We start from the raw sequence: 72,089 nt of genomic DNA, 5'->3' as shown, positions 1-72,089 counted from the left end.
CTTCTTGTCGTTATTTACAATCTACACCAAATCACATACTTTATGCAGAATTGGGAGAACTTCCATTAAAATACAGATCTCAATATCTTACTTATAAAGAATTGCTAAAAACACTTTACTATGAAACAAGTCCAATAAATGATCACTTAAAAGATTTAATTAATTCAGATGAACTACCTAAACACCATAGCTTTCTAGAAAAGATTGCATCAGTTAACAACTTCCATACACTACAATGTAAAACCCAACAGATACAAATACATCAATCAATTAATACTAATGTTATTGAAATAGTACCTATAATAGCATCTTTACATAAGAAAAATACACCATTAGCGTTACAGAAGTTAACCATTCAAAAATTAATCTAAGAAGATTACAATTCATATTTTAAAATTTTTACTGATGGCTCAAAAACAAATGTCGGTGTGGGCTATGGAATTTATGATCATGAAAATAAAATATCCTTCAGTAATAAACTAAATTCTAATTTACAATAATGAATGCAGAACTAGTAGGTATTATTGAAGGACTAGAATATGCTATCACTATTGAACAATTTAAAGTAGTTATTCTAACTGACTCACAAAGCGGCTGTATAGCCCTAATAAATAATAGTTTTGAAAATTACCTAGTACAGAAATTTTATACTCTCGTTCACTACAATAACTTTCAAAAGGTGGTTATCCAATGGATTCCGGGTCATACAAATATAACAGGAAATGACAGAGCTGATAAAGCAGCGAAACTAGGAATTACCAAAGCTAGAATTGAAGACTATCCTCTAAGTATAGGGGACTCACTAATCAGTTTTAAAAATGAATTACTGTCAGAATGGAACGAGGAATACAAAGAACTATCAAATGAAAAGGGAAAAGAACATTATCAAATAATGGATAACATAACAATGAAACCATGGTACCATAAAATGGAAATGACTACGACACAAACAATTACAATGGGAAGAATAAGAACATTTCACACAGCAACTAAAGACAGGCTATATAAGTGGAATTTAATAAGAACTGAAAATTGTGAAATCTGTGGAGTCCAGGAAAATTTGCTGCATATCCTTTATGAATGTCCAAATCGAAACTTGATCAGAAATAACTATCCTGTATTAGCAGACAAATCCAAATTCATCAGCATCCTAAAAAATAAAAATATCGATGAATACCTTCAAATAGCCGATTTTATAAAAGAGGTTGGAACCAATGTTTGAGTAAACCGATCGCGAATTTTTAATTGTTTAGACTTTAACATTTCCTTAAATTTAAATCTTTTATTTTGCACTCCTTTCCAAGACATACTGTTCATTTTTGCTTGAAAATTTCTGGCAGAAGTTAACCAAAACATAACATAAATACCGTATACGTCAATTGACAACCAACTATCACTTGATACGCCTGGCTAATATGGACCAACAATAATAATATTATATGTGCCATAAAAAGGGAGAAAAAAAAAAAAAAAACAGTGTAGTATTGGCGTTGACGGCGACTCTGTGTAGCTCTTTACTCATATTAGAAAATCCAAAAGCAAACGTCAGAATGTGCGTGAAACATGGCGGACTTTGTACTATCCTTTCACTCCACCGAAAATTCCCATAAGAAACTGTCTATATTTGCTATATTTTATATAAAGGTTTTTTTTTTTAATTAATAGATTGAGTCTATCCATAAACTTTCCGTTCAAACACAATTAGTTGACTGTTTACTTAGTTTGCGGACATCCGTATTCTACTTACTTACTTGTTTATACTTATTTCAACATGTTACAAGGACTTCAGCCTGCACTGGACCCAACATATGTTTAAGTTTAGTAAATACTATTCTGACTTTTTATCTAAAAAAAAAACATATTTATATTCATAATAATGCATAAGCATTGTGCCCTTGTAATGTGTGAGATGATTGAAAACAAATCACAAAAATTCCATGCAAACAACTTCAACGACATTTACAAAACATAAACATACAAACAAATACTTGACTCAAATATGCCATCCTACAACACCCGGAGGTATGATGCTCGATTACACTGTCAAACATTAATTGGGTGTAAAAATGGGAAGCTAAGTGGTAGACATACACATCCGAGACGATACTCTAAGCCTGTAGTGCCAGTCTGCCATTCGATAAGTGTGTACAAACAAACAAGCAGAAACTACTGATATGCAATGGGAAAGAAACTTGTCTACCACCATGATGGAACGTCCCAAAGTCTTCATTAGCGTACTTCTGTTTCAGGAAAGCTTGCTATTTGATTATTCATTGGTTGAATTAAGACTGCTAGTGCGGCAGCAAGAAGAGCGAGCGTGTCAATCAATCAAAACTATCGCTGAACTACCATCGCACTGTTTTGCATAATCACCCGCTACAATCGACGGCTTACATTTTGTTAAACTTCTCCTGCGCGATGGCATTTGATGTGGAGGTGTAAATTTGAAAATTGGTCTCATTCATTAGGCATTATAGAATAACTGGCTTAATGATCATGGCATGAGAGACGTGACGGCAGTAGTGATTACAACACTCAGACATTAACCAGATTGATCGCAAGTTGGTCCCATTTGCATTTCAGAAAAAAAATTTGAGGTACTGTAATCCGGGGGCAAATTAATCACTTAAATATAAAAATAAATTTCTACACTACACGAAGTTGACAAACTAATGGTATTAAAATCAGTAGCTATGAGGTCTCTAACGATCTGACTGATTACTTATCATATTGAGTGCTGGATTTTTTTTAAATATCATGAAAATATCTACATGGGATGAAATTTGTCAACCCCGTCGAGTAAATTTCTGTTAAAAGTTCTTAGTATATTTTTGTTAACTAAATTAAAATAAGATGCTTAATCCCTGTGCAAAGTGTATTTTCAGCAGAAATTACAAAACATATTTCTTAAAATGCATCACTGGAAATTTCACAGAAAATCATTGATTTCACAATATTGGAAACATTAAACCGTAACTTATTAAACAAATAAGATATTTAGTTTAATGAAAAATATTTCTTTCAAGTCAATCAACCATTTATAGCTGGGTGGTATTGAATAATATTGAACGTTACTTAAATAAAATTGAAATTTAAGCAGTAAAATTTACTTTTTGTAACGAGAAAATCGTTAAATTAATCATTGGAGTCTCATGTTGAAATGCTATCAATATTTATCTTGATGGTTGGTGGTATTTTAGTTTATTGTATGTATGTAAATGATATCACTCATTTTTGCAGGGCACAGTCATTAGATAGTGGACTGTCCACCTCGACTTGATCAAGTACGATACCTGGTTGTATTCAATTTACCATTGTATGAAGGGCCAAGAACGGAGGGTGGACCCGTAAGCAGAGACACTTACGCGTGATCTACGGGAGCAAGAAGTACTTCGGTACTTCCATCCAATGATAAAAATGTTCCAACCCTATACAGAACAAGCCAGGTGTGGATGTCCCAATGAGTGGGGAGAAGAGCCCACCTTCAATTTACGAAATGTTAACAACAGGAAGTTAAATCTTGGACGGTGGATACATTCAATTATTCGTAATGTCTCTTCGAAAGCGTGGTTTAAAGGCTTGGTCTTAAGTCGTGACTTCATTCGCGTGATGGTTAGACTTAAGTCCAACCATTACTCCCTAGATGCGCATCTCTATAGAAAAAACCTCGTGTATAGCAACATCTGTCGGTGTGGAAACGGTTTTTTTTCCTCTGTTCGGGACATAACACAACTGCGACCAGTAATTTGATCTATTGTAGTATATCCCGTGTCCTTAGTTTAGTGCATGTCGTATTACTCCATCACTATTGAGAAATGATGAAGTATTCGGTTTTGATACATTTGTCATTCTTGCCTTCATCGCAGGGAATCGATTCTAACTGAAAGGTTCCGCTATTTATACCCTTCGGAGTTGGAACACCCTCCAAAGGCGCGCCCCTTTGTCAGTCAAAATTAGATTCCTTAACAACAAAAACAAGCTATGCCACCGATAATGACCATGCATCAGAACCCTAGTCTTAACCACTTCAAACTAGGGAACAACGATTAGAAGATTAGGAATCACATAGGTGAAGACTAACTAACTCATTTTTTCCTTGTTTCAAGATCATCCTCGGTCCAGGCAACCCGAGGACTTATCACTATCAACAAGGCATAAAAAGTAACAAGGACTAAGATGTGTTCCTTTGATTACTGAAAAATCCTGTTCCCCTAGTTTGAAGAAGTCAGGACTAGGAATCGGTGGTAGATCTTACATCCCGTAACGTACCACGAAAAGGTGATCTACCCACGTTACGGGGCACGGTGGAAACGGTGGAAACGGTTACGATGACATCGATCGCATGCAGTTTGGCAATGTACGGATAATGACGCCGCCAGAGAACGACTTTTGAATACCCTTGAGGCCCAAGGAATACAATACTATATCCCTATCGGAGACGTGTTGGGTACCCGCGATCTCTGCCATATGCAGTCAATTTATGTTTTTCTGCAAATGTCTAGTAATAAGAATTTAATTATTTTATCTTTTGTATCTCTTTATTAGTTTTTGTTTGTCGTCGCCACTGGTCACCATAGCCGGTCGAACTCCAGACGAATCTAGAACCACGCTACCGTTCATATTGGCGACATCGCTCTGTTGAGACAACGAAACCCTACCCCCAAGCTCCTCCCCTTTTCCTATCGTTCGACAATGTACCGCTCTAACCTCGGGTAAGCCGCGAGTATTCGGCCCAGCTCCTATAGAATTAAGTGAATTTTGTTACAAACAAAGAACAATGAATTGGGTTCTTTAATGGTATTGATGAAAATGCATATTCGTAATCTGCATTAAAAATGGAACCCAAACCCAAAATTTCATCAATTTTGGTACACTGGAACTATTTCAAATAAGTAAGATTACATTTGCAAAAATCACCTTATTAGCGCCCCTCGGTGTCACTTTGTATGAGAGCGAGCTGTCAGTTTGTTAGTTTAGTGTCAAACAGTGAAGTTATTATATTGCTTTAAATCTTGATTTAAAAATCGAGATGAAAGTGTTTGGGTTCCAAAAAAATATCTCTGTGCTCAGAAAACGAAGCTCTTTCAGATAATGTATAAAAAACGATACATTTTTCAAAATTAAAGAACTTAATTATCGGCTCCGTAAAGCTAACGCGATTGAGCCTTACAAATAAATGAACTAGATAAAATAAAATAAAAAAAGTAGGAAGTTGGAAATTCCACTCTCCTGATGGTCCCAACTCTACCCATTGAATTTATATGATAATATGAAAATATGTAGAATATAAAAATATAATACTATCCATTATTTTCTACTCAGTAAGCAAAAACTATCCATACAGGGTAATTGAGCATCTCAAAACCACAACACTCCAAAACGAAATGTGACTGAGCTTCCGCGTTGTGTAATGAACAACATAGATACGCGATAATTCATATAGTTTCTGCGGTTGTTTTTACCCTTCTTACAAAAAAGGGTATAGATATCACTTGAAAAACCGACTATCGATCCGAGGCCCGGAGGGCCGAGTGTCATATACCATTCGACTCAGCTCGACGAGATCGGAACATGTCTGTGTGTGTGTGTACGTGTGTATGTGTGTATGTGTGTATGTGTGTGTGTATGTAACGAAATGAATGCGCTCACGTTTCTCAGCAACCGCTCAACCGATTTGGACAAACTCGGTGCCAAATGATAGGTCTTTTGGTCGGTCCCATTGAACGCTATTGAACGGTTTTGGAATCGGTGAACCGGTTCCGGAGATATGGCCGGAATAAGATCCGGTGAATATGGACCTTCACGCTGGATTTAACGGAAAACGTATCAAAACCACCATATACCATTCGACTCAGCTCGACGAGATCGGAACATGTCTGTGTGTGTGTGTATGTGTGTGTGTATGTGTGTATGTGTGTTTGTGTGTGTGTATGTAACGAAATGAATGCGCTCACGTTTCTCAGCAACCGCTCAACCGATTTGGACAAATTCGGCGCCAAATGATAGGTCTTGGGGTCCCATTGAACGCTATTGAATGGTTTTGGAATCGGTGAACCGGTTCTGGAGATATGGCTGGAATAAGATCCGGTGAATATGGGCCTTCACGCTGGATTTAACGGAAAACGTATCAAAACCATCATGCGACACATCAAATTACTACAGAATTCAAAAATAAGATCAATGCAAGTCGTGTTAAGTGTTCCAGACCACATTGGACACACTTGGACATGTTCCGGGTACCCCGGGGAAGTTGCTTGAATATGAATTGAATTAAAACCCATTAAATCACATTAAAATACGATGATAAGGTGATTGGTAGCCTCACCAAATAGACTACACCCGGATATATTCCGGGTACCCCCAGGCAGTGGCGTAGCGTCACTGGATGACCGGGGGTGGGGGCTTGGTCACTGATAATGACAATAAAATAAATAAACTTGAATAAGTAAGAAGGGTCTGATCACACCATAGGTGGATAAATTCGGGTTTTTAATTTTAAACATACGAATGGTACTGCCAACGGTAACTACGACGACGACAACAGCGAATATGGAACTTTCCATTTGTCCAGGATATAATACCTTTGCCCGGTACCTCCACTGGATCTTCATGTCCACCATCTGTCACTGTATGCCAAAATATCTAATACCAATGACCTGTGTTGTGATAGTTCCTTCAACGGAAATTCATTTTCTTGCATTATCATGGTCATCTGGTAGTCACTGTTCCACCGAGCACTTGGAATGGGACCGATGTAGAGATTAGTATAACCTACTTCGTCGTAATCGCCCATTTCCGTTCTATCGATCAGAAAAGATCAATTATATCAATGATTTCACCATGCACACATCAATAATAGGTTTGTTCCGATGCGTTAGCTCATTAGCTACAACATAAATCATATTAGAGCGCATTGTATGAATATTTACGCTCATTGTTCTCAAAACAAAAGAAGCGCTCTTAGCGAATACCCTTTTCCTACGTTTATCCGTAGGACGAAGAAAATCTAATGGCGTTTCAATGCGTTAGGACGGAATTGAAACTCGTAGCACGAATTTAGAATCAAGAAGCAGTATTAGATTTTAAACAATATCTCAACAATTTGTGACTCTTTATCAAATCCAACGGTACGTATGGAAAGGTGAATACATTTAGAAATCATCTCTGATATTAATATATATTTTTTGTTCAAACCCGTTTAGAAAAGAGAGGTGAAGCACGGTTTGTGCTTAGTAGGACGGAAATTAGATCAAAAACCCTATTATATGCAAAGTGCGAAAAGAGAATGAAATAAATACGAAAGGGATTAGTTTCAAGAAGTGACAGTGTCATCGGATTTCCCAACTAAGCATACTCAGCAAGTATATACAAGCTATATTGCGACTATATGGTTACTTGGGTATTAATATTTGCGTCAGAATGGTTCATCGGTTGCGAAGTGAAGTATTTCTGAAAGTGATGCGTTATATTTCTCATAATTTTGATGTTATCCTAACGTTACCTCAATATTATAACACAGACAAACAGACACAACACATTGAACATTTCTCATTATAAACACTACCACCATCTGTCGTATACACTCAACAGATGACTGTACCCAAGTAACCACCAAGTCCACCAAGTGCACCATTTGTGTCGAAAATGCCTCGCGTTTTGATGATTTTTGTTAAAAAAAATGCACTTTGCGCACACAAACTTGTTGAGCAATAAGTAAACAACAACACACATTGATAGACAACCAATAAACTTCATCGAGGTAGAAATGGCGGTTAGTTGATAGTGTGCTTATACTTTCTGGGACACCCTATATGTATTCGAGATGTGGGTAAAACACCAATATTAATGCACATTACCATTTATCCTACACAATGAATCGAAAGTTATGAGTAAATCCTTCACAAATTTTGGACTAGGCTACTGGCCTGGCATAACAATTGATATGTAGGTCAAAAATTGGTAATAGAATCACAGACAAACAGACATAACACTCACAAGTTGTTCATCGAACAAGCATTTAACGGTCAATTTAAAAGTATCATAGTTGGTAGTACCGCCACCTGTGACGCGCATATTAAATTCCCTTGCGTTTGACGTTTACACACTACCGCCATCTGTTCAGCGTACTACCCACCACAGTGTACTCAACAGATGGCGGTAATGTTTTAGCGACGATGTTTTACAGTAAGAAATATTCAATGAGTTATGTCTGTTTGTCTGTGATAGAATGTTTAGATTGGTAAAATAAAATTGATGAACCGAAACTCCTCTTGCAAATATTGCTGGGTATTCTTCCTTTCCTGTATTGTATCGCACAACTTGTAATGTCACAAAATTTTGTCGTATCTTGCGTTTAAACTCATCAATGCAACATTATTCCAAGTGCAACATCGTTTCAATAAACTTCCATTAGATACATTGATGATACTATTGTGTATCACATTGAATCCTCTTTTTATGTTTCTTTAAAACGGTCAGTTTTGAAATTTTTTCAGGTTTGTGTGTTCAATGTTTATAATGATGCATGTATTTTTCTGCTTTGTCGATCTTGTTTTCCGTGCTGAGCACCAATGCTACCGACGCCAGGGAGGCAGCTCCCACACCTGGACCCTACCTATCGACCCATCAACTCATGAACCGGGGACCAACCCCAAGTAACATTGCCGGGTTTATCGAGGATTTATAGCATTCCACAAGTCTAAATCATGGTCTTCAGAACCCTCATAAAACCAAAATTGTTACTTGGACGGCTTTACTTCCCTTACGAAAAAAGGCGTGATCAGAGATGTTATGCCTCAGAACATCCCTGCGGCGCCGACTGGGATTGAACCCAGGCCTGCTGGGGTGAGAGGCAATCATGCTTACCACTACACCATCGGCACTGCTTTAAAGAATTCATACATGTAAACCACACAAATTCAAGAAATAAACATAATTTAAAGTTCAGTTCACGATTAGTACCACACAGCAAAAAATAAATTTTAATATTACATCCATCCAGGATGCACGTCAATCATGTCGAAAATCTCATGTAATTTTTATGGTCACAACAATAAACAAATGCAGTAAAAGCAGCGTAATGTCAGTTCATGCACTGTATTAATGATAATTTTACCCTTTTTGGCAAGTAATATTACACCATATTTTCGACACGATTGAAGTGCATCCACTTTGATGTGATATTAAAATTATTTTTTTGCTGTGCAGTACCGACAACTCGGTGGTGCGGAGTCGATCATTTTCAGTTTTCAAGTTATTTTGCTTGAACATTATTAATGATCTTGCTTTTGTTTACATGCTATCAACACCGCTCACACATTGACGCCGTTTTTCCAGAGCAAAAATGAGAACTCGTTCGTGAATTTATCAAAATTTGTTTATAATTGCTTGATTGAGAGTCAAACTAGCATTTTGAGTGTTGACCCTAATACTTTATCTTTCTAACTGATTTGAGAAGCTTCGGTGGTGGTGTAGTGGTAAGCGTGATTGCCTCTCACCCCAGCAGGCCTGGGTTCAATCCCAGTTGGCGCCGCCGGGATGTTCTGAGGCATAACATCTATGATTACGCCTTCATTCGGAAGGGAAGTAAAACTGTTGGTAAAACCGTTGGTCCGCGGTCTATGAGTTGATGGGTCGATATGTAGGATCCAGGTGTGGGAGTTGCCTCCCTGGCGTGTCGGTAGCATTGGTGCTCAGCACAAAAAATAAGATCGACGGAAAATAAATCAAGGAAAAAAATGTATGGGAAAATGTATTGCAAACGGAATGATCCTATTGATTAGCTTACAAAAAAGTTAAAATATTTCCCAAATTTCACCAAATATCGGACTTAGCTTGATAATACTATACATATCAACTTCGTTGAAGACTGCAAAACGATTTGATCTTTGAACTAAAAGTTTTTTTTTCTCTGTTCGGGACCTAACACCACTGCGACCAGTAATTTGATATATTGTGCCCAACTAATATGTTCAGCTTTATAAGCCAACTTTTCCAGCGTTGTGCTGTAGAGTAGCTGAAATAAAGCTGCAGATACAGCTACGAGCAGAAGCTAGCAAAATAGTTTTGGAGAGCGTTTACTCAACTTTTTCACAACCATTATTCAATTTGTCATTTGCACTGAATAACATCACCCAACAAACGCTAATGTCACTTCTTTGCAAATATTAATCAACCACTCTTGCTGAATAACATAAACATCAAAAGTGCTTTTTCAACAACTAAACAACCTGTACTCAACTAATAAACTGTGTTCACGCTACTTTGGAAGCTATTTTACAGTCAACTAGGGTTATTTTTAGACGTGTGCAGTTTTACAGTTTTTACTCTGCTTCTTTACAAAGCTGAATTATTTAGTCGAGAAAAGTGATTCAAAATTTGGTCAATATCAACTTGACGTATTTCTTTCAATTTTGCATTTAAAAAACCTGAACACCCCTCATTTTGAAGGTGTGTGTGTGTAGAATGTTGCTCCTATTTTGATTTTGGAATTCACTCTTCAGTTGTCAAAATGCCGTCCAAGCAAGAAGAGCAGCGTATCAAAATTTTGCTCGCGCATCGCGAAAATCCGAGCTACTCGCACGCAAAGTTGGCAAAATCGCTAAAAGTTGCCAAATCAACCGTTACAAATGTAATTAAAGTGTTTGGGGAACGTTTGTCGACAGCCAGGAAGTCTGGATCGGGGGGAAATGGAAAACCGGAAGCCGCTGAGACGACAAAGAGAGTTGCCGGTAGTTTCAAGCGAAACCCTAACCTCTCTCTCCGAGATGCCGCAAATAAGCTGGGTGTATCGTCTACAACCGTGCATCGAGCCAAAAAACGAGCCGGACTATCGACTTACAAGAAGGTAGTGACTCCAAATCGCGATGATAAACAAAATACGACGGCCAAAGCGCGATCCCGGAGGCTGTACACGACGATGCTGACGAAGTTTGACTGCGTGGTAATGGACGACGAAACCTACGTCAAAGCCGACTACAAGCAGCTTCCGGGACAGGAGTTTTATACGGCAAAAGGAAGGGGAAAGGTAGCAGATGTTTCCAAGCACATGAAACTGTCAAAGTTCGCAAAGAAATATCTGGTTTGGCAAGCCATCTGTACCTGTGGCTTGAAAAGCAGCATTTTCATAGCTTCCGGGACTTTCAACCAAGAAATTTACGTGAAAGAGTGTTTGAATAAACGTCTGCTGCCTTTCCTGAAGAAACACGGTTGTTCCGTACTGTTTTGGCCGGATTTGGCACCTTGCCATTACGGTAAAAAGGCCATGGAGTGGTACGCCGCCAACAACGTGCAGGTGGTTCCCAAGGACAAGAACCCTCCCAACACGCCAGAGCTCCGCCCAATTGAGAAATACTGGGCTATTGTCAAGCGGAACCTAAAGAAGACCAAAAAAACTGCTAAGGGCGAGCAGCAGTTCAAGGCAAACTGGCTTTCTGCGGCGAAGAAGGTGGACAAGGTGGCTGTACAAAATCTGATGGCAGGGGTCAAGCGTAAGGCACGGCAATTCGGATTTGGAAAAGCGGAAGCCTAACTGAATATTTTTCCTGAATTTTATACTAATTGAACTTGAAAAAGAAATTTAATTTGATTTTTTAAATAAACGATTTCACCGATTTACACGCGTTTTCCCTTGACCAAATTTTGACCGTATCACCCTTTATTATAAAGCCACGACTCAGCGATCTTGTTGTAGAAGGGCATGTAAATTTGTTTACGTCAGTTCAAAGTGTTGGCGTAGCAAAGTTGGTAGTATCAAGGTTCGCCAATGAGGTCGCCTCGAGTTCGATTCCAGGTTCCGGTACATTGTAAATAATTTGGTGGTGTTGTTTATAACTAATGATTCGCAATAAAATAAACATGATAAATTCCTCCAACAAAAAAAGCGTAAACAATATTTAACTTGGCGTCAAGAGAGAGCTGTGTAGAGATTATTGGATAAATCGGGTAAAGGTTGAGTAAGCGGCTTTCAAGTTCACACACAACTAAACAGCAGGATAACAGCTGTATAGAAGCGTAACTAGATATGCAATAAGAGCTTGTCCCAACACTCCCAACAGCCTTAAGTAGCTGACTAAGTTTGCCAGATTTGCTTGTATTAGAGGTTGAGTAAAGGTTTCCTCATATCGTATAACATTTGAATACAGCTTGAAGCTGTATAAATGAAATGCGTAAAGTGTTTACATTGCGAAAAATGTTAGTTGGGTAGTATATCCCGTGTCCTTAGTTTAGTGCATGTCGTATTACTCCATCACTATTGAGAAATTATGATGTATTCGATTTTTTTTCTTGCATTTTCTCCCTTTTTATGGTCTACATTTGACAATTCTTGCCTTCACCGCAAGGAATCGATTCTAATTGAAATGTCCCGCTATTTATACCCTTCGGAGTGTTGAAACACCCTCCAAAGGCGCGCCCCTTTGTCAGTCAAAATTGGATTCCTTAGCAACAAAATGAAGGAATGACACCGATATCGACCATGCATCAGAACCCTAGCCTTAACAACTTCAACCTTGGGAACTACGAATATAAGATTAGGAATCACATAGATGAAGACTAACTAACTAATTTTTTCCTTGTTTCAAGATCATCCTCGGTGGACAAAGCCGAGTCTTGTTACTATCAACAAGACATAAGGGGCTGTTCATAAACTACGTAGACAGTTTAGGGGGGGTTTGACAATTATCCAAGGCCCATACAAATTTTAAAATTTTAGTGTGGGCAATTGTCTACGCAGGTCAAGAATCCCAAAAAAATGTCTACGTAGTTTATGAACAGCCAAAAAGTAACAAGGACTAAGATGTGTTCCTTTGATTACTGAAAACCCCTAGTTTTAAGTAGTCAGGACTAGGAATCGGCGGTAGATCTTACATCCTGTAACGTACCACGAAAAGGTGATCTACAAACTTAGATTTTTTTTGCCGAGATGGGCACCACCGAACAGCTCGGCATTTTATTTTGCTGGAAATTCAGCAAAAAATATGTTTGTTAGCTGAGTTCTCGGCAAAATTCCCGTTTGTTAGCTGAATCTCGGCAAGTTTTTCACTGAGATCCAGCAAAATAAAATGGCGAGCTGCTCGGTGATGCCCATCTCGGCGAAAAAATCTAAGTGTGTACCCACGGTACGGGACTACTAAAAGTTACTTAGGCCTATTCTGCGCGGGTGGCGTGTGGTGTGAGGTGACTCGCTGTCACTAGTGAAGTGGCAATTGTCACCTCGGGTGAGTTGACTCCGATGACTCTCCATTTGATTTGCACGGAGACTCACCTCACCCGAGGCCTGTAACCGCACCTTACACGCACTTGAGACCAAGTGTTAACAAGCCTGTCGGTATGCGAGGAGCAATAGGTCCAAATTAATATAACAACTTTTTTATCAGAAGTTTCCAGTCTTCAAAAAAGTCGTTTTGCATAGTATTCCAATATATTTCCAAGATTTGGTGATATATTAGAAATATTCGAACTTTTGACAAGCAAATTAATACGATCGTTTCGTTTCCCATACATTTTCCCATACAAAATTTAAAATTCTCCCGCAAATCCAGATGATGATCAAATTCGTTCAAATTTGGCAGCGTTGTTATTGCCCTCAATACACATCGGAAGAGCAGTGGGGAACATGGGGTTGTGATCCTCCATACAAACTTGACCCACCCTAGTGAGCCCACTTTAATAAACAGAATATCTGTCTTGAATAGAAAAATGCCTGTGAAGTTCTGAAAAATATTTTCTGTCTCTTTAAACCATTCGCAGATAGAATTGATGTATGTACCACAGACAAACATACATATCACACTGAATATTTCTCAATATAAAACATCGTCGCTAAAACACTACAAACGGTAGGTATTACGCTAAACAGATGGCGTTAGTGTGTAAACGTCAAACGTGGAGGTACTACCAACTAAAAACATTTAAATTGACCGTTGAATGCGTGTTCGATGAACAAATTGCCAGAGTTATGTCTGTTTTTCTGTGTATGTTCTACGATTTATAGGAAAATAGGGCAAATCAATTAAGTTTTGGGTGAAAACCCCTTTTTTTTTACACTCAATTAAACATTAGATGCCAAGCTTATTTCAAAAAAAGACTTGTATTATACGATGAGACATTCAAATTCGTGTACTAACCACTTTCTTCAGACCTTTACTATGTTGCTGTGACATGTTCTTATTGGCAATCCATCTCTAAGTGCTATATCATTATACAGCATCTTCTTGTCATCGAATCGTAAAGTTTTCCCAGCAACAACCTGCGTCGCTGAGCTGCTCCTTCTGCTGTGGGCAGACAAGGATGAAATAAAAAGGTTGAAATATAAAATTCGGACTGCTGAAACGGCTCACACTCGGTTCGAAAGCCGCGCCATGCTGGTGCACCCGACGAGGTACCGACCCAATATCTCGAGATAGGTCTTTTATTCGCTCTTCGGATGCGCTACGATACGGACGGTCGTCGTCGGTTATAGGAAAAGCAGCGAACTGCGCGCACTCATCGAGTGATTGTCGTTCCTATTTTGCACTTTAAATCTGGTTTTTGGCCGTTTGTGTAAAGTTTGAAGGTTTAAATTGTGCCAAGAAGTGAAATTGTGTGAATTTGGCTGAATGATCTAAATTTAAACACCGTGAAATGTGTTTATCGAAAACGATGTAAAAGTGTTGTGATGTTTGTCAGAATAATCCATTGAGTGAAAAGGAATAGGTAGTTTGATAATCAAAGATATTTTGATTATCATTTTCTGACATCAAAACTTTATGTGATTAAAAGTGTTATGGCATAAAACAAGTATTGGATACGTGTTAAAATAAGGTTTGTAATTTCGTTTTAATAAGTAGCTTATTACAATCAGTTCTATGGTATCTCAGGATTGATGAATTGTTATAATTGTTATGAAACCTAAACCATTTTTTTTTATAATTATATGTTTTAGATTTGTTGCCTTTTCGACTGAACTTTTTATAACAAATGTTAGAAATTTACTTCGATTTACTGCACTTCTGTTGCATGTTTCAAAATTATTAACATTTTCCATAATTTGTTTTCGTTATCATATACTACGTCGATTTTTATTCACAATTTGTTATTTAAACAGCAGTATCGTGTTAAATCTTTTTTTTTTGGCCGAAGGGTCTCAGCATTTTAAGGGTTTTTCCCTATAGGTAGAGATTCGGAGTAATTAATTTTCTAGGAAAATTTTAGATAAAGTTTTCGAATATTCTACTTTGAAAATTCATAACTCATTAAACCAAGATTTATAGAAAGAACGTTGTTTAGTGAAATGATAAGGAGATTATCTCAGCAATGCATAAAAAATATAATCTGAAAAAATTTTACCAAGAAAATGTTCACGGTGAAGGAAAATTGCAAAGAAATACAAGGAAAACCATTTTCCGAGTGATGGATATTTTTTCGATAAATTTGCTCGTACATGAAAATTTACTATCTTTCACTGGTGAAATGTTTAAAGTGGTATCTGATTTGACTATTTACTGAAAAAAAAACTATTAGCCAGTTGCGCACCATTCAAATGAAATCATAAAACAAACAACGATAATTTTCATAGCATTCCTATAACTGGTCTGGAAGACGAGTTTTCTAAAAATGTAAACAATTATCTACTTGTTCGCATTTCGCGATTATTGCTTATCGCATATTAGCTTATTCAGTGCACTCAACTTAGTGTTCTAGATGCATCTCCACAGTTATTTATTGGGAGCTTTCGAAGCCTGTACCATTTTTAATGAGTATAATTGTGTGGCAGAATTGTCTAACTTTGTGCTGCACCGACTGAGCTAATGGAAGTCTCTGGTACAATTTTATCACCATCCATATCCAGACAACCAGAATGCACGTATATTCAAAGTCGTTTTTGTGATATACAATATAATACAATATTAATACATATATTAAGTTGGATTTTGTAAAAACATTCAATTCTAGTAGACTTTTCTACACCATAAGGCCTGTATAGAGATCGAAGCGAAGTGAAACTCCCATATGAAATATTCGACCAGTATGAAAAATGTAATTGACAAAAATTTCACTTCGTTTGGAACTGTTAACAGATACGATCCAGTGACACCGAAATTTTGTGTATCGTATCTTTTACGCTTACGTTTACTTTTTTTACTCTTTATTTGTTCCATATTTAAAATAAATTACAGTAACTTACCAACCTTAATTGTTATGTGTAACAGTGTTTTTACATTGTTCCTGCCTTGGCAATTCAGTATTTTAAACAGGTTTTCTTAACCTGCATAAAAGTATAACAATTGACATCTTAAAACTAAAAACTAAAACTAAATCTTATCTATGAATAAAGTAAACTAATCGTTGCAATTGAGGATTGTAACGATTTTCGCCTGAAATTATTAATTATTTTGTTGGACATTTGTTCTGAAGTCTCAATATTCGAAATTCTATGTACCTCGGTATGCAACTTCAAAATCATCTTCAGAACTTGAATCCTTTGCAGTGCTTTTTTCCTGGAAGTGCAACAACTAGACCATATTGGCACAGCGTAAAGCATGGCCGGTCTAAAAACTTGTTTAAATATTAGAAGTTTATTCGTCAGGCAAAGTTTGGATTTCCTGTTTATAAGAGGATACAAACATTTTATATATTTGTTACATTTGGCTTGAATGCCCTCAATGTGATCTTTAAAAGTTAATTTTTGGTCAAGTATTAATCCAAGATATTTCACTTGGTTTGACCAGGAAATTTGAACTCTGTTCATAGTGACTATGTGGCTACTAACTAGGTTTCAAAAAGGAAGCTCTAGGCTTATGTGGAATTATTATAAGTTGAGTTTTGGAAGCGTTGGGAGAAATCTTCAATTTTTGTAAATAAGAAGAGAAAATATCTAAACTTTTCTGCAGTCTGCTGCAAATAACACGAAGACGGGGGCCTCCCTTAGCTCAGTCGGTAAAGGCGCAGCTACAAAGCAAGACCATGCTGGAGGTGGCTGGGTTCAATTCCCGGTCCGGTCTAGGAATTTTTTGGGTTGGAAAATTTCTCGACTTTCCTGGGCATAGAAGTATGATTAGACTTGCCACACAATTATACCAATGCAAAAATGGTACAGGCATCGAAAGTTCTCAATTAATAACTGTGGAAGTGCATCTAGAACACTAAGTTGAGAGCACGCAATAAGCTAACAGAAGACTTCTTCCTTTACCGGAGATGCCTGTGTCATCAGCGAAAAAAGATTTGTGGCAACCCTGAGGCAAATCAGGGAGGTCCGAAGTGAAAATGTTATACAATATAGGCCCAAGAATGCTACCCTGAGAAACTTCTGCTCTAACAGGTAGTCGATTAGATTTGAAATTTTGATAATTTACCTGCAGAGTTCTGTCAGTTAAATAATTTTGAACTAATTTCATAACATAGAGTGGAAAATTAAACTTTTTCAATTTAGCAATCAAACCTTCATGCCAAACACTATCGAATGCTTTTTCTATGTCTAGAAGAGCAACTCTAGTTGAGTAGCCTTCAGATTTGTTTCAACGAATTAAATTGGTAGCTCTTAAGAATTGATGAATCGTTGAATGCCGTTCGTATTGATGTGAAGCATCATTTTATTCAAAATTATCGTTTCAAAAAGTTTACTTATTGAAGCAAGCAAAGTTATTGGACGGTAAAATTGGAACAACTTTTGCACTTTTCCATTTATCAGAAAAGTATGCCAAATGGAAACATCTGTTAAATAATTTTACCAAGAAAGACAAGGTACTCTCTGGGAGTTTTTTGATGAGGATATAGAAAATTCCAACATCACCTGGAGTTTTCACATTATGAAACATTTTAGTTATAGATCTTACTTCGTCTAAATCAGTCCGCCAGGAATCATCAAAAATATTTTCCCGAAAGAAAATATTCAGATAATCCCGAGCAACCTGATTTTCAATAGGACTAGTAAGACCCAAACTGAAATTATGGGAATTCTCGAATTGCTTAGCAAGTTTCTTAGCTTTTTCTGAATTTGTGATCAAATTTACCACCTTCTTTAAGCGCTGGAATAGGCTTTTGAGGTTTTTCAAAAATTTTGTGAGTTTCCAAAAGGGTTCTAATTTAGAAACATTATTTTCAAAAGTTTTGTTCCTCAGGGCAGAGAATCGCTTTTTAATAATTTTTTTCCTTGATTTGTTTTCCGTCGATCTTGTTTTCCGTGCTGAGCACCAATGATACCGACGCCAGGGAGGCAGCTCCCACACCTGGACCCTACCTATCGACTCATCAATTCATGAACCGGGGGTCAACGGCTTTACTTCCCTTCCGAAGGAAGGCGTGATCAGAGATGTTATGCCTCAGAACATCCTGGCGGCGCCGACTGGGATTGAACCCAGACCTGCTGGGGTGAGAGGTAATCACACTTACCACTACACCACCGGCACCGCTTGCAAAAATAGCTAAAAGCAATTACCTGTGTTTTGATACTTCCATCAACGAAAACAAACCTTCTTTAAGCGCTGGAATAGGCTTTTGAGGCTTTTTAATTTTTTTTGTGAGTTTCCAAAAGGGTTTGGAACTCGGGTCTAACTTAGATACATTATTTTCAAAAGTTTTGTTCCTCAGGGCAGAGAATCGCTTTTTAATTTGTTTTTGCAAATCCTGCCCGATAACTTTCATGGCAGGATCGCGTGTTCTTTGATATTGTCTCCTACGGACATTTTTAAGACGGATCAAGAGCTGAAGATCGTCGTCTATTATAATTGAATCGAATTTAACTTCGCATTTTGGTACTGAGGCAGCTCTTGCTTCAACTATAGAAATAGTCAGAGATTCAAGAGCATAATTAATTTCATCTTTGGTTTGCAAATCAATGTTTGGATCGAAGTTATATTCCATAAATGTTCGATATTGCTCCCAGTCAGCTCTATGGTAATTGAAAGTAGAGCTGTTGGAATTACAATTTATTTCTTGGGATATTTCAAAAGTTACTGGAAGGTGATCAGAACCGAAGTCAGCATGGGTAACCAATTGGCTACAAAGTTGACATGAATCAGTTAAGACCAAATCAATAGTGGAGGGATTTCTTGCAGAAGAAAAGCATGTTGGGCTGTTTGGATATTGAATAGTGTAATAACCTGCAGAACAATAATCAAACAGAATATTACCATTGGAATTGCTTTGAGCATTATTCCATGAGCAGTGTTTTGCATTAAAATCACCAATTATGAAGAATTTAGATCTATAACGGGTAAGTTTCTGAAGGTCACCCTTAGAAAATTCTTTTGCTGGCCTACGCATTGGAATGGCAAATAGGCAGCTATAAACTTAAATGGCAATGCCACTACAGGGTCCATCAAGACGATCATTTCTATAAATAAAATAATTTGCGTCTCTTTAAACCTTATGGTCGGGTTTAAGGAACGTTTCAGTTATAAGTTATAAGTCTTCATTGTCTTTAAGAGATCGAGCATTCCAATTAAAAAAATTTAATTGTAGGATCGCTTTGCGAGTCATACATTCCCAAAAATTGGATTTGTGGTTTTCACCACAATTTGAACCTTTCAATTTCTTAGGATCTTCCTTCACAGGATAGTCCTCCTTTGCGTGAGAGGAATCACAACAAATCATGCATTTAGCTGACATGTAGCAATTTTTTGTTCCATGACCAGGCATGGAAAATCATTTGCATTCATTTCGTGCATTCATTTATATTCATTTGCCTCTAACTTTTTTCTTCAACAGCATTCCGCAAAATGATGTATAGAGATTTTGTAGGTTTTGTTATTAACTACAACTTTTTTTAACAAATCAAACCCGTTTCTCTAATGCATGACGAAGCAGAGCGAACAGAAGCCACTACTGTTTTTCAGTAAATGTATTTTAAATTCACTGAAAAACAGTAACAAGTTCTGCCCGCTCTAGTTCGTGATGCATAAGAGATACAGATTTGAGTTATGAGCAAAAGTTGTAGCTAATAACAAAACCAACAAAAGTTCTATGTTTCATTTTGCGGAATGTTGTTGAAGAAAAAAGTTAGAGGCTAATGAATGTAAATGAATGTATGAAATGAACGAGGGGGGCGACACATCTAAATCTCAATTCTAGATGCTCAAAAAATCTCACACTAGCGAATAAATCTTCGAAAAATCTTCTTACATTTCTTTTTGCAGGAAATCCTCAAAATCGTGATAAATCTTCTTTCTATCTACTCAGCGTACGCGCAGCTAGCCACAGCAAACCACAATATTTCCTGCATCGTAGATAGAGTCGTCCCCCTCGGAAATGAATGCAAATGATTTTCCATGACTGTCCATGACCCCATCCCTGTCACTTATGGCACTGGGTGAGGTTTTGGAAATTTCCTCCAGTCTTCCTGAAGTGTTCCCATTTCACTCGGGCATGGAGCATAAGATTACTATAAGAATCTGAAGGATCGAAGAGGAATTTTCCAAATCGACATCCAAGCAGGATTACCTCGGGTAGGATCCAAACAAGGATCGAAGAGGAATCAGAGTCAAAGAAGGTAGAAAATTTACAGGTAGGGGAAATGGCTCTAATGTTGGCCTATGGATCTAAGATTGGGCCCATCGCTGAAATCTGCTATTTATAAATTTTATCTAGATGGACGCGTCATTGGGACGGTACTAATGGATATTTTTGGTCACTATTGAAAATTTAGACGATTGCTGAATTTATGAATGGGCCCAAATTAGGGGCATTTAGGCCGACATTACATCCATTTCCCCTATATTGAGAACTGAAAAGTGCTGTTTATATTTGATGCAGCTAACACTTCCTTCCGCAAAAAGCAAATAGATCCGCACGGCAAGAGAGTACGATGCGGACTCGACTCGCTTACGTTTACTTTTTGCACGCTAAGCTAAGCGAAGTTGACGTTTCGAGAAAGAGCGTATCTGTCAGATTTTCACTTCACCGGAGGTGTAAACTGATTGATTTCGTTTCACGTGAAATGTGAACTGTGAAAAGAGGAAATTGGAAAAAAATGTGTTGTTCCACAACCATTTTTTACAACGCAAGCGTAATTTCAAAAAAATTCACGTGCTTCAAATTTTACTTAGCTTTGAAGTGTAATATTAGGCTATATATTGATGAATCTACGCGAAACTGCACCAGTGCATGCGACACCTAGGTTTGAAATCCAAAACCACAAAAGTGATGATGTACTAAAAAATATTCCATACGATTTGACAGCTAGCAAAACGTCATTATCATTTTCACATCATTTCCATCTGCTGGCCGACCATAACGTAGATTCATCAATAGAATATGTGCGTTTAATTCTGTAATATATTGATGTCTTCTTTATTTATTATTTCCAAAAAGAGCTTCATGTTGTCGTCATAAGCGAACACGTATCAATATATTGATGCGAAGAGGAATTATTGACAGTAATATTGATGATGTGACTACAGCAATATTGTCAATATCGATGTATTGACGTCAATATAGAATGTATTGACAATACTATTATACTATAGATTAGCAATTTTAGTTTTTTGAGATTGAAAGAAATGTCTTTTACGTATAAAATAAAAAGAAGAGGTCCCAAAATGAGAGCCTTGGAGGACGCCAGAAGTGACTTGAATTGGGTTCGTTTAAATTCCGTTTAATTTAATTATTCGTTGTCGGTTAGTTAAATATGATTCAAGCCATTTCAAGAGTCCTGACTCAATTCCAGTTTTTTTGCAATTTAAACAGTTGCATTGGTATGTCAATGCGGTCGAATGTTTGGCTAAAGTCTTTATAAAGAGCTTCTACGTGGTTTCCATTATCCATTGCATTCAATAAATAGTCTATAAATTCAAGTAAATTTTCCGAGGTCGCACGACCCTTGTTGCATACCAGTAATATGATTTTTGATTTTGAGAAATAATTTTTCGGTGACAATTGCCTCGAAAAGTTTATCTTTCCCTTATTCAACGTCGGTCTCTGTTCCGCAATCTAGTGCCAATCACCGACGGACATCGATTGCCATCATTGACGACAATCGAATGTGCAGGAAGGCAGCTTCCACACCTGCGTAGGATATCGCACCCATTCACAACACACATGGGCCGGGACCAACGGCTTTACTTCCCTTCCGAAGGAAGACGTGACCAGAGATTTTTATGCCTCAGAAAAATTCCACCGACCTCGGCTGGGATTGAACCCAGACCCATTGGGGTGTTTGAAAGTAGTCACGCTTACCACTACACCACCGGCGCCGGCTAATCCTCGAAAAGTTTAGGAATGCAAAAGATGATGGCTATTCCACGATAATTACGTACGTCAGATTTAAAGCTATGTAAATGAGGTTTTCCAAATTTTTGGGAATGATCTGGATTCCAAGGACATATTAAAAACCAAAACAATGGAGCAGTGATTTCCATTGCTAGATTGTGCATTAATACTGGAAGAACTTCGTCAGATCCAGGACCTTTTGAGGCGTCTAAATATTTCAAAGCCTGCCTGTAATAAGAAATTAAATTTGATTTAATCGGATTTAATTTATGATACAGTATGGTGGAAAAATGATTCATCGGTTTAACTCGGAATTTTGAATTCTAAAGCAATAAAAAATATGGTGGTATTAAAAATGCAACATCGATAAAGTTAAAACCGCGTTAAATAAGAATTGAGTGTAAAGCATGGCGCACTTTGTAATGGAATTGTCTATTTCGGTTTGGAATTAACGGATTTGAAAGCGGTTTTCTCTCAAGTGCATACCACAGACCAACAGACATAACACTGGCAATTTGTTCATCGAACATGCATTTAACGGTCAATTTAAATGTTTTTAGTTGGTAGTACCACCACCTGTGGTGCGCATAGTCAATAACCCTTGTGTTTGACGCTTACACACTAACGCCATCTGTCCAGCGTGTTACCCATCACAGTATACTCAACAGATGGCGGTAGTGTTTTAGCGATGATGTTTTATATTGAAAAATATTCAATGTGTTTAATATTTCCTGCATCGTAGATAGAGTCGTCTCCCTCGCTCGACTCCCTTGTCATTGTACCATTGTTGTACTTCCCGACTGTAGTGAAAACTTGCAAGATCCGGTCAAAATGTCACCGGACCATCATATGACTGGATGAAGAGCAGAATTAGCTTGAGGAGACATTAGGGTTTGTAAACCTCCGAGTTCATAATTTTCTCAGTGACGAAAACCTTTGCCTTTTGACTGCAGCTGCAAATTTCCTGTCAGATTATATATTTGCGTTTGTTGACAAATGTCTACGGTCCATACAAATTTCCAAAAAAAAAATTGTGAGCGATTGTCTACGCGGGGGGAGGGGGGTCTGAAACCTCTAAAAATCGGTGTACGTAGTTTATGGACAGCTCCATACGGTGTTTCTACGAAAATTCAACACTTTAGCCAGCTTGGACGCGGACCGAGGGGGTCGACTCTATCTACGATGCAGGAAAAATTGTGTTTTGCTGTGGCTAGCTGCGCGTATGCTGAGTAGATAGAAAGAAGATTTATCACGATTTTGAAGATTTCCTGCAAAAAGATGATGCGTGATGCAAGTAGATGCGAAAAATGAAAGAAGATTTTTCGAAGATTTATTCACTGATGTGAGATTTTTTGAGCATCTAGAATTGAGATTTAGATGTGTCGCCCCCCTCGACGCGGACCACGATGGATTTTCCAGGTGACAGCGCACATTTTTTCTTTCTACCTAGCAACTAGCACTACTCCTCTTGCATGGTGACTATCTCCAAAACAAGAGCGTTTTATGAACTGAAAAATCACTGTTATTGTTGTTGTCAAAAAATAGACGTCAAAATCTTCCGAAAACGTCCACCAGGAGCGCTGTAATAAGCAAAAGAGTTTGTTCCATTACTAAGTGGGCCATGACTTATAGACCTATTGTTGATCGATATTTAGTTATTGATGATTTTCTGTAAAAAGGGTAGTCATATATCTGCATATTTCATTTAAAACCTTTATTTGTTTTCTTATAGGGACCCCAACGAATGTGTACAACATTTAAAATGGTTCGGTTGCACTAAATTTTGATGCATTAGCAATATTTGTTCAGCTATGGCTGTGAAAAATGAACTTTTTTCTAAAAAGTTCATCGGGGTTACCTCTAAAGCACTTCAACGCAATTCGAAAGTTTTTTTGTAAGATCCTTGGCTATCATTTGGAGGGTGAGCCCTTTGGTTCCCCATTTTTGTTTGTTTTTGGGTACTCTAATGTTAACACTTCCGACGTCGTCGTCGTTCACTTTTAGCTCCAGCTATTCCTGAAAAAAAAGTACATTCGCACCAACACACCAGCACATATGTAAAGCTGGAATTATGTTGGTCTGCACTGCCAACTAGCTCGACCAACTCAACCAACTAGCACGAATTTCAGTTGCTCCTGAAATCTTATGCTGGTAGATGCTGACACCCTGTTTGCATGATACTGACTATTTATTACTACAGTTTTAATTCACTAGCACTAGCACTCCAGCACCAATATAAACCAATGGTAATAGATGTAGGAGTCCGTTTCCTGTCTTAAAATAAAAATCCGAAGCTATATCCACGATCGATTGCTTCTATACGTTGTTCCATCTGTTATAAAATTTTGTCAAATACGGAGCTTACTTCCTATTGAAAACTGTATTCAGTCGATGGGGGAGCTTGATAATTTTAATTTTTCGTTGTCTTTCAGTTGCTGTAGATGTATTCGTCATTAGCGTACTCGATAGCACGATCTGTTCCATCCTTTTCCATTTCCTCAAAGATGTTTGCTAGTTTCTGATAAGTATAATTGTCACGTATATGGTGATGGTTCTTGATTGCAATGATTCGTTTATTTTGTCAATATTATTGAGGATTCTCTCCCATGGATCGAGAAGACAAAGAAATTTAAAATCAATTTGTTTCAATAAAACTTGAGCCCCGTACACTGTGGCACTGTTATATGTTGTCAGATCTGTTAGAAGGAGAAGGAATAAATTGATCTTTTTAGAGCTGAAACTTCTTTTCGTTTTGAAGACTATTCGGAATCGGAATGCCCTTTTTAAATTTCTCCCAAATATTAATTAAAAACTCTCCAACACAAGTGATGAAATATTTAAACATATCTTGTATAATTCCAAAGAAAAAAAAAAAAATACTGGCTGAGTAGACTGTGAAAAGATTTAGACTAAGAGCAGTACAAGTACAACAGTGTTAATTTCTGAAAGTAAACCGTGGATTTGAGCGCCCCCGTAGTTCGACGCGCCTGGTGTGAGCCACTTTTGTCGCCCCTCACTACGCCTTTGTGTGATAGTTTCATTACCAACCCAAATACTTTTCACAATATTTTTGATGCTCACGGCAGTTTATTTTTGAACTGGATATTAGCATCGCATTTTAAACGACTTAATCAACTTTGAAAAATCATCATGAATTTATTGAATGAGTATTGGTCCAAATTGTATCAAATTTCGGTAGGTAGTATATTCAAACCGTATACTTCCATTAAAATATAAGGGGAACAATAAATAATCAAATGGTCTAAATTGTTTCAATTTTTAAAGGTAGTATATTCAAATCGTATGCTTCCATTAAAACATAAGGAGAAGTATAAATAATCAAGTTGATTTATTTTAAATATTAATTGGCTTTCGACTACTGTGAATCGGTTCTATGGGTAGCCACGAAGGGCGATTTCAGTCCATACACTTTTTTGTATGAACTGTAGACTAGTGCCCACCCCAGTCCCCTCCTACATAGTTTATGAACGGCCCCGAAGTACGAAGATAAAATCCATGCATTAAAAAAATATAAAGTCATTCTTTGGTTATACATATTTCACTGTACTTTCTTGCATAAAAAGAATAATGAAAATATTACTGCAGGCTTTGGATCTGACTTCTTCTGCTTCTAAATAAGTGCTTTCATTAGTTGATAATTATGCTTACACCTACGGTGAAATTACGACATCATTTTAAACTAAGCAAAACGCAAATGATTTGTCAAATAATACTAACGACATGCTAATGAGCCCCCTCTGCGACATTTATTACGTCTAAAATATTTCGATGCCATGCAATTCCAATGCAATGAGTATTCTTGGATTGCACTGTACGCCAGCAAACAGCCCGTGGAGACAGACACACCCCCGAGCCGTTGTTGTTATATATTTATGACCAGATCACTGAGTGAGTTGCTAATAATAGCTTTAGTTTTTCTCTCGCCACTGTGAACACCTAAATACGCATAGGGTAAGAGTGCCAGTTCTTGATCCTCTAATTGACCCTATCTTATTTTTTTTTTTCCATTCTTTACTAAACTTATATCGACTGACATTTACTCATATATGAGTGAGATTTACTCATATTTGAGTAAACATTTACTTATTCTATGAGTGACCTACGTTTTTGTGAATTTGAGTGAACGGTACTCAAATATGAATCAAATTCGTTTACCGTGTATATTTTGCCATATATCCACAGAAATAAAACCATGAAAATAACTTGTTAACTTTGAGTTACGTCCTAGGGCCAAAAACTAGACCACTAGTGCCGTAATCGGCACACTTACCCTACACAACTATTACTGCAACCACTGTAAATACAAGGTCGAAAATAATCGCGCAATATTAAAAGCTAGCGAAAATGTCGTGTACTATGATGACGAAAGGCGTTCATTGATTCAAAACAAGTGGAATCGATGAGGTGGTGCTCCCGTAGGTGGTACTCTCAGATTCCAAATTGATGAATAATCACTCTGGATGTAAACAAACCAGGTTGGATGTGGATGGTCATCGCCACAGTTTTAGTCGTGAGTGACGTTGGGATTTTCTCGAGAAATCATATGATCGCCCACCCAACCCATTCATGTGATCGAATGCTACTCACGCTGCAAAAGCCTTCGGGTGTTTTTGTTGTATGCCGCATCATCCGATTTTTGTGAAATATGAGATCCTTGGCGATTCAGCAGCAAGCTCGGAGGTCGTCGACGGTAGCAAACAGAAAAAATGTGCTCACCCAGCTCGTTTCGCTCCGAGAAAAATGATCGTTCGTCAACCACGTCGTGTCGAGCCGGCTGAACAGCGTATGAATGAAAAGTGTAAATAGTGACCACGGGCCTTTTGCTGACGATGGCCAACCGACAACCACGTCATCGTTGTTTTACATCACTCATCGTATGATCGACTGCGTATCATTCGGAGAGAAGAGAAACGGAAAACAGAGCACCTTTTTGATACAAGTCGATCATTGGCCGCGACTAGCGAAAACAACTGAGCGGAAAACTCACAGGTAAGCCGGTGCGAGCGTCTACGCAAACAAGCCCTCAAGGTAAATAACTAAACGGTAGGTCCGCACCACACAAACAGAACTTGTGACTTGCTGCTGTTTAAAGTAGGTGATAATTGGAAGTTAAGATCGGTTTCCAAATCGGCTTGTGATTTTCGTTGCGTGAGTGTTAATTGTCATTGGAGAGGAATTTTTGAGTCGGTAGTAGCAAATCTATGTTCGTCTAGCGGATTTTGATAACGATTGTTGAATATCGTTCGATGCAATGGTATTTCAATGCTACTAACGAAGGTGTGCGCGATGAGTGGTTTGTACTGGAAAGCGCTAGGTAAACAAGCCCGTCTAATGGTCAATGCGAAAATGATAAGACTTCTTCGAAAAAAAAAAACCGCCACGTAATTGTACCTGTCTAGTTCTATCCAATATGAGCAGGTGAAACGTATAATTACCTCATGAAACTGATATGATAATATACGAATATCGTACGATTTCCACTACAGATAAGATCCCGGTACAAACACACTGACCGTTGGGTATTCCGTCACCGGACACGTTGGATGGTTACCTGGTGGTGACTCCGCGAAATATCTAGCTTTGAGTGAGAGCGAGAGATCGCGTCATCAGCTCAAAGAGTATGCAGTCAGTCGTATGATATTGAGGCCTATTCTGCGCCGCGAGTGAGGTGAGGTGACTCGCTATCACTATAGTGTGCTGACAATAGTCACCTCATATGAGGTGACCCTCCATGCAAATCAAATAGAGCGTTACCTCACATGAGGTGACTATTGACAGCAAGTCACCTCACCTCACTCGCTGCGCAGAATAGGCCTGATTATACCAAACCAACCCAAGTGAGTTGCCGAAGGCTCGATCGGTACCATTCGCGAATTTCCTTTCGTTGCGTTCGCTACTGAAAATCTATATAAAACCGTTGTGCTTCGGCCGGACAAGAGCTACATGTATTTTTGCTGCACGCCGATCAAGTAGGGGTAGCCATCCAGAGTTTCAAAGTGAACCTCCAACGGAAGGAAGAGTGCGAGTTTTTGTTGCATTTTTGATTTTGAGCTCGAAGAAGCAATTGAGCAGAAAATTTGCGTACGTGATACATATTTTTGAGATATACCTACTTTTCGCTTAACTAGTGTGTGAAGTAATTAGTGTTTGATTTTGAACACGATTGAGTCTATATGCATTTTGTAACGGTTGATTTTGTTTTCTCTGGGTGTTTTTACAGATAAGCGTGAAAATCTAGTGCAACTTGTCGGGCGCAGCTTAAACAGAGAGAGAGAGTGTATACCGATGTTTGTTCTGAAAGTGAAAGTTAAGAATTTGCTAAACATGAAGATTGAAATCAGAAATTTGTTTTTGATCACGATTGTAACGGCCCTGCTGAATCTGGCCGCGGCATCATCTTCAGCGTCGTCCAATAGTTTCCTGAGTTTAGACGAGTTCAATAGTTCTCCTACGCGTCACAATCATCGGCACCATCCGTCAACCCATCAGCAGCAACAGCAGCCACAGAAGGACAACTTCATCCTGATAGATTATCTGAGCGATGGTGAACGGGAACGACGCATCAATTGGAAAGGAATAGCCGGCAAGGAAACCAGCATCGGTGATAGGAGGTAAGTCGAGTGTTTTTATCGATTCCATTCCTGGGAGTGTGTGCATTGGACATTGGCGACATTGAAATTAGGAAGCCGTTTGGGTTTTAGAGTGGTCAGGAGCCAGTACCGGTGCAATATACACGCTCTCTGACAGGATATTAGGGGCAGGCCAGATTTAATTGTTCAATGACGTTCGGCTCTAATGGGTGAGAGGAATTTTGAAATCTTCACCGGTGGGAACAGGCGATAAGTGTTTTCGAGTACTGGACGTCTGTTTAGTGCTAATCGTTGAAAGTTGTGGAAAGGAAGTTGAGATAAGTGCTTATGAGGCAAGGACGATGATAATACCGACAAATTTTCTCGGACATTTAATTGTCGTTCCGGTTTGAGGAAATCGTTTTGAAATGATGTTGCGGGGTGGGTTTTAGGGAAGGGTACATGTGAGTGCGATGCGAAAAGTTGGAAAAGCCTATGCAAAATTTGCTAATTGCTGTGGTCTACTTTGACGGGAAAAAGCTAAGGTTGACCTAAAAAGAATAGGAAAGGGCTTGTGGGATGTACCTGCATGATAATTTCAACTCCCCGGTTAGCGACGTATTTATTTTTAACCGACTAGTGTGGTGCTAGATGATGCCCACGAAGTTGCGCAACATCGTCTGTCGATCGATGATAAGGGAAGTTTATGTTTTGCATTCTTATGTTTTAGATATTCATGAATAGTGATGAATAGTTATAGTGAATCTTCTCAAACGTTCTTGTGGCATAGCTGATACAATATATCTGCATTGCAACATTGAATAAGAAGATATTTTTATATTATATATATTCAGTTTGTCTTTCATAAGCAAATCACGCCATTCAATTTTCTCATATTGTTGGTGGTTGTGGTGGTGATCGGACGACAAGTTGCCGATCTTGCGCAGTTTCAGTCGGCAAATGTCAATAACACGGTCGTCACAGTTCAGAACATTTCAATTGATCGCCAGTCGATCGCTCGTACCGTAATGAAGGCCGATGGCGCATCGAGCCAAATGAAAAAGAAAAGCGAATCGCTTTTTTGACGGAATCAGAAGTTCCTCCCACTGCACACTGCCTCGGGAAGGAACGGAAATGTAAGTAGTGGGCACACAATTTTTTAGTTTGTTAGTGCTTGCGGGGCTTGAGATCGACATGATTGCTGTCGAAACTGTCGGCGAAATGGAAATGTAGACCTCCAATGAAAAAACGTGACCAATGATGGAAATTACTGACCCCGGGGAGTTGAGTAATCGAACGAAATCATTGACCGTTACCGTGCGGAGGAGTTAACTCTCCCAAATCGAGACGCCTTTTCTACCTCTCGACAGTCGTCACGAGTCGAGAAAGTGCCTTTACTTGCGTGCATTCCAGTCACATGAGAGTGCCAACGAGTATATCGTCAAAACAAACATTCGGATTCCACTGAGTGTGCGTCTAATCGCAAAGTGGCGCTAGGACGTTAATCGGAAAGAAAGGTTTGTCCGGCAGCGAAATTGACATTCGCTAAAGTTCTCCCCGTATTTTGACGTGTTGCGATGTAATTTTTTCGACTTTGCCCCGAAACGGGGAGCGGCTCCTACTAAAACGAAATGACGCGATAAAAATAGAACCACGCTACTGTTGAGTTAAAAATACGGCACCGGTTTGGTATTTCGTTCTGTGGGTTACACTTTGCGCTCCTGTCTCCAATATTGCGCGAAAATGACATAACGTATCACGCCATCTAGATTACATCGTACGATAGCTGGTGAGTAGTCGTCCACACATATTACCTGCTGTGCCGTATTCTTCGGTGCAGGGGACAATTTTACAATTATCAGGTAATCATGAAGTTTGATTATTGGAGTCTCAGAAGTTGTGACCGGCCATATATTATATATAACAAACAATGCTACGAGGGGGGGGGGGTCTAAGATTGGTCAAAAATATACTACGTCATTTGTGGATGGTCCCTTACATGCTACAGTACAGTACAGTACAGTCCAGATGTTGTTTACAACGTGCAGTAATATCGTACGATGAGTGTTGTTTTATGATGACGAAGGAAAATCAACGCAAACTTCAGTGGGAATATCATACGATAGGTTGACGTCGTGTTCGTCGTTGTTGACTGTGGGAAACCTCCCGAATGATAAGACGATACACGCTTTGGCAATCTATTGAATTGCATCACATGCAGAGGTGCACTGCCTACTGGCGTAGTTATTAAAGCTTTGACGAACGTAGCAACCGGATAGGTTCGTCGAGGTGACATGTCATGATTGGCGGCAGCAAGTTGGAAATTGGAAATCTTACTTTAAAAAGTGTGAACTACTTATTAGCATCCATTGATGATGAAATGGAATTGTTATAACTTATGACATCGCACCAACATTTTTGTGTCATACGTATGATTGGATTCATGCTTAGGAGGTGTGAAAAGACATTTAGCAACACATTGACGAATCTATTGACGGCTCCGGTGGTGTAGTGGTAAGCGTGACTGCTTTCTCACACCAGTCTGAGTTCAAGCACCACCTAATTAGAAAAGGAAGTTTTAGAATACATGGTTCAGACTTTAGGGATCTAAGATAATTGTGATGATCACATTGTCAATATGTCATATGTAGTTGTCATTATTAATTTATTTATAATAAATTGAAGAACAAAATCAATCCTTAAATTCTTCTTCGTTTTCGAACGATCAAATCCAAACAATTATCATCCAATCAGTTATCTTATAAGTACTTCACTATCAAAGATCTTCAAAGTGTGCCTGCTGATAAGTTTTCTTTAGTCATATGAAAAAAGTAAATTGTTTATCGAAGTCGGCCTTGAAACTGATAAGTTGCTGAAATATACATAAGGTTTTAAAAATATATTCTCGTACTCTTATGACGAATTAGGTGAGACTCATCGGCACTCACGTAGAATTGTGGTTTAAGTAAGTTTATCTTTACATCGTACTAATTCAAATGTTATCCTTAACGTAACATTTGATAGTTGTGTTGCCCATTTTTCAAATAAAGAAAGGATTTAGTTGAAAAGGCTACTAAAAGTCGCTGGAAAGTAATTAAGACCTTTTAGTAATTTTTGGTAGATCTGGAATTATAAAACATCAAGATTATGCATGGCTTTAATAAAATTGCTCCAAACTAAATGGATGAATGGATAAATAAATGCTCCGAATTTGTATAAAGAACCACAAGTTATTGGCCTTATACTATGTTCAGAATATAGTTGATTTTACGTTACGACTATGTTGATGTAAAATATTTCCTTCATATATAATGTCATATATGACTGTAATAACACCAGGATTATCTACTACCGAGTATCAAGTAGGGATGCCAAATTGCATGGCATGTTCATTTTGAAGACAATTGATGTTTTGGGAAGACATTTAAAAGCAGACATTTTGATGACCTTTCAAATTTAGGGCAGACAGAAAGATGTTTTGTGAATTATATTGATGGTCTTGATTGAAAGTTATCGCATTGATGTTTTTAAGTAAAATCTTGCTTTATTATTTTTTATGTTAAATAGTTTGAATAAACGATCGCATCGAGGATCGCATGAAGATAGGCCAATTACTCTTCCCAAAAACAACACTCACATCACTAAATTTAATGCTTGTTACGTTAGAAAAAATCATCTAGTAGAACGTGTTCTTGTAGTTTTTTGGAAACTTAAATGGTTAAAAAATTCCTTACATTAAAAATACAAGCAAATCTGAAATCGCCAGTTAAGCCGTAAAACCTTAAAATGGTTCATAAAACACCTAAACAAACTTGAAATCGTCAAAACGGTAATTCTTCTTCATCCTTGGCTTTATAACGTCTTTACTGGGACTTTATGGCGGCCCTCAACTTTGTGTTTTGTGAACACTTCCACAGAGCTTTCCAAGTCTATACCATTTTTGTATTAGTATAATTGTGTGGCCTAGGGAAGTCGAGTAATAATTCAACCTGAAAAATTTCTAGACCGGACCGGTAATCTGACCCAGCATCGTCTTGCTTTATAGCTTCGCCTTTACTGACTGAGCTAAGGGAGGCCCCGTAACGTGGGTAGATCACCTTTTCGTGGTACGTTACGGGATGTAAGATCTACCACCGATTTCTAGTCTTGACTACTTCAAACTAGGGGAACAGGATTTTTCAGTAATCAAAGGAACACATCTTAGTCCTTTTTACTTTTTATGCCTTGTTGATAGTGATAAGTCCTCGGGTTGCCTGGACCAAGGATGATCTTGAAACAAGGACAAAATGAGTTAGTTAGTCTTCATCTATGTGATTCCTAATCTTCTATTCGTTGTTCCCTAGTTTGAAGTGGTTAAGTGTCATTCCTTAATTTTGTTGCTAAGGAATCCAATTTAAACTGACAAAGGGGCGCGCCAACACTCCGAAGGGTATAAATAGCGGGACCTTTCAATTAGAATCGATTCTTTGCGACTGTATCAAAACCGAATACTTCATCATTTCTCAATAGTATGCAGTAATACGACTAAACTAAGGACACGGGATATTCTACAATAGATCAAATTACTGGTCGCAGTAGTTTTATGTCCCGAACAGAGGAAAAAAAAGGGAGGCCCCCAAAACGGTCATAAAAACACCAACATAGTTTAGAAACCGGGGAGTGGGGGAAATTTCTACTCAAAATCATGTGGGTTAATTGATGCATGACCCATGTTAAAAAAAAATAGTCATAAAAATGTAAAGCACACCTTAAAATCGAAGACAAGGTTTAAACGCCAAAATATCGCGGGTTATGTGAAAAGGATGTATCTCTCTGATTGATTGATTCTCTTCCTTGACTTTCTCTTTGGATGATATTTTGGCAACATCAGGCATAACATTTGATAACGGCACAAAAGCATTTGTAAACAAAATTTCTAAGGCCCTTTACATGCGAACCGAAGTACGCTCACGCAAACCAACATTATCATCGGATGGGAGCAACTCTCACTCTTCCGTAAGTGGTATTGGTTTGCGTGGGCGTACTTTGGTTCGCGTGTAAAGGGCCTTAGAAAGTTTGTTTACAAATGCTTTTGTGCCGTTATCAAATGTTATGCCTGATATACAAATTTCCTCTTACACTTACAGCTCATATCGATAGGAGATGTTTTCAGTTTATATCTTAAACGACAGTCTTGGCAGAACATGATATTGCAACCGATTTTATCCATAGATGAGGAGAGTCTATTAACGAAGATAGGATGTTATTCGTTCCACGAGAAATATTTTTTTTAAATAACCAAATACTCTTTATACCATAAGAATTTTGAAAGCCAAAATGTATCGTCATTTATATACTAAGAAAACATTAATTCACCAGAAAAAAAAATCCCTTTCAAATTCCAAAAAAGCCTTAAAACATCAATGCAAGCTTTAGCTTTAGAAATGTCAAAATGATTAAAAAACCAAAACAAACCACAAACACGGTCAGAAACTCGAAAACAGTATTTACAATGCCAAATTGTTTTCAGAAAACCGTGAAGCCTTGATAGTGGCCTTTAAATCTAAAAAATAGTCTCAAAAACTTTAAAAAGGCATTGAAAACCGGAGGGTTCGACGATGCAGGAAATATTTGATTTGCTGTTGTGAGATGCACGCACGCTGACTAGAAGCAAAGAAGATTGATGAAAATTCATAGATTTCCTGCAAAAAGATAAAGTGTGATTAATTCAAATTTTTGCATTTACTCCAATCTGACGGCTCTGAACAATTTTTATCTAAACGATAAAAAAACCAAACGAATATCAATCAGAAACAGCAAATATTGTATTCAACTGAGGGACCTGACCCACAAAACCATTTTCCGCATCTTAAAGTTCAATAATTCTGCTATTTTCATAGCCAAAACCCTAAATTTTTTGAAATCCCGTACAATACCGTAGCACCGTTCTCAAAACCGACAAAATCATACGAAATCCATTTCTGCTAGAGAATGCCGTTCGCTAGATGAAAAGTATATTTTTACTAGGTTTTCAAACAGCGGAAAAAGTCAGAAAACCGAAAATAACATTCACATGTAATGAAATCAACAATATTTATATATTTATTGTTTTATCCTCAAAGTATGTTAAAAGCACCTAGTCTATAAAGTTTAGATTTTTTTTCAGATTTTTCTAGTTTACTGCCTTTTTTAGCTGTTCAAAAATTCAGCAAAATTTTACCGAACAGGCAGGCCGTGTGATTTATCAGTTACCGAACGTTGAGTGTATTATTTTTGACAGCACAGTCTAGTCAAAATCCGTTTATCCATCTATACGGAATAGCTTTATCTAGCGACGTGCAAGATTCGATATTGCTTTAGGATGATGAATCGCCTGGTTTGGTCGAATTGATAACACTCACATGCTAGCATATGTGTAGCCAATTGATTCATATCTCGCGTCATAAGATTGTTTGTTTATAACCGACGCCGGTACAGCAGCAATTGATTGGACAGCACACTGATTCGCACTTCCCTGCTGTAGCGCGTGTTTATCAGGGTTAATCGAATTCGCTAAAAAAAAAGCGATTGCTTGTATTACCTATGCAGTTGCTAACCGGTATCTGACGCACATAAAAATCGTCAAGTGCAGAATGGGAAATACCACCATCAAAATGTAAACAAACTGTCAACTTCATTCCTCCGGCCCGAGGATCATAAGAACGGTAGTTTTGAGAAGACTTCATAAAACTTCACAAAACGACCATCAGCTTCTCGCAACCGGGCATACGCATACAATTATTCGCTCTTTAAAAATGAAAAACACATCCATCCACCGCTCACCCTTTCTGGTAGCTGGTGGCGCGGCATGCAAAAGAACGGGGGAGTCAAAAATGTCACCAGCTTTTTGCTTTTGTGTTGACAAGAACATCAAGTGGAAAGACAAACTCTTTTCACAGTTGTGAATGACCCACCCATTCCGTCATCGTCGGCGCATACGTACCTACCATTACCTACAGAGTATGGCACATGTATGATGGTGTCTCACAAGTGGCAAAGAATGCTGTATCTCGTACTTGGAAGTAAATTCCTATTTCCTCCTTCATCATATCTTCATCAACGACTATGGAGGGTAAATTTATTGTTTATCTCAGGTGACATACACAAGTGGACCTGGTATTTGAACTTGAAATTTATTAAGAGGCATTAATGTGATTGTTTGTTTTGAACATGACCGTTGGGTTTGACTCGATTATGCTTGACCTTCCACTTAGGTCTGGGCTTAGGCTACTGAGATAATATAGGATATGTATTCCAAGTCAACCCGAACAATAATGCAATAGGACCAATGTGACATTGATCGACTCTCTTTGTCGACTTTCTCATCGTAACCGTTTCCAGCCATGTTTGCCGTATTGGTGCTAGGTAATAAATTTTTTCATAGAACTGTGAGTCGAAAATAGCCAGATCATTGGGATTCAATGAGGTAATTGAAGAAGAGAACCGAGCAATGAACCTTTTGCATTTTATGGGTTGAAATGTTAAGCATAAGCAACAGATACGTCTGTTTGTCTATGGTTGGTCTTTCCTCTCATATCCGAAAAGCGGTACATTGTTGTTTTTCCAAGTACTTGAAAAGCGGGGCAAAAATCACTTCTGACAAACGTACCGGAATGAGAACATTAGGAGCATAATAATAATTTGTTGAAAGCGATGCCTACCCGCCGCCGCCAGCATACTGAAGTATCTATGTAGGTACGTGGTAATGAAGATGCGGCTGCTCGCTGGCTTGCTGACTGTTCTATGATGGCAATTTTCTTTTGGCGACTTTGTATGTACATTTTGTGTATTTCAATCGTTTCAGATGAGGGTGAAATATTCCCCTCCACAGTGCGGATTGTGAATCTTTTGTTTGCAATTTGATATGTGATATGGAAGAGATCGTTTCAGCATAAAGTGCGCTCGTTCCCGCTTGAGAGTTCATGTATGGATTAGACATATTTACACTTAATTTGATTTGAAATAATTAAACTGACATGGGACCAAGAAGGGAAGTAGTGCAAGCAATGCTGCCGAGGGAGTTAAACCGATTGAGATTTCACTTTCATGATGCCGAAGGGTGCGGTATGGAACGCATTTGTGGGAATTCTTGACCTAGGACAAATGTTGTAATGACTGCATCTGTAAAAACTTGCTTTGATGTGATCGATTGGTCTTCGATTAGCCACTTGGATGTTTATTTGTCGAGAGTGGTGCGCAGTTTTTATAGCGTGCTTGTATGAATAACAAGTGATCATCCTACATAACGCTAAGCGCATTCGAATGCATTCTTAAGATCAATAAACAAACGCATGCCAGAGCACACTTTCTCTAGGAACGAGCTGAGGCATGCGATCTTTAGAGACGGGAGACATGGTGAGCGTCGTTAGGGAATCTTGTTTATTATTTCACCAGTTTAATCGGAACTTCACTGTGAAACAGAGGGAAACCAAAACAATTGATGGTGTCTCTTCTAAGGCGATGCCCATCTTGCCTGTTTGCCTGCCAGCCGACGCAGCTTGTCTTAGTCAATTAATTAAATCATCGATCGAATGGGAGAAGCTGAATGTGTATTTCTCAAGAATGAAGTTGTTTGAACGACTGCCGACGGACGGGAACAGCTCCATCTACTTAAGGTAGTAGCAGTAAAGGCAAAGATCAAAAGTAGATCGAGCACACAGCACGTGAATTTAGAAAACTGCTGATTGCGCTCCCCCACCCGCGTCTCTGTTCTCAATTGGAGATCATTATGTAAATGATGCCTACTCTTTTTTTGTGATGTTTTCTGGTGCGGCTTAAGAGCACGTACTTTTCCCAAACATCAATAATTTATCTGCTCTAGCGGAATGAAGATGCTCGGAGCGCAGTTGCGAAATTTTTTCGTTGAATCACTGTATTTACTCTAAAAATTTTATGGGATTGGTACCTTTAAACGATGATTACATGATATACGCTTACCTCAACCTGGAAAGCAGGATGAGGAAAGTAATAAAATTAGTTTAATCTCATCATTTTTATCACCGGTAATCGATTGGAATTTATGAGATTACAGAAACCAAGTCAATTTGTTACCGCATCAAATCTGATCGTTATGTTGCCCAATAATTGAGAAATTCTACTTCGTTATCAACCGTCATTTTCGCCCACTTTAGGTTTAGGGAAATGGGCGCTGGCAAGAAAGGAGTGCAGTTATCTTAACAACTTTTATCCCGTCGTTCGTCGTCGGTCGGTGGGAGAACGCGATCTTTGAGATAGGATCAAGCTGATCTGTTTCTTTTGACGATTTATAAATAGAGAAGCATGATAAGGTCAAGCCTGGATTTGTTGATAAAATACGAGCTGAGAATATGATAAATTGACCAGAAGGGAAGCGGCATGTAGGAATTAGGTGGGCCTCCGTTAGGTTAATAGTTTACCGAAGAAGATCGGTGCTCGTAAATCTACCGTGGGCCGATCGTCCAGTTCCGATAGTCACAACAAGCCTTGCATAGTTGCATCACTTTAATTGTCATGCCTTTGCCCTTTGCCTGCTAGATCCTATAAACTAGCGTAATTTATGACCCCACAAAAGCCGCAACATGACTAAACTTTTGGATATTCAAATTCAACGTTCGATCGTTCGCGGGGACTCAGAGCGCATTTGTCGTCTTGCAATTCAGTGTTAAGCATATTTACGACCTTCTCACTGGACATCGATTTTCCACGGCTCGTTTAATTGATTGATCTCGTGCAGTTACAATTTTGTTCCTTTAGATCTCTAGGTGTAGGATGCGATGCATTCCGAAGGCTCCACGCTGGCAAACGCGTGACCACAACAGCCAGCGTGCTATTGTCGATTGTGCACAGAAAACGAGGAATGAAGAAAGAAAAATGATTTTGGACCAGTTTCGTCAACGTTAGCAAATTTTGGTTCGTTTGTAGTTTATATTGCGGAGCAGAATATCAATCATCTTAAATTTTTCACTACCTTCGAGCCAGATGCGAGGGTCGAAAATTGGTTTAACCGTACCTACAAGAAAATCTGCTGACCACGGAATAAAACCCACGAGACGCTTCACGTGCGATGTTTCCGGTGATGGTTTGGCACCCACTTGTTGGTCGGGTGAAAGTTCGCCTTTGCTGCGTGCAGCTATCGGCTCTGTTGCTTCTTTAAAAGCAATTTGATTGCTTCTTCCCACTTTGAACTAGGGGAAGCAGCAGAGATCAAATATTAGCAAGCTTATAGCCGTCATGCGGTTCTATGCTGCGAATGTGTATAGACATAGTTGACACCACAAGGACGAATACAGCATACATATGGAGCAGCAGCGCTTGCTGGCACGCTCTCCATAAGGTGTCGAAATGTTTATTTGTATGGCTAAAACCGCAGCTAGAGTAGTGCGGAATAGGAACCAACTTAGAATAAATCCGATTAGGTTGCCCCTTTTTACATTTTAAATTTTCCATCCCACATCCCACACAAACACATACGGATTGACAAAGTTAAAGCTGCCATTCTTGTGGAACCATTTGGAGACAAGTATTTCCTTGATGCAGAAGTGAAGCAAAAAACAAAACCCCCATTCGACGGCTCAACCACAGGCGAACGAATTCGCAGAGTGTCAAAACCCAAAATGGTCAGTCAACCACGCATACCCAACTGGGAGGAATACCTTGAACTTTCCTTCCGCTTGTGAGTCGCGCAGACACTGATATCGTTTTCGGTCGGTAGAACAACCAAAGAGGATTTTGACTTTTGCATATCCTCATACCGGGAATTGCATGGTAAATCTAGAAGAAGAGTAGTAGGCCAGGCCATCATACACAGGCGTCTAATTGCTGTGTGCGAAGCAGAGCAAACTGAGAGGGCCAAAAAGAATGTCGAAAGTATAAATATAAAATAAAAATAAAAATAAGAAAAATAATACAAAAAATACATTCCAACATCGTACGATCGAAGAGGATCGCGCGTGAAGGCATGGTAACAACAACGGTAGCAAAACTCACTCACTGGGTTGACTTATACTTGCTCGCTCATATGTATGCCTACATATGAGAGAGAGAGGAAAACCGCCACGCCATCCGTGACGTCACAAACTATCGTACGATACGCCGAAAATGAGCGCAAAGGAGAGCCAAAATAAAAGCAACTTAGCCATGACGGCCCCACCGTGCACCCCCCTGCCTGCTCCAATCGACTCTCCGATGGGTGGTGTGGTACGGTGAGGTTTCGATTTCGATTCTGGCTTATCTTGAGCCATAGTTAAAAAAAATAAATGAAGGATGTCGAAAGTAGAAACCACATACTGACAAACCAAGGACAAGCAAGTTCAACCTAATATGATATCATTGGGTCTAATATGTACAAATTTTGTTATTATCGAAAAAGTCCTTACAGAGAAGGGAAATGTGGGTGGAGGGGGGTGTCTCAGAAGTTGTGACCGGCCATGTATAAGGTATATCACAATACGTTACAAGGGGAGGCTAAAATTGTTCAAATATGTATATGCTAAATAATTTATGCATGGACCCCTAACCTACACACTTAGAAATGTTCATGTAAATTTAGGTGCTCTGAGACTGACGAGCGTTCAAATGAAAAAAAAAAAAAATGACAAATGGACAAAATGTCGAATGGACAAAACGTCAATATTTTCAAACAGTTGAATGGGCAAAAGGTCGAACGGACAAAATTTCGAAGTGGGAAAAGGTCGAAATGGAAAAAAAGAACGAATGGACAAAAGATCGAATGGACAAAAGTTTTTTTTTAAATACTTTATTTAGGAGATATTTAGCCACGGGCTAGTTCATCTCCGTAATGGACAAAAGGTTGAAATTCATAAAAGATCTAACTCAAATTGATGCAGGATAGTTTATTAGTATTTATTAGTTCTTTGGGAGTATTTTTTAGATCTTTTAAGCTCAGAGCGAAAATATTCTAAGCAATATTTTGTCAATTTTGATTTTGGTTTTTTGAAATTTTGTCCATTTCGACCTTTTGACCACTTTGACCTTTTGTCCATTTCGAACTGTTGTCAGTTTCGTCCTTTTGTCCATTTCAACCTTTCATTCCTTTAAGTTTAATTCGACTTTTTGTCCATTCGACTTTTTGTCCTTCTAAGTTCAATTGGACATTTAGTCTATTCGACCTTTTATCCCTTCGACCTTTCATCCTTCGACCTTTTGTCTATCGAGCTTTCGTCATAGTGCAGTATTGTCAGTTTTTAAATATCATGTAAATTTTTGACTTTGTGTTCCAATCAGGGTTGCTTCTACTCACTTGCTATAAACAATTGTTTCTCGGAACTATGAAATCATTAGATGTTATAATTATATTCTGTAGTTGTATGTTACAAGACTAGGTTGTAAAGTATGTGTTTGACTGATAAAACCTGTCAATTTCACTTTCAGAGCGTTATAATAATCAATTTTATGATTCGTGAGCGCTGACAAATCGTAAAATCGTAAAATGTGTCAAATAAATCAAATTTACAACCTCTTCTTGTAACTTAAAAGCACTAATTATCATTATAACATCTAATGATTACATAATAATTTTATTTTATCCCAATAAATTGATTTCCAACAGTTTAAAGTTTCATGCTCACTGCTCAAAAACGAGCTACTACTGTATAGTCAATCGATCATCATTTTGCTGCTGGCTCTTTTTTATTCGCAGGCTAAAAATAGCTAACTCAAACTTTTGCCAACCGTCAATCAATGGGGAAGACCGTTACTGTTGTGTAAATGCCAACAAGTTACTAACGTGCAATCGGTTAAAAGGTCCGAGGAAAAGTCGGACGGACCACCTCACAGTGATGATTCAAGTAATGCACACACGTCATACCAAATTTACAACTTTTTAATAGCACAACAGGTCCAGAAGGTGTGGTTTGGGGAAGCACAAATAAATCACCCGCGAGCAACAGGTCCACGCACTAAAACAAAACTACACACGCACTAGACGTGCCTCTCGGTTAATCCGGATCGTTTGAACAAGCGCATCCCGCATGTCCGAGTCACGTGCTGGTGGCAGCTAGATTTCAGAATGATTACCATTTCACGAATTTATAACCTCGTCATCGATGCGTGTAGTCGGAATTGCTGCCCATACGAACTCGTTGTTGGTTGCGCTGATTTATGACAACTTGTCAACGGTGACACCGCGCATCGAAGTTTTTTAGATTGCAGATGTCTAAATATTTCATGTCAAGTGACGCGGCCTGATGCGGTGGTTTTTGAGCGCAATCTCATTTGTCGTTTATTCAGAGTCAGTAAGTTTTTCGAACGTGCCGATGAAGCCGCAGTATAAAGAAACTTGATTTTAATTTGCAAATTTATGACGGTGTCTTTTTCATTGGTGCGTGGTTACTGGAATGGCTGCGGCGTGTGAAACTCGAGCTAATAAAGTAATCAAAACGGCCGATTTCCAAGAATAGTTGAATCGATATTTAAATCTGTGAGCTATTTGATTACCGCAGAGTTGAAACGCACTGTCGCAGTTGTAAGCATTTTATACGTTCGTCGTGGACATTAATTTTAGCTCGTGCATCCGGACGTTGTTTTCGTTGAACTTATTCATGGATCAGTATTAAGCTTATATATAAATTGATAAACTTGACCCACAAACGCGTTCAGCACGCCAAATTTCTATCGCATGAGTCGGGTGTGTTTACTCTTAGATAAGCATGTACCGATAACCGACCTTCATAACAAATAAATAATAACGTTGTATTCTATCTTGTCTCTCTCTGTTCCCAGTAAATCACTCAGCCTATGGCAGATGTCGGACGGCAAAAGTTTCATCCAGATGATCTATACCAGTGACGGTCAGCTGATGGATTGCGAGTATATTCGGCAGAAAAAGTTGGTCGCGAGCTTCCTCGATCGTTTCTACGGTGAAATCGAACAGGCACGTGCCCGTAACTTCACCTCGCCGCTGATGGTGTCGAAGAACCGGCACTCGTTAGTTTCGGATCATGACTTTCGCGAGTTCATCGATAACGGCATCGTTACCTCCGAAATGGAAGACCTGCAGTACAACGTCCAGGAATTCGCCGATGGACAGTCTTTCGCTGCTGATGGCGATGCATTTGGATTACGAAATCTAACGTACATCCAGATTGGGAGTGAAGCTGAAGTACCCAAGGATCTGCAGAAGCTGATGAATTACCGACAATTGAAACACAAGTGCGATCAACGACACAATCAGATGAAAGACCTAGCACATGGACTGCAAAGCAGTGATCCACAAGAGCAACAGAATGCCGGCGAAACCCTGCAAAGGTACTATTTACATTTATTACTGCACTTGTGTGACTTACTAACATGCTTGCGTGTCCTATCCTAAATCTAACATTCCGTGTTGTGTCATAAACTAAGCTAGTGAGATTTGTCGATGCATTACCCACATTGCACCAGTCATCTTCGTACATTACCATATCATTTCCAAACATGCACGCACGCCGCACACTCTTTGGCACCTCCTGTAACCTAACTTGTTCGAGCACCGAATCTCCGAACAACACGTGAGTGAACAACGGCAGAATCGGGTTCCTCGCTTACTATCCCCTTGCAGTCACTGAGCGTGGTCATCTGAGTTGAACTTTAACCTCTCTTGGAAGGGACAGCACAGAGAGAAGTTGGGTGGCTCCATGTGTTCTATACATGGAGGCAACGAATCGGAAGATTGTAAATATGTATCTTTTCATTTCGCGTGTGTCATGCGCAGAAACGCGACACAAGCGTGATGTTGCAGAGGAATGTCGCGTGACATGTAGGATTGGTTGCATGGTTTATTAGTTTTTGCGCGGGTATGTCTTGCGTTTTTTTTTTGTGGTGAGGTATCGTAATGTACCCGAATCCGGACACTTAGTCCACATGAATCCGGTCACTTTTAAAAGTTGATTATTAAGTTTTCAATTGATTCAAATACCACGTAAATTTCATGATGATCCTATAGTGTCGTCCATGTTTATTAAACATAATTATTATATTGTCAGATTAAAAGACTGTCTGATATTCAGTACATTACGGTTAGCGTTTGAGATTGGAAAAGTAGCGGGTTTTGAGATAATCCTTGTCACACACATGTTGACTTTAATAGCACATCATTCATTAGCTAGAGCTAAGCCACTATGGGATGCACATTCTTTCACTACTGACCCAGCATTTTCCCCCTTTGAGGTATTTATCTGATTGATTGCGTATGATTTTTCCTTCCCTATTGGCTATTTGTTTTGTAATTAATTTCCCTCGTTGAGTTCGATTGCCGTTATCATTTATTTTTCGTTTCTCCTCTTATTTTCTCTTCTTTTTATTGACCACGATAAGGCATAAGCGTGCTATCGCCGATTGGTTCCTCTCTCCAAACACCAAGTGGTGTGGTAAGGGTCACTCTGCCGAACGTTACCATCAGCTAGGAGGCGCGTCCCGGGCGGACATGTGCTGTCGGCAGCATGACTACTGTAAATTGAATATTCCGGGTATGACTACCAAGTGGGACGTGTTTAATTACCGTCCCTATACGATAAGCCACTGTAGCTGTGATCAAAGGTTAGTTTCATCTTCGAGATAGGGTTAATAGCATAATCACACGGAAAATCGAAAGAACCAAAGCTACGCATATAACATATCAAGCTGAACAATACATTAGGTCCTAAGTAACATTGACAAATTCTCTTCGTCGACTTTCTCGACGGCCATGTTAAGGCATTCCCAGCTATTTTCAGCACAAAGATATAACAAACACGACAAGAAACGGTTCTGTACCAAGTTATTAACAAAAGAGAAAGTTGGTGAAGAGAATCGATCAATGTTACATAGGACCTAATGCAATGTTCAGCTAATACCCAAACAGTTTCCGTTAGCCAATTAGTCAAGGATATTGAAACAGTATCGAGTTTAGAATAAGGTAAGGCAACGTGTTAGAGTGTGCTGCGAGCGCTAGAGAGAAAGTGATGGCATTGAATTCTAAATCGGAAACGAAAAGATTTATGTTAACGTCTGGTTGAAAAAAAAAAGCCGAAAGAGGCATATTGCTTTTGTTTTTGGTAGAACACGGCTTGTTGTTTCGTTCATTTTACCTGTTGTTGTCGTTGTCCTTCCTGGTAGTGTGTTGTAAATCCTTCGCTTCCTAATCCTAACCAAATGCACAAACGTAGAAAAACCATCATCACAAAATTGCCTTTCCTTCTGTGCCTACCGACCTGACATGGGACATTCGAGCAGGCAGCGTCGGGATTTATCCAACATGCTCCGAATACCGGGCACCAAGTGGTGCGGTAAAGGTTGGAGTGCGCGGAACTACGTCGAAATGGGCGGACTATCGAAGGCGGATCGCTGCTGCCGTCAGCACGACCTGTCGTGCCCGTTTTGGATCCTGGGATTCGAAACCAAGTACGGTGTGTTCAACTGGCGGGTTAACACACTGATGCACTGTAGCTGCGATGAGAGGTAACACATTTTGATTGATTTTACAGGTTTATCCGTAACGGGGGTGCTGCGCGCTTGAATGTGGATGATTTCGATCGCCATCAATCAAATCTTTTGCAGCTTCCGAATCGAGTGAAGGGTTATTAGTAATCAATAATTTGATCAATATCGACTCTAGGTGTGTTCTACATAGTGAAAGGTAGATATCGCTAGCTGGGTTGTTGGGTCATTGATTGGCAGCAATACATTGTGAATGTATTCCTATTGAAAGGATTAGAATCCACTTTTCAGCTTTCATTAGGCTGGCATGCTTTTTAAATAATTATACGCTACTGGTTCGAATACGCTACCTGCACCATTGGTGATGTCAGGAGAGGGCAAGGAGATTCGATGTGTTCTATCGGTTTAGCTCTGCAGTCTTCCTAGTGAATTTTGTATTTGATTCGTTCTTCCAACGTTTCTATACTATGCCGTCATTTGAAAAGTATGGTCGTTATCAAATTCATAAGAAAAAGTTGTGACTAGTTCTCACACCCAATCTTCGTAGAAAATGCCACTATTGACACGCAATAAACCTTTCTTATTTAATTATAGTCACTCTAACACGCTTGGGTCATTCGTGGCTTTGGCGTGGCATCATACAAAAATTAGCAAGAACACATCAACTATTTAAAATCATTAAAAAAGATCCAATAAGGACCGAAACGATGGAAAAAGAAAACATGTAGGTGTTTTCATTAAATTACTATTGACTATACGGCAGCGCCAAATTTCTAAAGGAAAAGTAAATTTCTTGAGAACGACCCTGGCGTAGAGTGTTAAAGTGACTATAATAATAAAAATAGCCAATTCATCGGGAATGGTAATCTGTAAACAAAAAGGAAATCGGATTAGTTTTCCCGCGAATCGGGAAACGTGACATTAATTTGTTCAATTTCCTGATCTGAATAAGGAAACATTAATCAGGTAAAATTTAGGCAGAGGATCACACTATTTTTTTTCACAATGGTATTTGAAAAGTATGACAGTTCCAATGATCCATATGTCCATAAAGGTAGAGTTGATGCTATTAGCTTATTGCGTGCTCTCAACTTAGTGTTCTATTTAGATGAACTTCCACAGTTGTTAGTTAAGAGCTTTCGATGCCTGTTCCATTTTTGTATTAGTATAATTGTATGGCAAGCAGGGGTTAAAATGGTTGACTTTGTTTAACTACACTCGTTTCGTTGTCGTGCGCGACAGTCTGTTTGTGATCGTACACTCATGCTCGTCTCTCGCACACAACACAAACGGTAGAATAACATTCGAGCAAAAATAAAATTATCAAATAGGGGAAATGGCTCTAATCGCTAATAATTTGCTATTAATCAATTTTATCTAGATGAACGCGTCATTGGGACGGTACTAATGGCTATTTTTGGTCGCTATTGAAAATTTAGCCGATTGCTGACTTTATGTATAGGCCCAAATTACGGGGCATTTAGGCCGACATTACATCCATTTCCATCATATGACATGTGTGATTTCGTTCTAATTTCTGAATTTGGAGTTAATTAAACCATTTCTGATCAGAAATGTTATTACTAGGACATCATTGCTTGCTGATTTCAGAATTCACACAAGCACAACAGCTCTTATTATGAGAAAAACTAAAATGCATACATTCTTGACGGTCTTTGACGACAGTGTCGTATGACACAGCCTGTCATATGATATTTTAGTTTGGTTCTGTACTATGATAGCTTGCTTTGCAAGTGTCGGAGGCAAAGGCAGTCGATTATCACAGAAAAAGTGTCGACTACCGTGACCGAAGGGAAGTCGAGAAATTTTCCATCCCGAAAAATTCTTAAACCAGATCGGTCGATCTCAGCCACCGCCAGCAGGGTCTTGCTTTGCAGCTGTGCCTTTACCGACTGAGCTAAAGTACTGTACACACTAAAGGAAAATCTTCAAGAATCAGTGACTTGTATATAGAAAAATACGTTGAAATTTGCGGAGCACTTGAGGCAGAAATATCGTCAGCATATGAGAATTACAATTCAAGAGTAGAGAACAATATAAAATCAGATCCCAAAACGTTCTTTAACTTCGCGAACGAAAAAATGAAGTCATGTACATTCCCATCACGCATGCAGTTTGAAGAGTGTGATAGCACTGATAGTGAGGATATTTGTAACCTATTTGCTCGTTTTTTCCAAAACACATATAAGAAATCCAGTAATGCTCTCGATTTGAACTATTTTTCTTACCTACATGAAGGGGAAAATGACGTATCAGTTAAAAATATCACTGTTAAAGAAATTTTTATGACTTTTGAAAGTCTCGATGCTGGCAAAGGACCTGGTCCTGATGAAATACCTCCATTTTTATTGAAAAAAATAGCAACAAGTTTTGTTAAACCATTGTTTTGGCTTTACAATTTATCTCTCAAAACAGGTGATTTTCCAAAAATTTGGAAGAAATCATTTTTAGTTCCAATATTTAAATCTGGCAAACGGTCAGATATTAAAAACTATAGAGGTATTGCAATTATGTCATGCATTCCTAAAATGTTTGAAGCAATTGTTAACCAGAAAATATTTTACCAGGTTAAGCATCGCATTTCAAATAATCAACATGGTTTTTTTAAAGGTCGGTCAACGTCTACTAATCTGTTGGAATTTGTAAACTTTTCTATTGAAGCAATGGATAGAGGTAATACCGTTGAAACCTTATACACTGACTTTAGTAAGGCCTTTGACAGAGTAGACATTCCCTTACTTCTTTTTAAATTAAAACGTTTAGGTATGACAAGTACACTTTTAAAATGGATTGGATCATACTTGACAGAAAGAACACAGATGGTCCGCTTTAAAGGAAAAATATCTTCGCCAGTTAATGTTACCTCGGGAGTTCCACAGGGATCTCATTTAGGTCCTTTATTATTTATTTTATTTGTGGATGACGTGAAGTTTGTGTTAAATCGTTTAAATGTGCTCATATATGCTGACGATATGAAACTGTACATGGAAATCTTTGACAATTCTGATTTGCTACATTTTAAAAATGAAATTGATGTTTTCTACAACTGGTGCGTTAAAAGTCTGCTGGATATTAATGTTAAAAAATGCAATATTATATCATATTCCAGAAAAAACACTACTCTAGATTTTACATGTACTCTAGGAAACCAGCTGGTTGTAAGGTGCGATAAAATTAGGGACTTAGGAGTAATTCTTGACTCGAAGTTGACATTTGTAGATCATGTGAATACCACAATTCACAAAGCAAATAATATGTTGGGATTCATAAAAAGATTTAGTTATCATTTTAAAGACCCATATACCATCAAAACACTTTATATAGCTTACGTGAGATCAATTCTCGAATACTGCAGTGTGGTTTGGGCTCCATACCATGAAACTTATATAAATCGTATGGAATCAGTTCAAAAACAGTTTTTGTTATTTGCTCTTAGGAAACTAGGCTGGACCTCTTTTCCCCTTCCTTCTTATGAGTCCCGTTGCATGTTGATAAACATTGAAACACTTAAGAAACGAAGAGAAATTTCCATGATTTCCTTTGTCAATGATATTATCTCACAACGCGTAAATTCAGAAAAAATATTAGCAAGATTAAATTTTTACGTACCATCACGCATGTTAAGAACTCGAAATGTATTTCAACTGTCACCTCACAGAACGAATTATGGTAAAAATGGACCAATTAATAGAATGATGAGAGTGTATAATAATTATTGTGAGCATATAGATCTAACGATGTCTAAAGATACAGTAAGGAGAACACTAACTGCTAGGATTTCATCTCGTTAAGTTTAAAACAATTTTTATTTTTTTAGATATTTGTATATGCAGTCTACATTTGCTGACAATTTCAAATAAAACGTATGTTTTAAAATAGCATGTAAGGCAACAGCACTATTGTAAAACGGTCTACACTGATTGACGACAAATAAATAAAAATAAAAATAAAAAAAAAATCTTTCAAGATACTGAGACATGGAAGATTATTATTATTTATCTTTATTAGGGAGGCTTTCAGCCTTGGGCTGGTTCGCCTCCACTTGGAAGATACTGAGATTAAAAAAAAATCGCTTTCTCAGAGCCAGAATTTATTTTCGAGATCCTGAACAAAGAAAAAGATTTAAATTTACGATCTGGGAGAAACTTTCAATATTCTGAGACTTGGAAAAATATTCGAGATGCTGAACGAACTAAAATTTTTACAAGATTATGGAGGTTGAGAATTTTTAAGATTCTGGGACATTTTTCGATATGCCAGTATAAGAGAAATTCTCAAGACTTCAGACTTAGATATTTTTGTAAGACCTTGCATATAGAGATATTCTAGGCCTAGTTTTTTATTTAGGATTCTAGGAGTTAAGATATTTTCAAGACTTTGGACTAAGACAAATTAGAAACATCCAGGAACATTAAAAAAATACTTCATAATTTTTGACGTAGAAAAAAATCTAAAAAAAATCTAAGATTTATAGAATAAGGTTGATATAAGCTACATAAAACATGTTTCAACACACTTTAAACGAAATCATGTAAACTTCGGTTCATTGCATTAGGTCCTAAGTAACATTGGCAGATTCTTTTCGTCGACTTTAACTTGGTATCCCCACGGCCATGTAAAGACATTCCCAGGTATCTTCAGCACACAGTCAGGTCGGTAAAACAAGCTTTTATCTAGCATCTAATACGACAAACACAACAAGAAACGGTTATGTGCTCAAGCTATTAACGAGAATGAAAATCGACGAAGAGAATCGATCAATATAACTTTTTTTCCGTGTTGGGTTTATTCATCACTGCGACAATTACTTCTATTGTTATATATTCCCCGTTTTTATATTACTTTATCAGTATGTCGTATCACTATTTTGAGAAGCGACCGGCATAGACTGACCAAAAGCATTTTCGCAGCCAGGTATTACATTTCGAATGAAATGTACTACTTGACTGGGACCTGCATTCCAAATATCAAAGGGTTCTGCCAGCCCCTTATTCAGAAAAATACGCCTTTTATTGAAGATTTCTGCACAAGAGCATAGCAGATGTTCAGAGTCTTCCTTTTCTATGCCACAGAATTGACACATATCCTTTTGAAGTTTTCATATTAACTCCAAGTGATATTTACATGGACAATGCCATGTTATCAAACCAGTATAGGCACTGAGATCTTTCATTGATAATTCAAGAATTTGGCTAGTAATTGAAATGTTCAGAATTATGAACCGTTTCGATTGCCTAGCAACGGAAGTGTTGTTCCACTTGGTCTCCACTTTCATTGTTTTACATTTCTTGATCTCCATTTTAAGAGAACAAGCAGAAACTCCACAGAATGGTTCTGGTTCAATAAATTGCTGAGATGATCCTAGTCTGGCTAACGTGTCGGCTTTTTCATTCCCTTCAATTCCACAGTGGCCAGGAACCCCATATAGGTTTACTTGGTTTTGACAGGCCAATTTCTGAAGTGATATTGCACATTCCCATTACAATATTACTCAGGATATGAGGCAATGTCCATATCTGAAGAACCACCCACATTAGATCCGGATCTGACGCGTTGTGGCAAAGTGACAACTGTAAAAAAAACTACAACGCAACGCAAACGGATCTCATGTGGGTGGCCCTTAAGTATGTGGCTTTTGACTCTCAGAACACTTTAAAACTGTTTAAGAGGCAACTAACCATCACTCGATTTGCTTTTGCTTCTTCTTCTTGTATTCCTAAATCATCACTTTCTAAAAGTATTGGTAAAATTCGTTGGTAGTGTGCGTCGCCGTGCCAAAACAGTCAATGAATCATAAATATCAACTGGTATGGTGAGCAAAATCTACCATCTCTTTTATTCTTTTACTTTTCAATGCAACAGCAAATGTGGCGTCACACATGCAAGCGTATAAGAATGTCGTAGACAAAACATTCACACTGCCAGACAACACTGTACGGCATTTTGTTTACACCCCTGAGCGGGAAAGCCAATAAAAGGCTACATGCAATGCTGCCATCTTCCCTTTTTGTGTTTAATTCAATCTTTTTTAACCTTTGCAATTGGAATGTTTATGTTCCAAAAAAGGTCCTTTTAGTTTTATTTATTCAGTGTTTGATATTCATTCACCATTAAAATCATCCACTCATCTATGTTATTGGTTGAAACTTAATATTTGCATGTTTTAATAAACTTATGTTGACTGCTAGACGTAATACATCTGGCAACGCTTGTTCAATGATTCTTTTACGTTCCCTAGCAAAGAAGTGGAGTCAGAGTGATTTTCTTGGTGTTTTATTTTGTTCACCAAGAGATTTGACCTCCAGTTTTTATTCATTTTGTGTATTCGATTACGTGAAATTGTTGAATTCTACGAAGAACACAAGTAAGTAAATGCAGTGATAGTGTTTTACTCAGAAAATATACGATGTAAAATCATGAAATACTTGCTTTCAATTTTCGAATAGCTTGTGTGTGAATGTATGTGTATACTAATGATGATGATTGAAGAATATTTCAAAAACAAGAAGAATCCTAATTGATTGACTGTGTTTTGAGCCTTAAGATCTTTAGAAAAATGTCAAGATTCTGCAACTTCGAATAATTTCCAGGATCTCGGCTTTGAAAAAGTCTTTCAAGATCCGAAGCTTAGAATATTCTGCTTTCTAATTGTTTCTAATTGCTTTGTCGTTTGTGCATAAATCTCGATGAACATTTCAAATTATCCTATCTTCTTTGATCGATTCTCTCCATCGACTTTCTCTTTTGATAACCACTGCCACAGATTTTGTGCTACTTTAACCACATAGTTTGATAAAGGAGGTTCTTATATAACGTCCAAAATACAACAGGGAAACGTTTTGCTTCTGAATTATCAACGAAAGAGAAAGTCGATGAAGAGAATCAATCAATGCAGATAGGACCTTTTGAAATGTCATAGAATATTAGAGGGGAAAAGTTGGGGCTGAGTGTGAAAGCACTGCACTATTCAATCCATTGCTCTTTACCAAACGATAAAGGACGTGGCAATGAAAACAGCCCATAGCAAAATAAATGATTTGAACCCGGGACATGCTGCCTACTGTCAAACGCTGCTGTTGATATAGGCCTTGTCACTGGCCTGAATGAAAGTGCCAACAAAAACATTCAGTCACTCACGGACAGGCGACTCACACCGCTTGCCTTCGCTCACACAGCATGCAATTTAAGCATTTTTCCATAGAAACTGTACGCTCAGTCATTCAAAACAAGGATTGGGTACCATAACGGAAGAATAAATGTGCTATCTGAGCTACTGACTGAGTGCTCGGCTGTCAGTGACTCGTTTATCTCTCAATCATTCAGACTCTCACAAGGCAGTGAATGATGAGGCAAATGGCAGTTCATATTCATATGAAAATGACCTGACTGTTTTGCACACTGGTCAGTAGACTGATGCAAAATTTGAAATTTTCGCTCCACAGTGCTAAAACGGTTCCAAATTGGGCCCCAATTAGCCTCCCAAAATTTGAACTTATTTAGTGAGAAACTGACATGGCACAAACCATTTGAAGTTTATATGGAATTACTATGAAGAAACCATAATTTCGGTTCATATCTATCTCAAAATTCACCAGTTCTCTTTCCTTTAGAAAATAATAGCTGAGCTTGTTGATTATTTTCTCAGCTACAACTTTGTTCAAAACCATTATTCGATCAAATGTAAGGAACAAAAGTTATTAATGATTCAATTCACTGATGTCTTATCATTATGCTCAATCAACTGTTCAGCAGGGAACATTGGTGTTTATGGCGCGTAGAATAGAGGACAAAAATCATGGCTACTATGTCACACTGCAGAATACAGTGTTGCCCACAATACAGTTGCTTAATCTTGCCATAAGATTATCAATCTCTTAAACAATTAATAACTATTTAATTTGACGTTTGGCTGAAAAACGATTTTCTGCAAAGTTGTAGCTGATAAAAATTCCCATAAGAATAGCAATAGAATTTGTTAACAGTACAATATTTAAAAAGGCTAAAAGACAATGAACAAAAGGTTTTGTTTTCCCATAGTAATTTCCATATAAACTTCAAATGGTTTGTGCCAAGTCAGTTTCTAATCAAATGAGTTTAAACTTTCGGAGGCTAATCAGGACCCGATTTGAAACCGTGGAGCGAAAATTTCAAATTTTGCATCAGCCTACTATTCAGTCATGGTATTTGGTAGAAACACTAAGAGGCGGAGTAGGTCTAAAAGTGATAACTAATATGGTACGTAATTTCAGAATGTCCTCTAATTGACTTTTTCACATTTGAGCAATATTTTTATAGAGATTAGAGACCAAATCGCCCATTCTGGGCCTATTGAGCAGAAAACATAAAATAAATCCATGATTTCGGCGTTAACAATTATGTGTTTGGTACGACACAGTTCAAAAGCTACCGAACGAAGTCAATAAGAACGCGTGATATGAATGTTTGCACCCATTATTATCAAAAACCACGACCGAATCAATTTTTATCTTCAGCCGATAGGTCGAAGTGAATTCAATGGCGTTTCAACGCGTTAGGCCGAATTTAGAATCCGTTTTGGGGTCAAGAAGCAGTGTTAGATTTTTAGCAATATCTCAACAATTTGTTACTCTTTTTCAAATCTTACGTACGTTACGGATAGGTAAATACATGTAAAAGTCATCTGCAGTGAAAACATTCTGTTTCGTGAAAAAAATTCGCTCGAAAAATAGAGGCAAAGGGCGGGTTGTGCGTAGTAGGCCTAAAATTAGATCTAAGCTCTCGTCATATGAAGTAGTCATCCAAATTTCACATAATGACGCTGCATTCCTATAGCGTTCAGCCCAAAATCCTGTTCAGAAACCTGGCTACGCTCTTGGTAGCAATAATCTTCCGAATGCTTTTTGTTGTTTTTCGGAGTTGTCAAAGGTTTCTTTTTTCGGAAAAGTTGTCCAAATGAACAAGACCGAATTAGATGGAGGGAAATGTAGCTAGAAATTGCGGATCTTTTGAATATTTCATCGTCTGCGGCTACCGCAACGTTCAACCACATGTAAGAATGCATATTAAGTACCAGTAGGTTTCGGTTGTCATTTTCGGTGAACATTTTTCTCTGGATTGATCACATAAAATCCTACTGTTTGATCTTTTAGCTTATGTCGAAACAAAGCCTCATTAGTTTCACATGCTCTCATTACGACAAACTTACAATAAAAACTGCCTGATCCTATCATAAAACTAAATTCTTTCAATTGATTATCATATAACCATAATCTAATACCATGAATTGCATTGATTCATTGATTTAAAGAAAAAAACAGGTGTTCTTAGTGCCACGTTTGAATAACATAAAACAAATATTGATATGCTTGGAAGCAGAACGTGATCCATCATAGTATGTATCCACACATTTTAAATGACAAGTCATTTTCTTGCATTTGTATCAATAAGCAGAAACATTCGTAAGAATAGATACGAAACAATCGAGAGCACAATCCGTAACCTACACCAGATAGGCGCCACATGGTAGCAGAGGTTAATTCTAGGATTATGTCAAGAGAGCAGCAAATCAAAAGCGTCGATTTCGATCTTCTCGAATGCTTCCTGCAGTGTCGGTCATAACGTGCAGGCAGAGTTGCCCATCATTGGTGGAAAGAAAGAAGCTCCTAAATAAACAGTGTCCATCTGAACTCCTAAAGGAAGAAAACAAGAAACGCCAAGAAGCAAATGCGTAGCCTAAGAGGCCTGCCTGCCGAGAATTCTGACTGCGGTCATCCGTTAGTGTTGTTTGGGATCGATTGTTCTGAACCAAGCAGACACCACACAACAGGCGATGAAGCAAATCGGAGGCACACAAAAAGGACGTTACAAGGATCCATTCAACACACTCACACGCACAGTGGACCCTCTCGAATAAAGGATCCAACCCGGTAGAGGTGATAATTTACGTTATTATATTTACACGTTCTCTGTTCGTTTTCGGAGGCTGGCGTTCGGGAATCGGCATCTTACGCTCCTATGCAGCACAGTCAGGCGGATTAGTAACGCTTTCCTGCATGCATACCTCTTGAACTGCGGCAGGCATACTTTGTGTAGCACCATATTCCCCCATTCCTGCCAATCCGGTATGAGAGGAAGGGCACTGATTTTTGCCAGATCCTTTTGATGCTCATTAATTGGCGCTCGCCTTCTGACTCACGTACGTCAACCCAATAACCTGTAACTAATTGACCACAATCCGACGTTAATTGTCTCGGGGGCGAACATGAAGGACGACCGCTGGTGGGATGAGTTGCAAATGCGTTTCAGTCCCACGCTTAAATAGCACACAGCTTCTAATCATAAAAAAATCACCGGAACTAAAAAAAATCGAACCAATAAAAATCCGCCATTAATTACGTTTGATTTTTCTTCTTTTCTCTTACCTCTATCTTTTGATGGAAATAACGAGATAAACAGCGTGTACGAAAACGACAGTTTAACGCCGAAACGAAACAGGTTGAGAATTATCCCCCATAGCCTTGAGGCAAACGTAAAACAACAGGAAAACTCATCGCTTTCGGCTGATTACCGATCATAAATAATCGTATAAGAGAGCGCAGTCATAAAGCTGCTACGTACTGTGTGATATACCCACCTTGTCCTGGACAGAGCATAATATCTGATGGTCTTCGCTTTTTGAATGATTGGGACGATGACGACGGACGCGTTGACGACGACAACTGAAATATACCAGAAAGAATAAGAATCAAACTGAAGAATGCAGCGTCATCAATTGTTTCAGCTCAAGTCAGGCGTGTAACCACATGCGGTAGTAATCACGTGGTTACGCTTCAAGTGAAGTGTGGAGAGCTTTCTGTTGGTATTAGAACACGAACAGACATATCAAATTATTGTACAATTACCTTGATGACAGCGGATTGTTCGTCTTAGGAGGAATTGGTAACAATTTGTATTTCTCGAATGGTCACCTGATGGTTATCGTAACACGACGGAAGAGTATAATAAATAGAATTAATTACGAGAAGAAAAGGTCTTCTCTCATACGCGAGAAAGTGCAATGGAGGAAATATGTCTGTATGTATCTCGTTTTCCAAGACCACCGTCCGGGTAGACATTCTTGGTGATATTGGATGCCGCGTTTGCTTAGATAGGAGAACGGCTAAAGGCAAATAGATCGGTCCTGATTTTATCGCTCCTTTGTCATTCACCCCGTGGCTGCAACAGTATCTCAATTTGCCACGGTACTCGTGCGTTTGATGGCCGTAAAATATGAGCTCTATTCTGAACGAGGTCTTGGGTACTGAGTGCATGCAGAATTGCATACTTTTAGCTGCCACTTTTATCGTGATTTTTGTTTACACCAAAATCAATTGAAATTGAGTGTCTGGATGAAATACGAGAGACATCTGCTTCTGGGAAAATCAATGGATGAAAAGAGGTGGTACAGTTTCTGAAAAGTTCCATTCACTGGGAGATTAATTTGATTGATAATGCCAAAAGTAAATGCCGTCATGCTTAAACGGATTTTTGTGGTGGCGATAATTGAATTATTTCGACTCAATAAGTACAATAAACTGTAGGTTTTTCAATGGATGGCTGAAGAGCCTGTTACGAGTATTTGGCACGTTACGAGTCTATGGTAGGGGCCTCATAGTCCAGTCAGTAAAAGCACGGTATTACCAAGCCGGAGGCGGCGGGTTCGATTCCCGGTCCGGTCAAGGGAATCTTTCGGGTTGGACATTTTCTCGACTTCCCTGGGCACAGAGTATCATATTGTGCATGCCACTGTGGAAGTGCATTTAGAACACTAAGTTGAGAGCACGCAATAAGCTAATATGCGATAAGCAATAAGATTGATATGCTAAAAATAAGAAGAAGAAGTCTATGGTTAATAGATTTTGAGGAGTGCTCCGTTTTTTTCGAACCAGTATTTTGCAGTTTAATTTTAATCAATCAATTTTAAGGAGATTCAGGAACTAAGAATTGATTATATTTCAAACCCCTAGACCAAAACAGTGCCTAGTCAATAAAGGCACATTATTCCCAAGCTGGAGACGGCGGGTTCGATTCCCAGTATGGTCGAGAAATTCTTTCGGGTTGAAAATTTATCCGACTTCCTGGGCATAGAGTATCATTGTGCTTGGCACGCAATATACACACTCATGAATTGAAAAAAAAATCCTTGATATCTCTCGAAAATACATTTCGTACAAGGATTTAGGGAACTCACATTTGATAAAAATATCGCACAGAAAGTCACTCGAAAGCCATTTGAAGGGGTTTATCAATATTTTGCAATTTAAGATTTCAAAAATGTTCAAACTAAGCAAAACACTCAATATAATAAGTAGTCATGCAAAACGATAGCGTATTCGGTAATTTTTAACCGAACTTTCAACAGCTGAACCACAGACAAACAGACATAACACTCGCTAGTTGTTCATCGAACAAGCATTTAACGGACAATTTGAAAGTATCGTAGTTGGTAGTACCGCCACCTGTGGCGCGCATAGTCATTTCCCTTGAGTTTGACGTTAACACACTACCGCCATCTGTTCAGCGTACTACCCATCACAGTGTACTCAACAGATGGCGGTAACGTTTTAGCGACGATGTTTCACAGTAAGAAATGTTCAATGTGTTATGTCTGTTTGTCTGTGGCTGAACGTTCGGTAATCAGTTCGGAAAATTACATGACTACCGAACGATCTGTAAACGGTTTATTTTATGAAATGACAAAAGTACCGAACGGTTCGGTGATTTTTTTACCATCGATTCAGTTATATTGTTACCGAACTGATCCGTAAAATAAAATTGTTAATCCTTTTAGTTTTATTAGTTTATGCGAACAATTTGAAGAAAATTCTCTTTGTACAATGATATTTGAAAGTCATATTTATTTAAAATTATGCTCCAATATGAACCTGCAGAATTATAGAAGTGCGTGCATTGACTTTGAACCTCGCTTTGAACTCGCTAGTAGAAACTTCATTAGTCCAGCAGGGAACCGTAAATTCGTTGGTATAGTGTCTGAAAAACAATAACGCTTAATACCTATACATACAAAATTTCTTATGAAATATTAGAGTGATGTATTCATTCTGTATACCTGCTCAATTAACCGTGCCATTCAAAGATTTTTCCGATCACTGTCCACTACTCGATTTTACAGTTGAAATAGAACTATAAAAACATGGTTTGCATCTTGATTTGACAGCTTGAAATAATTTACAACAGTTTTTTCGTTTTTTTTTACCGAATTCGGTGTTTGCTTCATTTTACAGTTTGTTCTGTAATATGTTTTACAGAGTTTGTTAGTTTAATAAGCAGATTACCGTACGTTCGTTAAAAGTTTACCGAATTTCTGTAAAATTTATTTTGATTGCCGAAAAATCTGTAATATTAATCGTTTACCGACTTTTTTCGGTAATAAATTCTCGAACATGGGAAAAGATACTGAGTGCGCGTGTTATCATAAGATACTGAGTGAGTGTGTTATCATAGCCTATTGATTTTAGTACCACAAGTTTGTTAATTTTCTTGAATGTAAGAATTAATTAGCATATTTACGTTTTATATGATCAATTTCCCGCGAAATAAGGTATTCAATTCAAGGTTGCAAAGACTCATTTCAGCTAAAACAATGTTTTTCTAAATTATGAAATAATTAGATGCCATGATCAAATTTTGAATTGGTAGGATACAAGAAGAGGTTGCAAAGAATGTGTTTGACATATTAAACCTGTTTATTTCACTTCATGAGAGTCACAATCAGCGATTTTTCACAAACTCACTCACTCACTCACTCACTCACTCAGCGATCAGCAAATCGCTGATTGTGACTCATAGAAAGCAAAATTTACAGGTTTTATGTTTCCAACGCATACTTTGTAACCTCTTCTTGTAAGTTACAAGTAAAACATGCCATCATACCATCTTTTGGTTTTATTATTCCGAAAAACATTATTTTAGCTGAAATGAGTCTTTGCAACCTTGATTCAATTTAGAGTTGCGTTTATTTATTATGTTTCAACATAAATGCAATACAAATCAGTAAATAGAATCGAAAAAAACATCCATGAAGCAACATTGATGTCAACATTTAGCTTCAATGTAGAGGTCAATGCTTCAAAGTCAATCTTCTTAAGCACATTACTTTCGATGATCAGCAAGCAAAAATAAGTCAGCCTGACCTTAATTTGCAATTAATCAAAGCTATTTTGCTGAAAGATTTTTTAACTCAACAGAACAATTATACGTTTATTGATTTATTTGATAAAGCTCTATCGAATTAACTTTACAGAGCCGAGGATTCTTGTTCACTTTACAAAACATCGTATAACTAGAGTCAAAAGGTACAACACAATAAACACTTTATCTTCCGCTATCCAATAAGCCTCCGCCATCAGAATAGGATCCGCTTCCAGTGATTTCATTGTATGGCAGTATCGCCAATGGAGGGCAGAGCACTTCCATTGTAGCAATGGACGCAAAACGTGGTCATCAGTCACACACTCATTACTAGACGGCTTCTGTTCAAAATCGACGACGCGTCGACTTAAATAACTGATGATGAAGAACAATGAGGAGGACCACACAATGGTTGCTGTCGAGTAAACAGGTGATCGCGTGACGCACATTGAGAGTGGTCTGCTTCAGAGACGATGTTAAATAAGAGACGTGCGAAGACTGGAGTCAAAAGTATCAATCGAACCGGCAAACGCGGTTCCAATCGAGTAATGTAAATAAACACGAGTGCTTCACGAAGAAAAGCATGGAAAGTATTGAGATTGGGGTTGAATTTAATTGTTAAGGTTGGTTGGTTGGTTGTCATGAAGGCTTTTCTGGTGAAATTTTTCAAGATAGTAACATTTGTGAACGATTTCAAAAGAGAGATTTCTCTAATACATGATAGGAAGCAACAATCGTAGATTGATTAATTTTGTGCCATGCTCTGTAGAATATAACCTCCAATGTGGTATATGTGGTTTCACTCAGTGTTGTCAAAAATTAAGTCTTCAAATATTTTAATTGAATAGCGCGACTACCGATACGGTTAAAAAACTATTCATTTTACCGTGACGCTGAATAGCGGCGCCGGTGGTGTAGTGGTAAGCGTGGTTACCTCTCACCCCAGCAGGCCTGGGTTCAATCCCAGTCGGCGCCGCCGGGATGTTCTGAGGCATAACATCTCTGATCACGCCTTCCTTCGGAAGGGAAGTAAAGCCGTTGGTCCCCGGTTCATGAGTTGATGAGTCGATAGGTAGGGTCCAGGTGTGGGAGCTGCCTTCCTGGCGTCGGTAGCATTGGTGCTCAGCACGGAAAACAAGATCGACGGAAAACAAATCAAAGAAAAAAAAAAAAAAAAAACCGTGACGCTGAAGCAGACGACAGTCGCTCAAATTAAAAGTTACTCGAAGTAAACACAAAATTGCGGGTTGCCAAACCTTGCAGCAAAATAACTGGCCGTGCAACCAGATTTACTTTTATTCTCTCCGCGCGTCTCTTATATAGCATCGTCTCTGGTCTGCTTCTGTCGAGTGAACACTGAACTGAACAATTGGTGATCAACAAGCTCAGATACATTTGCAGACCAATGTATAATATTAAATTAGAAGTTCAGAACTAGACTTTATGATTGAACGTAAAATGAAAATTATATGCTTTAGCAGAAAAAATATGATAAATTAAAAACAACAAATATTTACTCAGCCTCCATGGCCAGGGGTACCGAAGAAATTGCCCCCTTTGCTCTCCCCCTCCCCCGCTCCAAATCCGGCCCTGAGGGTAAGTGTGGCAGTTATGGCACTAGTGCATCAGTTTTTGACCCTAGTGTCTAACTCAAATTTGGGATACATTTCTATGGGTTTATTTGCATAGATATATGACAAAATCTGTGTTCTAGCCTTGCATGGAATTAAATTTGGTATAATGGAACCTCTTGGGACAAAAACTGTAACACTTACCCTAATGGAGAAGGCTAAATTCACAAAATAGACACGTGTAATTGGCAAATTAGCATAATTCCTTGTGGCAAAAAAAAAAAAAAAAAAAAAAAAAGTTCAACGACCAACCAGTTTTTGGAAAATCTTCATCGTAACAAAGCTTTTTTGCGAGCTTTTTTGGCAATCAGTGCTGAAAAGTGTAACTGTTTTGAATAACATAATGGCCTATTTTTCCTTACTAAAATATGCAACTTGTTGCATAAATAGCTATTTTGTAACGTGAGAGCACTAGCAAACCCAACCGTTCGCTGACAGGGCCTACTGCTCAGAGTACACTGTCATATATTTATAATTGAAGGTTCGATAAATTAATAAGAATCTCCAGCTGACAGCTTGTAAGTTCCCGATGTATTGAAATTATGGGCAGGGTTTCTTCCACTCACTTGCTATAGAGGAGTGATTTTCGGAGTTTTGAGTTCGTTAGATGTTGTAATGGAGATTTGTACTTGTTGGATACGGGAAGAGATTGAAGGGCTGGTGTTTGACACATAGGACCTGTCAATTTCGCTTTCAGGTTGTCACAATCAGCGATTTGATGATTCGTGAGCGTTCACTCAGAGTGAGCGCTCGCGATTCGTATAGAATCGTTGATTGTGACTTTAATTTTGAACGTTATTTTCCTGTATTTTTTGTATTTTCCTGTAGATTGAACGTTAATTTTCCTGTAAAATGGCCCAATTCGTCAATTAGTTAAATGTCAAAATAAAGCTTTTCTCTCGGTGCCAAACGGACAAGACCGTATTGTTCAACGTTACATCTTGTGCCAACTTCAACGGAATAACTATTGTAGATACGCGAAAAGTATGCTGCTACTTGTTACTACACTGCATCTTCTGAGAGGAGGAAGTACTCGTACCACCAGCTTCTGCAACAGGATCAAAAGACAATGTGAAAATGAACAATAAAAATGTCAACGACAGCACCCCTCTTCTAGCTGATGAAGAATTAATTTCCACTATAAAAGTACGCTCTTATACACGTATGACAATTGCTTATTTTATTGCGATGTTGTTTGGCGCATTTATGTTGTTCTGTTACTCAAAATGTATTTGCTAGATTTTCAAAATTGTTGCTAGGCATAAAGAACTTCGTTCAACTTATGCAATTAAATTCAAAATCCACAAAAAAAAACCATAATGCGATTATCTCTCAATGGAATCAGTGGCATGAATTCCATTAAAGTGAGAAGTTCAATCCCTTTCCTCCATCTACTTTCGATCACATTATTGTCATCGATGCGATGGTCGAGTTTCTCCCAAAGCAAAACTTGTAGGTGCTGCTCTAGCTGCAGTCCTCCAACTTTTCGCCATCATTCTTCTGCCCGCCATGGCTAATAGTGATGCGAGTGACAGTTTTATGACACCGCCTGAGCTGCAACAGCCACATACAGATGGTAGGATTCACTTCACTTTGCGGTGCCGATTGGGCAGACGGAAAATCTTGAAGAAATATCCTACGTCTTGTTTTTCGAAAGGGTCAGGCTGCAGGGTCAACCCGATGAGCAAGGGAATAGAATTATCTGTAATAACGACAAAAGGGAGGATATCCTATGTTTAATAGTGTCGAATCATAGAACGGTTTATTGATTGAGGTTTTATTTTAAAAATATGATGCTTTGGTTCTTTCGTTATCATTTCAAACTAACTTATAATTTCAAACATAATTGACTATTTTTTCTTAATAATCTTTCAACAGATTCCGCACCTGCCTCAAGATGGCCGATTCCAGTGATGCCAACATGGTCGGCAAACTGTTCTTCAACATTGTACAATCCAAATGTTTTGTACTGAAGCCGGAAACCGTGTGCACCAAAACATCCTGGTGGGGCAAATGTGAAAAGAAAGTAAGGCGGAAGCGGGCGCATGTTCGTGATAATAGGAAATATTAGAGCCACAACGTTTGCCAGCCCTGCTAGGGACATGGACGTCTAATTTCGCCGTAATACGCGGTTTTTGGTTTTGGGTGACACTCGCCAAAAAAAATAATTTTTTTTTTGGAAACAAACCAAAACGGAAATAATTCTCTGCTAACAGCAGTGAGGACTGGAAACCTAAAGGAGCATTATAACGATGTTATTTATTGTCTAGAGCGCTAAGTTTATTTATTAATAGCACAAGTTGGTGCCCGTGGCATCTCAATAACTGACTCCTTTAACAACAATGATTCCTATTAAGTGTAAGGACAGTTGTAGACGACAGATGTTTCTCTTTTTCGTGTCTTACAAAACCGGACATTCAGATGCCAACGTGAATATATACTATATTCGCAAAATTTCCATCATGCCAAGCTACCAGTTGCATCTAATTTTAGTGAACAAAAATGGTACAAACCCCATGACAAAAGTGTGAGCAACACAAAACAGTTGCCTTGTAAATATATCATTTTTTCATCATATTTCCATCTATTTATTGCTGATACATCTACGCATCCTAGGGTTTATGAGATCAAATAAATCCAGATAGTCGTTTAGCCAATTTAAGAAAATTTGAGATACAGTTCTTAAACTAATAAGCATAAATCAATAATCAAAAATCGGTCGTAATGCATAGCGACAACCAATTACTCTCATGTATAAATGTACATAAAAAGCAGGTATTTCTAATTTTAAAGTCACTACCAGCAGTAGGAGTTGAAATAATAAAATTATCTCGAAAAAAGTGATACAAAATGTACGAATGTCGATTTATGTGTGTGCTAGCGTGAATGGTGTTGAACGAGAAATGGTATGAGCTATGTTTAGATATCTACATAATGAGCATAGATGTAATTGGAAGACTACTTTTAAGAAAAAAATATAATATAAAAAACGTTAGAAAGTTTTGTTAAAAACAGCTTTGTAAATAAAATTCATCTGAAAATCTGAACTAATTAGACATCTTTTTATTGACTGTGGTTGTGATGACAAATATACTGTACTTTGATTTCTATTGGTAGATTTCAATAAGCAATCTCTATTGGTGGATTCCCATATGCTACACACAAAACAGATTTCTCTTACATGCAATCGAAGACAACAAATCAAGAAGACTGGCAACTCTTCCATTTTCTCATACGAACGCTATGAGACAGGTACAATCGCGTCATCTGCCGCTCAAAGGTAAATGCTTCGAACGAATTTGCTCATTTTTCTCTGCGTTGCTTCCACCTTCACTCAAGCGCAGCGCCATTGTATGTGTCGCTTGGATTCTGGCAAAGTTGCCAGTCTTCTTGATTTGTTGTCTTCGATGCAATGTAAGGTTGGATTTATTATATCCTTTGCATATGTTCCAAGCAGCACTACGATGAACATCTGAACGGCGCAGAGGCGGAGGACCAAGGCGATAGGAGGAATGGCTTCGTCGATACAGCAGATGAGGGAGACATGCCAGCTCCCACGATAGGTGAAGTTAAGGATGCTATCCAACAGCTTAAGAACAAAAAAGCAGCTGGGAAAGATGGTATCGGAGCGGAACTTATCAAAACGGGCCCGGATAAGTTGGCCACTTGTCTGCACCGACTGATAGTCAGGATCTGGGATACAGAACAGCTACCGGAAGAGTGGAAAGAGGGAGTAATATGCCCAGTATATAAAAAGGTGACAAACTAGAATGTGAGAACTATCGAGCGATCACCATTCTTAACGCGGCCTACAAAGTGCTTTCCCAGATCATCTTTCGCCGTTTATCGCCGCTAGCAAGCAGATTTGTGGGAAGTTATCAAGCCAGCTTTGTGAACGGGCGATCGACAACGGACCAAATCTTTACTTTGCGGCAGATCCTCCAAAAGTGTAGTGAATATCAAGTCCCTACGCACCACCTATTCATCGATTTCGAGCCCGCTTATGATACTATTGACCGTGAAGAGCTATGGAAAATTATGGACGAGAACGGTTTTACCGGGAAGCTGACCAGACTGATTAGGGCTACGATGGATGGTGTACAGTGCTGTGTGAAGATATCGGGTGCGTTATCGGACTCGTTTGAAATTCTAAAAGGACTTCGACAAGCATGCTTGGCATGCACAGTTGTACACACCAACTGTTCATTTGGTAATAACTTTTCACTCAGATGTTGAAAGTTATTTTTCTTCAAAGTACTTGATAGATTAGGCTCATAGTTTACTAAATATATGTGAAGATTAGGTAAAGCTTAACATTTGAATAAACACTAATCATTTTAACACTTAAATTCCAAGATGTGTAGTGAGCATTTCTCACCTCATTTTTACAACGCAAAAACATATACAGTTTACTAGTAGCATTAAAATCTACTTTTTTATATATATTTATAACAAGTTTACACTCTCTTCTATCTACTGCTTCAAAAATAACTATGTTCCGTCAACTGTGTGCAAAGTTATTAGCAAATGAGCAGTTCGTGACCAAAACTGTGTATGCCAAGCATGTCGACAAGGCGATGGTCTTTCCTGCCTCCTGTTCAACATTGCGCTAGAAGGTGTTATTACACGTGCGAGCTTTAACATGCGGGGCACGATTCTCAATAAGTCCAGCCAGTTCATCTGCTTCGCTGACGACGTGGACATTGTCGGAAGAACGTTTCAGGTCGTGGCGGAGCAGTACACCAGGCTGAAACGTGAAGCAGAGAAGGTTGGATTAAAGGTGAAAACATCGAAGACAAAGTATCTTTCACCTGGAGGAACCGAGCGGGATAGGGCTCGCATAGGCTGAAGCGTGACAATCGACGGAGATGAGTTCGAGGTGGTGAATGAATTTGTGTACCTCGGATCATTGGTGACGTCGGATAACAACTGCAGCAGAGAAATTTGTCGGCGTATTATTGCCGGAAGTCGTGCTTACTATGGACTCCACAAGACCCTGAGGTCGGGTAAACTTCACCTCCGTACTAAATGTACCATGTAAAAGACGCTGATAAGACCGGTAGTTCTCTACGGGCACGAGACGTGGACGATGCTCGAGGAGGACCTGCAAGCACTGGGTGTTTTCGAACGACGAGTGCTTAGGACCATCTTTGGCGAGGTATGTGAGAACGGAGTATGGAGGCGAAGGATGAACCACGAGCTGGCACAACTCTATAGCGAACCCTGTATCCAGAAAGTTGCGAAAGCTGGACGGGGACGATGGGCGGTACACGTTTTAAGAATGCCGGACAACAATCCCGCAAAAATTGTGTTTTCCTCGAATCCGGTCGGTACAAGACGAAGAGGAGCACAGCGAGCAAGGTGGTTAGACCAAGTGGAGCAGGATCTTGGAAGTGTGGGACGGCCAAGACATTGGAGACAAGCAGCCACGGACCGAGTGAATTGGCGTAACATTGTGATGCAGGTGCAATCCTGAGGGATGTCGGACCAGGATAAGTTAAGTACATAAGTAAGCATATGTTCCAAACAACAAATGTAATGGCAGTTCTTGCAATTGTCTGCAGCGTGCAAGCAAGTTTTTCCAGAATGCATATTTTTGAATAGAACCGTCACCTTAAAAATTACGAAATTATTTTAAAAACCTTCCAGCGATCACATTACACTGTTCATGTCGCAAACATTGCCAATTCTGTATACTTTTATTGCAAATCTGTAATAGAATCTTACATTAGGGGATAGTACGACTTTTCCCCGAAAATCAGCTCCCTGAATGTTATTTTTTCGAATATAACTTTTTCACGAATGCAACGATTAGCCGAAAAAAAAATTCAAGAATGTACCGCTCCCCAAAAAATTCACCATTTTATAATTTTGATAATTCATAACAAAACATATGTTATTTTCAAGACATGTAATGCTGCAGTTGGATTAATTCTTGAATACTAATTTACGTTATTTCCAAGGAATCAAACATATCTGCAAATGACAAAATTACAAGTAATCAACGAGCCGAATGATAACGCTTTGTCAGAAATGGAAAGCAATAAGCATCTTGTTTTTAGTTTAGTTTAGTTTATTTATTTCGTCAACCAACGTAGACTAGTCAAATACATATGCATACAGGGTTACTTCCACTCACTTCCTATAAAAAAAATGTTTTTCAGAAATATGAAATCATGAGATGGTATAGTGATAATTAGTACTTGTAAGTAACACGATGAGGACGTGAAGTATGTGTTTGACACATAAAATCTGTCAAAATTGCTTTCAGTGCGTCACAATCAGCAATTTTACGACTCGTGAGTGCTCACTCTGAGTGAACGCTCACGAATCATAAGATCGCTTATTCTTCTTATGAATTATATTTCCGTATGGAGTTAAAATATTGTTTTATTTTATGCCAAGACATTGAAAAGTCAATGGTTTCGCAGTATTGATTGTAAGAGGCCATATTTTGCATAATTTGTGCGATTGATGGGTAATGGTAAATAAATTTCATGACAACTCAGAACCAAGAAGATGCATAGATTTCTGGCAATGATTTCTGAGTTGCCAAGAAGGTGCATAGAAATTTAATTTTGATAAAAGTTCTGTTGAGTCAATGCGCTGCGAAACGATATCGTTTACAAATGAAACATGACAAACAGTCTCTGCAACTCAGCGCGCTCGGGCCGGTAGAAGGAAACGACCAAATTGTTGGCAAGCTGCTTTACGGAGTAAAGCCGAAGATGATGCACATGTGTTAATGGGATTTTTTTTTGTTATGTCTGTTCTTGATTCCGATCAAGCTATGTGTATATTGCAACAAAGCAGGCAAGTAATATGATGGGGCATGAAGTAGTTCGCCTCCTCGTGGTGTGCCCAGGCTTCCGGAAATCTCACACGTACACAAATGCGACAGCGAGCTGTGAGACGGAGCGTCGCATGACTCTCAAATCCATGGTGTGCTACATTAGTTGTACAAAAGAGAGACTAGAAAGATGCGCGCGACAAGCTACACGCTCTCAACAAATTCGAGCGTTTAAATTTTTTTGTCTCATCGCATAGCTCTCTCAATGCGACGCATGTATCCAATCACACGTCATCATTGCGGACAACCCCATTGGGCTGTCCCCTGAAGTTTTTTTTTTTTTTTAATTTCAAAGACGTCATTTTAGTAAAAATGTGAAACACTGCCTGTAACAAAATCTGAGCTCACTTGAATACGAATTCATATTGCACTGACCTTTTAAAGTTTATAGCTTGAGCCAAGGTTGCAAAGACTCATTTCAGCTAAAACAATGTTTTTCTTAATTATGAAATAATTAGATGCCATGATCAAATTTTGAATTGGTAGGATACAAGAAGAGGTTGCAAAGAATGTGTTTGACATATTAAACCTGTTTATTTCACTTCATGAGAGTCACAATCAGCGATTTTTCACACACTCACTCACTCACTCAACGATCAGCAAATCTCTGGTTGTGACTCATAGAATGCAAAATTTACAGGTTTTATGTTTCCAACGCATACTTTGTAACCTCTTCTTGTAAGTTACAAGTAAAACATGCCATCATACCATCTTTTGGTTTTATTATTCCGAAAAACATTATTTTAGCTGAAATGAGTCTTTGCAACCTTGGCTTGAGCTTGAGCTTGAGCTTGATTGACCGCCCACGGTTGCTACTCTGTTATTGCCAGATCAGCTGTAATTACACAGAGAACCAATAGACGATGCTTGGGACTAGCAATCATCCTCAATGTGTAAAAACTGGTGATCTTAAATTAGGCAATACCAGCGCCGGCCGCGCCCGAACACAGGTCAAGAAAGGAATGGGAAAGATTGTGTTGACATGACACTCGCTTTGATGGAAGCCGAGAACACCTCTGCACTTCCACGAGGAATCACTGGGATGTTGGATAAGAGGGTTGGATTTGCAGCAGGGTTCGTTTTGGTAAACGATAAGCTGAATTGATGTCCTAACGATCATATAACGCGAAGGAGCTTGGGACTAAACCCACGGTCTTCTGCTCAGTAAGCAAAAACGTTTGCCACTAGGCAGACGAGCACCTTTTTAATCACCGAGTTGCTGTTATTACCATGTAGTCATATTAACAAATAAAACGATTGACGAATCTTGAATGTGGATGGGCCTGAGATTAGACTCATGATGTTCTGCTCAGTAAGCAAAAACGGTTGCTCTAAGGCCACCGAGCCCCTCATATCACATAATACCGTTGCTCAAATTTGTGTATCCATTCAAACCCGGAACCAACGACAACAACGAGTTTCGCAAAATACACAATACACAAGCGATTTTACCATAAATCTCTTTGATATGTAAGGACCTGGGACCGCATTTTTTTGCTCAGTAAGCAGGCCACTGTAACCGACGATCTTTCAAGTCCGAAAACTAAAAACTACGAAAAAGTACTTAGGCCTTCATTAAGTTCCACTTTCACGCGACGTTCAATGTTTCAATTTGCTCTTTACGAATTATTCAGGCTATAAATGGGCCTTTTTCAAAAGTTACGTGAGAAATACGCACAATCGTCGCCTACCTCGCCTATTCATATAAATCACCACAGCTCATTATCTTCAGCGTTATCGGTTTTTGTTTCTGGATTTTTAGTTGCCTCTGTGATATACTTACTTGCGGCATACTATTTTGGGAGCGTATATGAGCGTGTACCATGTACGGTAGCTCATCTCTCATCGTGATGGTGGAACATAGTAGACAAATTAGAGAGAAAACAAGGAGGTATTAGCTTTAGTTATATGTAAACAAACAAAACAAAAGAAGCGAAGAGGAAAGAAGAGCAGAAAAATAAAAAAGGGGATAAAGTAGATAACAAAGAAAAGAAACGTAGGCAGATTATTAGAAAAGGCATTATCTGAGACCTCAATCAAATGTCACTCCCGCCGAGATCTCAGCGAAACCCTCCCCGGCGAGACCCGCACAGCCGAGCTCGGTAGAAAAACTAAGTGTGTAGATAGATTAGTAGGAAAATAAATAAAACTACTTTATGACTCAAAGTGCAATGAATGAGCGTTAGTTTCGGGATCATTTCAGTGTTAGAGTTATGTTAGTTTTGATCAGCCCTGCCGACCCCTCCAACATTAGTTGCAGACAGTGGTTGTTAGATAATGCGGCACTGTAACTACTACTATTTTAGAGGTATGACTCGTCAAGTTTACACAACTCAATGTTTCAATTGAGGCAAACTATCTATCTTACAATTACAAAAGCAAACCTAAACTTACAATTATATGCAATTGCAAAATGAAACTTGACAAATCACCGTCAATCCCTAATTTTGATCAGTGAACGGGCACCATGTGGTACATTTTCTCACCATGAACCTATCATTTCCAGCCTATCTGAACTATTTAATAAATGGAAGCCATAACATGGGTTACGCTCCCCCTAAGCGGGCCCTCCGCATCCTGTCTCTGTCTTATCTCAAATACAAAATGTCAATGGTATGAATGTATCTATACATAACTTGGAAATGACGTACAATCAAATAAACCCGTAACCCACTCACTTGGTCAGGCTTCAGAATCGTCCAGTGGACAGTGCGCTCTACACTCCAAGTTCCCTTTTTTTTTCAAATTTACCGCAAATTTGATATTTTACCCATTGAGTGTTGATTAGTCACAATGAAACATTGTGACAGAAGTTGAGGTAACTAGTGTATTAAATAATCTAGGTCCTATTTAGGAAACCAAATCTGGCCAACGCCCACCCTAAACCTAAACCTGTTCTAATCCACCTGAAATGACTAACGTATGGAAGACTTTGACTACCCAGCCATGCAATAGTCTCATTCCGTGCCTTATGGCAACTTGATGATTCTATTGCGCTCATCTTCTGGCACCACCCAGGGGAGACTTGGTCCTGTACCCAATGCTTAACTTATCTCCATTCCACTCAGCTACTCGCAATTTCTTGTGATATAGTGGGAATATATAGAATTATCTGAGACAATTCAATGCAGACGTCTTTCCAAATTTGGCAGATCGACAGGTAATCGGTGATTTTCCACGATAGTTGCTATTCAACAACTCGACAACGTACCATCGTCAACGCCTGCTATGAGAATTTCCCATTGCAGACGCCAACGAAATGACGTCATCGAGCTATCGATCAACTACCCTGGCTATCGCCTGGTACCTTATAGCACGATGCTAGGAGGCGAACCGGAAGAATCGATGAGCTACCTCCCCCTGCACTGACCTTTTAAAGTTTATATGGGAATTACTATGGGATCCGTTTACTTTTTGTTCACATCATTCTAGCTCTTCACTGTACTGCCGGTGGAAGCAAGTTCCTCAAAAGCACCAGCTTGAGGCGTATGCTGACCTTATACTCTACCCAATTCTCTAACTCCGTAGTACTTATGAGGGTGTCACTAGTTGGGTGGCCTCTCGTTGAGTAACTACTGCATCAATATTTCCTTCCCTATCCCTAGTTATGGTAAAGATAGTCGTGGCCGGGAATAGCAACAGTCATGTTTTGGTAATTTTGTTTAGATTGGAAATAATGTTTACTCCTCAGCATTATTCCTGAAAGCAGTCTACTAAGAATTTCAAAAGTGACGTGAGTGTTACTAGTAACCAATCTAAGATGTATACCGAGATGTATACTAACGTGTTGATCGGAAATCCATTTCAAATTCTTCTCAAGAGCAGTTGTTGTCGTCGTCGGTGAGGTCGCCGCCGGGATCGAAATTTACGGACAGAGAAAGTTGAACGGGCAGTTGATCGTAATTGATTTGCGATATACGGAGCTCGGTGGCCATGTGGTGACCAATAATGTTTACTGAGTAGAAAATCATGGGTTCAATCTCAAGCTCCCCGACATTATAAAGTAATAGTGTAAATCATTTTTATATGAGATAAAGCGTAATGATATCGGTTAGAGGAACGAGTACGTAAAAGAATTAATATTCGAGTTTTAGGAAAAACGTGTTGATCAAAAATCTATAACAAATCCTTCTCAAGAGCACCCTAATAAAATTTGAATGGTTATTTTGCTTAACGACGTGTTCAGGGTACCATCCAAATCATTTGTTCTATTATTTGGGCAGTTATTATCGT

General features: G+C 38.5%; 1 protein-coding gene across 5 annotated transcripts; it reads left to right on the top strand.

Annotated features, from left to right (window-relative positions):
* The first annotated feature begins 14,749 nt into the window (after window positions 1–14,749).
* GIIIspla2 (Phospholipase A2 group III) lies at window positions 14,750–64,053 on the top strand. 5 transcript variants are annotated; one of them, XM_065218346.1, is made up of 6 exons: window positions 28,071–28,287; window positions 28,427–28,817; window positions 42,513–43,037; window positions 44,085–44,306; window positions 44,982–45,206; window positions 62,885–64,053. In XM_065218346.1, the coding sequence occupies exons 2-6, from the start codon at window positions 28,492–28,494 to the stop codon at window positions 63,075–63,077; spliced, it is 1,491 nt and encodes a 496-aa protein (XP_065074418.1). In that variant the 5' UTR covers window positions 28,071–28,287; window positions 28,427–28,491; the 3' UTR covers window positions 63,078–64,053. The 5 variants fall into 5 exon arrangements, with proteins under 5 accessions (XP_065074415.1, XP_065074418.1, XP_065074413.1 ...); XM_065218343.1 differs by lacking the exons at window positions 28,071–28,287; window positions 44,085–44,306 and adding an exon at window positions 14,750–14,802; XM_065218341.1 differs by lacking the exon at window positions 44,085–44,306.
* Window positions 64,054–72,089: the final 8,036 nt, after the last annotated feature.

Source organism: Ochlerotatus camptorhynchus, unplaced genomic scaffold (genome assembly GCF_037179485.1).
Source record: "Ochlerotatus camptorhynchus isolate MF236.1 unplaced genomic scaffold, CSIRO-AGI_Acam_v1.1 ptg000085l, whole genome shotgun sequence".
Classification (NCBI taxonomy): Eukaryota; Metazoa; Arthropoda; class Insecta; order Diptera; family Culicidae; genus Ochlerotatus; species Ochlerotatus camptorhynchus.
The sequence above is the reverse complement of the archived record's forward strand: the minus strand, read 5'-3'. Positions and strand labels throughout refer to the sequence as shown.

Coding starts and splice junctions, on each gene's coding strand:
- GIIIspla2 (XM_065218346.1), top strand. CDS start 28,492: ATGTTTGTTCTGAAAGTGAAAGTTAAGAATTTGCTAAACATGAAGATT. Junction 43,038..44,084: donor GCCGGCGAAACCCTGCAAAG/GTACTATTTACA, acceptor GACCACGATAAG/GCATAAGCGTGCTATCGCCG. Junction 44,307..44,981: donor CACTGTAGCTGTGATCAAAG/GTTAGTTTCATC, acceptor ACATTCGAGCAG/GCAGCGTCGGGATTTATCCA.